This window comes from Zingiber officinale, chromosome 1B, assembly GCF_018446385.1.
Source record: "Zingiber officinale cultivar Zhangliang chromosome 1B, Zo_v1.1, whole genome shotgun sequence".
NCBI classification, from domain to species: Eukaryota; Viridiplantae; Streptophyta; class Magnoliopsida; order Zingiberales; family Zingiberaceae; genus Zingiber; species Zingiber officinale.
In genome coordinates, this window is record NC_055986.1 from 10,492,026 (window position 1) to 10,564,114 (window position 72,089).

Consider the following 72,089-nt stretch of genomic DNA (forward strand, 5'->3'; position numbering starts at 1 on the left):
TTAGCATAAGAGCTCAGAATGAGTCCATGACTCCACTATACTGCTGGTCCGAACATTAGCATCCTCAACAGGCTTGGGAGGATCCTTGGTCAAGTACCGAGCTAGAGTGAGTGTGGTCGAGTAGAAGAGCATCTTTTACTGTCAGCTCTTGAAGTTCAACCCAATGAATTTCTTTGGCTTTTCCCTATAATTGATTGGAAAATTTTCAATCGGGGTGGAAGGGGCCTTCATATGATGAATCTGTTGCACCTCAACGCTTTCTGTGGTCATCTCAACAGAGCGAGTTTGTTTCAAGATTGTTGGGCAATCTTGTAGCTGTAGATTTTTGGGAAAAATTACTGAATTTGAATTACATAATCAAATCAGTCTTGCCTGAGTGGATAATCTTAAGCTGTCAGTATGGTTAGTTCTACCAAACTTCCGGTGGTCTAAGTCGTAGAGTCGGAATGTCAACCGACTGTTAAATGCTGCCAAGTCAGGATGAATTCTGCTAAGTGGATGCCAAGTGGAAGCAAAGTGCTTCTAAGTGTTGAGTCGGGACGGGAGTTGATGCGGTGCTAGCCGCGTCGGGAATCGGAGTCGTTGAGTCGAGAAAGGAATTTGTCGAGGGAGATGTCGAGGCCTGCGCTCAACGCTATTTTCTTGAAACATATTCGCCCCAACTCCAGCTGTGTTTCGAGGGTCTCTCGGGTCGTCTGTTTCCAAGATACAGTGGCAGATCGTAATCACCACCAAGCACTGGTGGATCACGACGAACCGAGAATGCACCCGAGTGCTAGCACGAGTAGTTCAGTCGAGCGAATAATCGACTGAGAGAAAAGAATTGAGGAACGAAAGTGAAGAAATTCTTCTACTATTGCTTTCGCTTCTTACTCATAGCCTCCTTTTCTTGAGCGCTCACTCTTGAATGTAATGAATGACCGAATTATGACCATTCATCACTGAATTTAATGACAATCATATGTCACTACCCATCAGCTATTATTGGCGAGAGAGAGAGAGAGAACCTTGAACAAAATCCACTCACCTACAAAATGTTGCCTTAACAAACATCAGTTTCCTTCTTTGTTTCCCCTCATTTAAATTCTCCGTATCTTTGTTTAATTTTCATTCTAGTTGTATTTTCAAATGACTACTACTCTTAATCTCTTTATCAGAATCACGAAGTGCAAAAATTTCCATAAGTTCATAATTCTAAGATGCGAACAACAAAATGCCGGTATCCTTCCTCCCTCCCCAAAATCAATAATCGCTAACGTGCCAAGAAACGAAACCGTCCGACAAAATATCGGTGAATAGAAAATACATTACAAAAAAAACCGTAAAAGACCACCTTTTGCTCGTTTAAGGGGACGCCATAACCGACGTGGTACATCTGACCCACCAGAACCTGCATCGCTACGTCGCCGGCCTTGGCCTCTTTGAGCGCGTCCTGGAACCACCGCCGAGTGCAATCCACCACCACATCCTTGAGAGGAACGCGGGAATCCATCCGCTTATCATCGCCCATCTCCTTCTCCAGGATTCCTGGGGCGGCGTCGGCGGTGGCGGAACTAAAGTCCTTGTTGGAAGCCAGTGATTTGGGGGAGACCTGACCTTGGCGCTGCAGATCCTCCCGGAGCCAAAGCGGGCGCGGCTCAGCTCTTCAAACACGCAGGTGACGGTATGCGTATACCGATGAAAGAGAGCATGCAGCAGCAGCAGAAAGGAAGAGAAGGGCGAAGACGAGACGAGGTGGAAGACGGTCGAAAAGGTCACGTTTTTTTATGGAGAGAGTGGTGGCGTAGTTGGGTTTTTAGCGCTGGACACAAGCAAAGAGGTGGTGGGATGATCCTTGATGACCAATTAAAGGGCTGTTTTTACTTCATACCTAAACTTGGCCCGTAGGCTAGCTGCTTTCCACTGGATTCCATTCCAAAACTCCTTTACACTTAATTTGCATTCAATGAGCACACTCAGCATCTCACCATTCTACATCGATGCTTTGAGATTTTTGGTGTTATCCCGCTCGTGCACTTGTCAATTTGAGATTCCAGGGAAAAAGAGGGAAGATACAGAATTGATTTTTACCAGATTTCCTCGTCAGAGTCATGACAAAGCATACCAGTTCCTGCTTGATTTTTAAGAGATAAAGCATACAAATATGCTAAAAAGAAAATGAAATAAAATATTGTCTCTCCCTTCTCTAATTGGAGGAAAATCAAAACTGAGAAATTTTCCACTCAATGTATTTTCAGATCCATTTAGCAAGATCGACTGAAAAATCTCTAGACCTCGAGAACCTTCTGTATCATGACAAAGGCCAGTTAAAAGAGCATTATAAGTCACACAATTCCTCTTAGGCATTTGATCAAAAACCTGAACAGCAGATTCAACTAGACCAAATTCCAGAAACGCGTTAAGCATCCCAGTCCAACATATATTATCTTTTATAGGCATTTTTGGAAGACATTAGCCTCATCAATCTTTTGTAAGCGGAGTATTGGGTGCATAATATTTTTGGTGTAATGAAAGATTCAATTTTTAAGAACTAACGACCTATGATCATCTCACGATAAGTTTAACATCTGCGTACATATATTTACTTCCCTTCACGATAACGGATCTATTTTTTTTAGACGGATGTCCTCGTGGTCGACAGATTTGAGGGTGGCAGGATGGAGAGGATGGCCGAAGATCCCGATGGTCGGCCGAGAGGCGGAGGAGGTGGCGATGAGGCTCAAACAGGAAAAACAACGCAAGTTGGATGCAGACATGATGTCAACGGCCAAGTTGACAAGGGTATTAGAGGTGAACAAAAGTTTGGTTAAATTGAAAATTTTATCCAACTATTGAATTTAAAATTTTGATTATTTTGATTTTTTTTTTTAAAAAAAAAACTAAATTGGTTATATAGCTTAATTCAATTTGGATTTGATTTTAAAATCACATTAAAATGAATAAATTGAAATTAAAAAATCGATAAAAAAAAATCATCATAAATGACAGTGATGTTGGATTTTAAAATTCAACATCATATTTTAATAAATTTTAGACCATAATTCAAAAATATTAGTTAATTCAAGTAATTCGATTTCTCACTGAATTAATTGATATTTTATCAATAGATTTGTTCAAAATTTAATGAATTCAAGCTAGTTTTAAAAAAAATTTGATCAATTTGATAAGTTTGAGAAAATTCAATTTGTTTGCTTTTAATTAATTCGGTTCAGTATAATTTTAGTCAAATACTCAGGTCTAGGGAAAGATTGAACTCAGGTTGCCAAAAACTAGGTATGACTCCAATATTTCTGTTGTAATGTAGGTCCAAAATGTCTAAGGTTTTAAGGTTTCTAATACTTTCTGGAAGTTCTCCACTAATATAGTTATCACATACGTAAAGAATATTTTTGGAAAAAAAAATAGAATTTCAGTTAGCTTTATTGAGGATCTTTGAGTGATCAATTTAGCCTCATGAAATTTTTTTTTATTGATCATCAGGATAAATCGAAAAATGTACATAACGGTCAATCCAGAAATTCAGCATCCTTTGACTACGTCCCTCATATGGAAGAAAATTTTTATAAATACATCGTATTTAGAATTTAAATCATGGATATCTGAATGATAAACGCTGAGAACAATAATGAATATTAGAGAGATTGTATACTTGGTAGTGCATTTTTTCACTAAATGAATAATTAAGCAACAAGAAACTAGGACTCTAACATAGTCAAAGATCCAATCTACGGGTTGTTACAATTTAAGTCCAACCAATTTAAATACTTCCGAATCAAATAATGAGGGGTGTACTCGGCTAGAGCGCTGAGTCACTTTGTACAATATAACAATAAACAAAGAGGTCGAGTATTACGCTATGACATGTAATATTATTTGTAGTCGACGCCTCTCCAATTGCAACATTCACGGCCCATCCACGGAGTTGGTAGCTTATCGGCTTTTGGGAGGTTAGCTCTGACATAAGGTCATCTGCAACGTGATGTTCATGCCGTGTTATAATGTGACTGTGTGTTTAACGCCGCGTTGTAGATGGAAACATGACGTTAAAACGCTTGAACGCGTTCAAGCGTTCATGGGGTGGGCCAGGGCGGGCCCATGGGCAGGGGTGGAGCTAGGATATTAGTTTAGTGTAGGCAATTGCAGCTACCGTTGACGGACATATTGCGGAGGGTGCCTCATGCATCCAGTTCCGACGGCAACTCAATAGTGGTGAAGCAACTAAAGCTCTCCACATTACAAGTCATGTTGTCGTGTATCTTGCTAAAAACTTTTTGCATCATCTCGCTAATTTTTTTTTTTTGCATCATCTGCCTAATTTTTTTTCTTATACTTGTATGGAAAACACAACAAGAAAAGAAGTGTATCAACATGTATCTTGCTTTCGGCATACTACATATGCTTGTTATGCCGTTTAGTTAGGAAAAAAACAAATACTAGATGAGAGAATTATAAAATTAAGGGTGGTTTCGGTGCCTAGGTCCAGCAACAAAAAAAAATGTAAAAAATTAATATTTTTGTTCAATAATGTATTTGAAGTGCAATGAAATTTTATAAAGAATTTGGGATTGCAAAAAATGTTATTAACATGCATCAAATATTGTTGTAACAAGACAAAATGAACAAGCGCTTATTCTTTTTTTGTGTCATCTGCATCATCTATTTTTTTTCCTAGGTTGTGTTAATAATATTTTTTAAGTGGGTCCTGGCTCAGTGTGGGCAGCTGCCCACACTGGGCCTGTGCTAGCTCCACCCATGCCCATGGGCCCACCCCATGTGTAAACTTTTTTTTTTAATAACGGCTAGTGCACGATTTTTTAAAATATGAATTTTTAAATAATGACTTTTTTTAAATAACAACTTTATATTTTTAAATTAAAAATTAAATAACAGTTAATTGTTTAACAGTTACTTTTTAACAGCTAGTTAATGGCTAGTTTAAAATTTCGACTATAAATATTCATCCATATGTGCATATATTTTCATTCTCACTCACTACTCTTTCAATTTTACTTTCTAAATTCTCTCACCATCTATTTTTTCAAGTTCCTACCATCTTATTTTCTATCCGAAATGGATGAAAATAATAGGGCATTTTTTACAAATTTATTGAATTCTACAAACAACTCGCAAGAATATTCATCTTCCCAAAATCCACAAATTCCACCAAATTATTAATACCCACATCCATTTCCCAATATGTCGTTTCCTCCACAAAATCTTCAAAATTTCCAAGGTTTTGGAAATTCTATGAATCATCTGAATTATGCCCCTCGAGGTCCATATCAACCGCTTCCAGCCGAATATTGGCAAAACATGAGCCATCCATATTTCACGCCGTCGGTTGTTCATGGATATGATACCCCGCACACAACTGGTATGTCTTTCACTCCTTCGATGTCGAATGAACCTGCAACTTCGACTTTTATCCCAGAGACTCAACTTTCCGACCGTGAATCCCCAATTGAGGTGGTCAATTTAGAAAAGACGATTTCCAATGCTGAGGGTACAAGAAAGCGTTCAAGTTGGACAAAGGTTGAAGACGAGGTCTTAGCGAAAAGTTTTGTCACTATCAGTGATGATCCAATAATCGGCAATGATCAAAAGGCGGATGCTTTTGGGGGACGGGTTGCAAGCTACTACAATGAGAATCTTCCCCTAGGTTCAAACACCAGAAGTGCAAATGTTATACGGTCACATTGGCACAATACAATCCAAAAGAAGGTATATCGATTAAACGTAAATTATAATAGTATTTATAGTTCATATCGAAGTGGTCACAGTGATGAAGATATATTGAGGTTTGCGTACGAAAAATATTTATCCGAAAACAATGGTGTTGCATTCAATCTCGAACATGTGTGGAGAATTGTCAAAGACCGTCCAATGTTTACTCCACAGTCCGCTGATCACTTTGTGGCCACAAAGAAGACGAGGACCTCAGAGTCGGGAGCAAGCAACACCTCCTCCAACCAAGATGTGAGTATCGACCTGGATTATGAAGATACTCGTCTAATAGGGCAAAAGGCAGCAAAAAGAAAGGGAAAAAAAGTAAAATCGACCATGGAAGACCTGACAGTAAACTACAACAATATTATCACAAAGTTCACTGAGTACACAAGCGTGAAGAAGTCCGAAGTCGATTTGAAACAAAAACAACTCGAAGCAGAGGAGATTAAGGCAAAAGCTGCATTGTCCAAATCTGAAGCAAAAAATCGTCGCTTGAAGTTGAAGGAGTATGAAATATTGAACAAAGACACCTCGCAGATAACAAAGGAGCAGCTTATCATACATGAATGCCTATGCAAGGATATTAGGTCAAGATGAAATATCTAAATTGTTTACTTAACGTTCATTTTCTAGTATTATTATATTTTCAAGTGATTGTAATTTTTAATTATTATATTTCTCATTTCGATTAATGTGATTTTTAATTATTATAATTTTGTAAAATAGTCGTTATTAACAAGTCGTTGGAAACTAGCTGTTACAACTAGCCGTTGGAAACTAGCTGTTACAACTACCCGTTGGAAACTAGCCGTTACAAACTTACCGTTGCAAATTAGCCGTTGCAACACGACGTTGCATACTAGTCATTGCAAACTAGCCGTTGCATGAGAAAACAATATATATAGACCATCATACCATTTCTCAAACACATATACTAAAACGTGTTTCCTCCAAAAATGTCTCATTCTACAGGCAGCTCTAGCTCAAGTTCCAGCTCGTCAAGCGAAGACGAAGTTCATGTTGAAATCGATGAGCAAGCTTATGATCCGGGTGAAGAACTGATTCTATTGGTTCTTCAACAACACCAACAACTTATGGAAGCATATCAGAGGAGGGGCACACGCAGAAGGAGGTTCGTCCAAAGAAATCGTGAAGCCGGGCATGAGAGACTCATCAATGATTATTTCTCTATAACCCCGGTGTATCACGATGAAATATTTCGAAGACGATTTCGAATGCGAAGAGAGTTATTCCTCCGTATAGTGAATGCATTAGAGAACCATTCAACATTTTTTCAATAAAGGGACGATGCTTACGAAGAAAAGGGTTGTCACCACTACAAAAATGCACCACTGCGATTCGTCAATTGCTTATGGAGTCCCCGCCGATCATCTTGACGAGTACCTACGTATGGGTCAATCAACTGCCATCAGGTGCCTTTTTAAGTTCTGCGAATACGTTGTTGAAATATTTGGTGATAGGTACTTGAGAAGGCCAAATGCTGATGATGTTCAACGTCTTCTTCAAATGCATGATGAGAGACATGACTTTCCTGGCATGTTAGGTAGCCTTGATTGTATGCACTAGAAATGGAAAAATTGTCCAGTTACTTGGAAAGGTCAATTTACAAGGGGGCATGGGTCACCAACAATCATACTTGAAGCGGTCGCGTCTCATGACTTGTGGATATAACATGCATTTTTTGGGGTCACCGGTTCACGTAACGATATTAATGTGTTATATGAATCTCCCATATTCAACGACGTCTTGCAAGGAAGTATGCCGGAGATTAATTTCACGATGAACGACACTGCATATACGAAGGGCTATTATCTAACAGATGGAATATATCCTGAGTGGGCTACTTTTGTTAAGGCTTTTCCTTGCCCGGAGGATCCCAAGAGGAAGTTGTTTAAGGAAAGACAGGAGTCTGTAAGAAAAGATGTTGAACGGGCATTTGGGGTGCTCCAATCTCGATGGGCGATTGTCAGAGGTCCAACTCAGTATTGGTATAGGAAAAAGTTAAAACAAATCATGTTAGCATGCATTATTTTGCATAATATGATTGTTGAGGATGAGGGAGGTCACGTGACAAATTGATACAACGAAGAAGGTGACGAACCCGCACAACCTATCCATGGCTCAAACCGAGGATTTCAGGATTATCTTCGAATAAATTCTGAGCTATGTGACACTCAAGTTCATCACCAACTTCGCGTCGACTTAGTTGAGCATATCTGGGGGGCAATACAACAACAATCCGTGAATTAATATTTAAAATAAATTTTATTTTCCCAACTTTGTAATTTTAATCGCTTAGTTGTAATTTCGTTTTCCCAACTTTATAATTTTAGGTGTTCAGTTGTAATTTCATTTTCCCAACTTTATAATTTTAGGTGTTCAGTTGTAATTTCGTTTTCCCAATTTTATAATTTCATTTTCCTAACATTGTAATTTCGTTTTTCACAAACATCTATTTTATTTAATAAATATATTTTAAAAATTAATATTATTTTTGAAAAATAATAAAATTATATTTTTAAACGTAAGATTATTATTAAAAATAATAATAATAATTTAAATATTTTAAAACATATATAAAACATATTTATTTAATATGATATAATTTTAAAATGAGTGAGTGGACGATGAGACCCATGAATAATGAGTATTAACATTAAAAGGGTTGTGGGTGAAAGAAGGATGTTGATATAAGAGTATGTGGCAATGTGCCCCATGCTTTTTGATGAAGTGGTGGATGTTATAACGCTAGAGCATTATGGATGCTCTAAAGGAAGGCCTCCCTCTCCTTCTCATTGCAACAGATTTGGAGAAAAATAAAAGAGTCGTTAGAAGTAGAGTAGTAGTAGTAGCAGCTCTCACACCTTGTAATTTATAAGCTCTTAAGATTGAGTGCCGTAGCAACTCTCACACCTAATAGTTTATAAGCTCCTAAGATTAGAAGCTCTCACGCCTGGCAATCTATAAGCAATGGTTTATGGTAATTTTCAACGTGACTTTAAAATCATTCAAACACTTCATTCAAATGTGTTTGAATGATTTATGGTAATACACTGATTTCTTTATGGTTAATTGGTTATTTTCAAACGTGGGGCGACCTTGGCTCATAATGCCAATGTCCTAATTATCATGCGTTCAATCCATCTAAGGAATATCTCCAACTCATGACACTAAGAAATATTGCATTTAAGAAATATATAGAGAGAGGGTTGATATGTTTCTTGACTCTTGTTGTGCAACTATGCATGATTTTTATTGTAGTAATGCTTCGTCAATTTTTTTCTTTACTATTGTAGTGCCCCATAAGAATTCAAAAAACCCTAGACTATTTTTCTACATTTCATAGTTACTATAATGTAATAGGACTAGCACATTGTATTTCATAGCCGCTATAATGTTCTAGTCTAACTATATTGTAGCAGCTATGATTTCGTAGATGCTACAACGTGGTTAAACTACAAATCAGAATAGTTACAAAATCGTAGCAGCTACAACGCTAGACCATAACATTGTAGCAGTTATAATTTCATAGTTACTATAAATAACATGGTTAAACCAGAACGTTGTAGCAGCTACGAATTGTAGCTATTACAACGTGCTAGGACCACAAACATGAACATTGTACTAGCTACGATTTCATGACTGCTATAACACTGTATCTATTAATTCTGACGAGACACTACTACAATTAAAAAATAGTGATGGAGCACTGTTGCGATGTTTGTGTGTATATATATATATAGCATTGGTGGACAACATTCGACATGACGACGACATAAGTGATCTGATATAGCAAAATCTAAATTTTTTAATCTCTCTTGTCTACATGTAAAACTCTATTCTGTATCATTTGATTGCATGCAAGATGATGTTGGTTTATAGAAACTAACACCACTTACTGTTGGTTTGTAGAAATTAGCATAAAGGCTCCAAACAATCACCAATGTGTGGTGCTGGTTTGTAGAAATCAACATCACACTGGTGCTGATTTCTACAAACCAGTACCGCCTTGGTGATGATTTCGTATTGTTATTGATTTCTACAAACCGACACTAAAGGCATCTCTAATGCAAGCATTGTGAGAAGTTTATAATAGGGGGGTCGTTAATGTAGCATATATACATTTTTTTTGTGAGAGGTTTATAAAATAAAAAATCTTAATAAAAAGCTTGAACTATTATAGAAGTGAGGTTTGAGGTTTATAATTCAAGAACGATATTAAAAACTCAAAATCTATTTTTTTTCTGTTAAAGATGGAACTTGTAATTAATGATAAAAAAATGCTGGATTTTGATATGTGATTTGTAATACAAAGAATTATATGATTTGTAATGTGTGATCCATAAAAAAGTTGTAGGGGGTTTTTTCATTGTAGAGAGAATAGTAGATTTTTCATTTTTGATGTAGTATTGATGTGACATATTGGGGGCTAAAAAAATCTCATTTAAAGATTTAACCATCGAAGATGTCTTAAGGTGATGCTAGTTTCTACAATGCATGCAAGATGGTGCTGGTGCTAATTTTTACAAACAAACATCATCTTGCACATAATCAAAGGAGAGAGAAGCAAGTTGTTGCATACAGATGAGAAATATCTATATATATATAAAAGAGATTTTACAACACCAAGTGACTAAATTTGTAATAATTTTCAAAGCAGTGCAGCTAATAAACGTGGTAAAAAGTGATCTAGACGTAATATTAACGACTAAAACCAACCGTATATATATGTTGTTTTTAAATGATGTGGATATGGTTTGGGAAGAGAAAGGATAAAGGAAAAGAGGAGAGGGTAATTTGGTAAAATCTATAGGATTTTAAGAGAGCCTTTATTTGAGGGGCCTTCTTCGTGGAATTTTTTTCCATGACGATAGTGGAGATCTCCTCCGTCAACCGCTCCCTTGTCGCGACGGCACACCACCCTACTCGGTGCAACCTTAGGTTAAGGTTGACCTTGAGCACAGTTGACCTGACTCGAGTTATATTTTGATGTTATATTTTGATGTTGGCGAGAACATGATGGGAGATTGTTGGTGCAACCTTGGGTCAAGGGTTGAACTGGTGACAGCTCGACTTGACTCGAGTTGTATTTTGATGATTTGAAGACTTGGGAGTGCTTGGAGAGATCGATGTGAGGTGGTTGACCTTGAGTCAGGGTGACTGTTGAGCTGAGGTCGAAAAAGTCCAAGCGGGGAGTTTTGGGGAAAAGTCCAAGGGAGTTGCATGGTGAAAAGTCCGAACACTGCACGGAAAAGTCCAAGTATGGAGGAGGCACTGGGTCAAGTATGGAAGCTTGGAACATGGGGAGTCGGAGGAGGGCTCGGTGGGTTCGACCGGTCGTGGGATGGCCGGATCGGGAAGCTCGGAGCCTCTCCTGACTCGGTCGGTAGGATTGCTTGTTCTGTCGACTCGAGGATGAGGAAGGGCTCGTTTGAGGCCTCTCTCGATAGTCGAGAGGGCTCGGTGGCTCGTTCTCTAGACCGGATGTGGAAAGTCTTGGTGAGTGAAGCCGGACGGATAAACCCTAGTGAGTGAAGCTAGGTGAAAGTCACAGTGAGTGAAGCCGAGTTGGAAAGTCATGGTGAGTGAAGCCGGGGTCCTGGTGAGTGAAGCGGTGAAAACCCTAGTGAGTGAAGCTAGGTGAAAGTCACGGTGAGTGAAGCGAAGGGAAAATCCAGATGGATCAAGGGTGATCGGACATTCGGTGTTGAGAAGGTCAAGTAGGTCGAGGGAGTGACCGGATACTTGAGAAAAGTCCAAGTGGGTCAAAGGGATTGACCGGACACTTGGTGGGGAGTCTTAGCAGGTCAAGGGGTGACCGGATGCTAAGCATGATGTACCAACAGTCAAGGTTGACGGATGTTGGTTTGGAAGGTTTGAGACTTGGTTTGGGCAAAAACCAAGGAGATCGATCGATGGATCGATCGAAACTTGCCAGATCGATCGGTCGGTGACCGATCGGTAACAACAGCGATCAGAAGGCAAGAAGTTCGGGAGAAAAGCATGTTGATCGGTCCTGGACCGATCGAGGCTGATCGGTCCCGGGACCGATCGGTCTTCTGGACCGATCGAGATGTTACGATCGGTCCAAGCGTGTCTGTCTATTCTTCGCGGTGAGTGCTTATAAAAGGAGTTCAGGCTACGTGGCTCTCTCTTCCACTTCTGGTTCATACATACTTCTTGAGCTCCTTGTTCTTGAAGCTTCGTGAGCTTTGGTTTTCTAGTGAGCTTGGATCGAGAGTTCCTTCATCGAGTTCGATCGACAACGAGAAGGCAAGGAAAGGGTTTTACATTTCGATTGTTCTTGTTTGCTTTCTCTTCTGTTGTACTCCTTATTGTTGTTGCAAAGATATTGTGGCGAGGTTTCTCCACCCACAAGGAGTATTTATTAGCCGGTTCTCCGGGGACTCATCCACCGACGGATTGATAGGGTTCGTCCACCTTACGGACACGCCGAGGAGTAGGAGTATCATCTCCGAACCTCGTTACATCTTCGTGTTGAGGTTTGCTTCTCCTTTTCCGTTTCTATTTAGTTATTTCCGCTGCGCTAACCCTAATCGTAGGAAGAAACGAGCAATTTGGGGCGGCTATTCACACCCCCCCTCTCTAGCCGCGATCATCGATCCTAACACTCTTCTACTCTCCCCCTCCTACAGCCGGCAGGCGCTTCCGATCACCATCTCCTCTCCTCCTTCGACATCGACGTCGCCTTCCCTTCTTCCTCTTCACGCCACAGCCGTCGCGCCACTGCCCTCCTCGGCGACGCCTCCTTCTCCCCTCTCAGCCCCAACGACAAAGTCGCAGCCTCCTTTCTTCTCTACGACGACGCTGCCGAAGAGCATCGCCGTCGCCACAGGAGGCCTTCAGTGTCACTTGTAGCGGCCTTTGCCTGAGCCCGCCAGCACGCCGATAGCCCACTGTCCTCCTCTTCCTCTCTTTTCGCTACCGTCGTAGCTATCGGAGCCGTTGTCGGCACTACAGTCCATCGCCACAGTCGCTTTTCCCTCTTTTTCGCACGCCTCCTCCATTCTTTCTCAGTTGCCGCCACCCTTATCGTCAATTAGGCACGCCATCGACCATCCCTTCATTTTCCAGCGCCGTCACCCGCTCCATAGCCCACGACGAGTAGTTCTTAGTCGTCGGCGCCGCTGTCGGCACCTCAGATGTCATTATGTTCTGACCGGACTTGTGTGATATTTATATGTTCCGGCCTTTGTGCCACCATTGTATCTCTGCCCGAGTGCCGATCTCATATCTCGCCCTACGTGACGTTAGTATCTCCCAACCTGCAGCTGGCTCAAAGTCATCTATTCTCTCTTCCGGATCACAACAACTCGAGCAGCATCCCATCCGAGGGCACCCCCTGGGCCAAGGTACGTTACTGTACTCACTCTCCATTCATTTGATTATTCTAGTATTAATCTGTTACTTATATATTCGTTGGATATGCCTCGAGCCTCGGGGTACTAGGGATTGGGATAACCCGGTCGATGACTGCAGGTAGCGTTAACTAGAAGACTTCTGACGACTTGGTCAATATAGAAGTCATCTCAGCATACCCCCCCTTCGGGACATCGCTATTCGGTCAACATTTCATCCACCTCATCCGGCAATCCATCTGACTCAGATTCCGGACTTGATCAATTTAGCACTGTCTGTGGAAATCTTCTCCTCCTGTTCTGGAACGTGAAGATGGAGGTCGTCGGGAGGTTCTCTGCCATTAGCACAGTTTCGGAGGATCCTGACGAACATATTATCTTCTACCCTCACTCCACGGGTATTCGGGAGTCGAGGAATTGAGTTGGAGCTTCAGCTGGCCGATAGGTTAGTTTTTCCATTATATTTTTCCTTGACTCCACGGGTTTTCGAGAGTCAAGGGACCGAGACCAGCCCTCAACTGGTTGGGGCAACTCCTCGATCAGGTACTCTACGGGCTCTGCCCCCTTTTTACGATTATAGGTTCTGCTATACCTCCCTAATAAGTGTAAGATCATAGTTCCTTGATCAAAGACTATGGGCCTTCGATCTTTGATTGGACACTAGGGGCACAGCTCTCCGATCATACATTAGGGGCCCAGCTCCACGATCAGACACTAGGGACACAACTTCCCGATCAGTCACGTATAGCTTCCCGATTAAGATCTAGGGGTCTCGTTCCTTGATTACAGGTTAGAGGTCTTACTCTCCAATCAGAGACGGGGGGCCTTGCTCCCCGATCAGGTGTATTATAAGTTCTGCACCCTTCACCACGGGGCTCTGTATCCTCTTACTACTATAGGCGCTGCACTCTATTACTACTATATGTTTTGCATTCTCCACCTGTTTTGCATCCTTTTACGTTTACAGGTCCTGCTCTTTTTACCCACGGTGCTCTACTTCTTTCTACTGATACGGACTCTGCTCCCTTATATTGTCATGGGTTTTGCGCCCTTTGACGGTTATGGCTCAGATTATTATTTTCTCCCCTCGTTCCACGGGTATTCGGGAGTTGAGAGACCGAGATAGATCCTCGGTCGGTCGACACCACTTTTACGATCAAGTATGATAAAGGCTCTGCTCCCTCATATTGCCATAGGTTCCGCTTCTATGGATTTCAGGGCTTAACCTCCTCCGTTTGGGGTCAAGCGGTCTTCATTGGTCTCAGACCAGCCTATCGGATCCCTTATCTCCCCCCTTTGGGGTCGAGCAGTCTTCACTGGTATTGGACCAACTTATTAGAACTCTTATCTCTCTCGTTCGGGGTTGAGCTTTCGCCACCAGTCTCGGACTGGAGTATCGCCACTGGTCTCGGACCAGAGTATTGCCACTAGTGTCAGACTGGAGTATCGCCAACGACCTTCCAGTCGAGATTCCAGACTCTCACCCCAGTGCGAGTTATAAGTGAACATGCTCTCACGCCTCCAGACTCTCGCCCCAGCGCGAGTTATAAGTGAGCATGCTCTCATTCTTCCAGACTCTTGCCCCAGTGCGAGTTATAAGTGAATATGCTCTCATGTCTCTAGACTCTCGCCCCAGTGTGAGTTATAAGTGACATGCTCTTACGCTTCCAGACTCTCGCCCCAGTGCGCGTTATAAGTGCACGCCTCCATTCTCTCACCCCAGCGCTAGTTATAAGTGAGCATGCTCTCACGCCTCCAGACTCTCGCCCTAGTGCTAGTTATAAGTGAGCACGCTCTCACGTCTTTAGACTCTCGCCCTAGTGCGAGTTATAATTGAGCATGCTCTCACGACCAATGGCCTCCCGGTCAGGCTCTCACGCTCAACTACTAGTCGGTCGGGTTACTCCCTAGTCAGGGATTCACTGCTCACTTGCCGCTCTGCCTGGCACTTACTATACTCGCCTCACTCGCCGTTTTGTCCGACACTCACCATTCGCGTCTCAATCACCGCTTTGCCCGACACTCACCATTCGCGTCTCAATCACCGCTATGCCCGACACTCACCATTCGCGTCTCAATCACCGCTATGCCCGACACTCACCGCTCTTGCCTCACTTACCTCTTTGCCCGGACCTCGTCCCTCGCATTTCACTTATCGTTTTGCCCCGCATTTGCTGCTCGATCGATACCCGCTTTCCTCCTTGCTTGGCATTCGCATAACCGCGATTGTTCTGCTCCCATTCGCGCTCCATCCACAGGCTCTACTCGTGTTCGCGCTCAATCCATGGGCTCTGCTCCCATTCTCATTTTTCGTGTCTATCCAGCGCACAGGCTTCACGCCCACTTGGCATTCTTTCTATCACCCGGTTGACCTTCTCTTAATTGACCGATCTGTATCGCTTGGCTATTTGCTCGGTTGCTCGCTTTGTATCGATCAACATTTTTCTCAGTCGCGCTCACGGCTTTGCTTGTTCATCATTCTCTCTATTGCTCAATTGTGATTTACTGTCGCTCGATCAACATTTTTCTCGGCCGCGGTCATGACTCTACTCGCCCATTATTCTCTCGATTACCAAGTCACGATTTACTATCGCTCAGTCAACATTTTTCTAGGTCGCGATCCTGACTCTACTCGTCCATTATTCTCTCGATTACCTGGTTGCGATTTGCTATCGCTCGGTCAACATTTTTCTCAGTGGCGCTCACGACTTTGCTCGTCCATCATTCTCTCTATTACTCGATCACGATTTACTGTCGCTCGGTCGACATTTTTCTCGGTCGCGCTAATGGCTTTGCTTATCCATCATTCTCTCTATTGCTCAATCGTGATTTACTGTCGCTCAGTCGATATTTTTCTCGGACGCAGTCAAGACTCTGCTCGTTCATTATTCTCTTGATTACTTGGTCGCGATTTACTGTCGTCCGGTCATCATTTTTCTCGGTCGCGGTCACGGACTCTGCTCGTCCATTATTCTCTCGATTACCCGGTCGCAATTTACTGTCGCTTGGTCAGCATTTTTCTCGGTCGCGCTCACGGTTTTTCTCATCCATCATTCTCTCTATTGCTCTGTCGTGATTTACTGTCGCTCAGTCGACATTTTTTGGTCGCGGTCACGACTCTACTCATCCATTATTCTCTCGATTACCTGGTTGTGATTTACTGTCGCTCGGTCAGTATTTTTCTCGGTCACACTCACGGCTCCGCACGACCATCATTCTCCCTATTGCCTCTGCCAGTATTTTTGGGTCACTTGGTTGCATTCTCTGATCATCTGGACGATATTGTTTCGGTCATCCGGTCGCGATTGCTATTGCTCGGCCAACATTTTCTCGGTTGCGCGATCGATATCGCTCGCTCGTTCTCATTTCGCCTGATCGACATTATCTTTGTTTCCTAGTGGGTATTTTCTCGGCTGCACGCTCGACATCGCTATCCTGTTCTTATTCCGCCCGATCGACATTCTCTCTATTGCTCGGTCGACATTTTTTGATCGCCCGATCACGATTACTGTCGCTCGGTCTGCATTTTCTCGGTCGCGTGAGCGGTTTCGTTCCTCGTTCTCATTCTACCCGCGCGTCATTGTCATGACTGCTAGCATCTTTGTAGCCACCCCGAGCAGTATCACTCGGCTATTCACTTGACTCAGCATCACTTGATCATTCGCTCGATATTGCTCGATCTCTTGCTCGGTATGCAACTGATCATCTTCTTGGCGTACTCGGTACTATTTTTTGTCGCTTGGTTGGCACTTGTCTTTCACATCGTTCTACCAAGTGATCGTCGTTCATCGTTATTTGTTCGATGCTATACGACAGACCAAGCGATCTGATAAGAACAATTCCGCATTACGTTAGGCTTGGTCTAGTCAGTCGGACTTGCGCCTCTTTTGACTATACTTGAAGGGAAGGCTTGTGATGTGGATATGATTTAGAGGCAGAGAAGGAATTAGGGAAAAGGGGAGGGGTAATTTGGTAAAATCGCTATGTAGGGTTTTAAGAGAGAGCGGGCACGGTTGAGAAGGGGGCCTTCTTCTTCGTGGATTTTTTCTCCGCTGCCACAGTGAAGAGGAGATCTCCTCCGTCGGCACCGTCTCCCTCGTCACCGGCGAGTCACAACCCTTCTCTTCTACTCTCCCCCTCATACGGCCGGCAGACACTTCCGGTCACCATCTCCTCTCCTTCACCGACGCCGCCTTCCCCTTCTCCCCCTTCACGCCACAACCGTCGCGCCACTGCCCTCCTCGCCGACACCTCCTTCTCCCCTCTCAGCCCCAACGCTGGAGTCGTCACCTCCTTTCTTCTCCACGACGACACTGCCAGAGAGCATCCCCGCCGCCCCAGGAGGCCTTCGGTGTCACTTGCAGCAGCCTTTGCCTAAGCTTGCCAGCATGCCGACAGCCCATTGCCCTCCTCTTCCTCTCTTTCCACTACCGCCGTAGCTGTCGGAGCCGCTGCTGGCACTATAGTCCATCGCCACAGTCGTTTTTCCCTCTTTTTCGCATGCCTCCTCCATTCTTTCTTAGTTGCCTGTTGAAACCCCAAGGTTGTTTTGATGTGATCTAATAAGTTAAGTTATGTCCTGTGATGTTTTAACCTTGTGTCTAAGTGTGCAGGAGCTTTGGAGCATATGAAGTCAAGCAAAAGACACAACTAGCGAGAAGGACGACACAAGAGAGAGCCAACGAGCTCAGTGTGTATGAGGGACAAGGTGCTGCGGAAGAGTACACCGGCGGACGAGAAGAGAGCGTGCGGTGTTTCTGAGGGACGAGAAGCCGGAGCGGAAGATTACTCGAGGAACAAGAGGCATAGCCAGCGAGAAGGTCGGCATGAGAGAGAGCCAACGGGCACGGTGCGTCCGAGGGACGAAGGGCTGCGGATGAGTACACTAGCGGACGAGAAGGAAGCACGCGACGATTCTGAGGGATGAGAAGCCGGAGCGGAAGCCTGCTCGAGAAGGTCAAAAGTTGAGTTCGGGTGAGCCCTATTTCGGATGGCCGAGATCGCCCAAGCAGCGGAGCCAAAGAGGAAGACTCGGACCGAGGTGAGTTGAACTGGAGCAGACGGCCCAGACCGAAAAAGTCAATGAGGTTGACTTTAAGGGTCTGGGCGCCTGGAACCCTTCCGGGCGCCCGAAACCGAGTTTCTATCCACTCCACGTGGATGTTGACCGTTGCGTCGAGGATAAGATTCTATCCCGCTCCAGGGCCTGGAACCCTTCCAGGCGCTCCGACCAAAGCTATAAATATAGCCTTGGTTTAGAACCTAGATATTAATAAGCAATTGTAATACAACACTTATGCGCTCTTCATTGTTAGTTTAGCTTCTCATTTTGTACTTTCACTGCTGTAAGAGGCTTCTCCGTCTAAAGGAGATACTTAGTGCGCTTACTTTCTTGGATTAACAACCTCCCCGGTTGTAACTGTAGGATCGAAAAGAATTTAGATATATCCACAATGGTATGATATTGTCCACTTTGGGCCTAAACCCTCATGATTTTGCTCTTGGGCTCTACCCAAAAGGCTTCATGCCAATAGAGATATATTTTCTCTTATAAACTCATGATCTTTCTCATGTGTTTTCAATGTGGGACTATGTTTGCAACCTTGCAACCCCAACAGTAACCAAGTAAAAGTTGTGAGCCTCTTCTTTTAGCTTATTTCTTTATTTCAATTTATGCAAGTGTTTTTTTAAAAGTCTGAGAAGGGTATTTATTTTTATATTATGCAGGGCTATTCAACCCCCTTCTAGCTGGCCCAACGATCCCAACAGCCGCCACCCTTATCGCCAGTAGAGCTATCAAATAGGCTGACCCATGGTGGGGTGGGCCGGCCCGTGGTGGGTCAACCAATTGGCGAGGCGGGGCAGGCTGACCTATTAGCTTGGAGGGTTGGGAAATCTTCAACCCAACCCAATCGAAGGCATGTTGCGGGTTTGGCGGGCCAACCTGCGGGCCTATAAATTTTTTTTTAAAAGTTTCATATTTTCGGCAAGCTTCTGCAACTTGATATGCAACTTTTAAAATGAGAATGAAAAATTGCAGCTTGAGATAAATTCACATAAAATGTTGCTTGAAGAAGAGATTGATGATTTGCAAGAGACAATTAGAAAGAACAAAGCAGTGAAAGGGTGAGATAGATGGATTGTGGGCTATGCAAGAGTTGATAGTTGTTGACTAGCAGAAGCAAATTTCATTGCTTCAAGCTAAAAAATATTCAGCCAACTATGATCTCAATCATATGATAAATAAAGTCGATAGCCAACTATAAAAACTTTCATATCTTAAACCATATTGTGTCCTTCTCCACGTCCACAAACATGTGTTTCTCAACCCGCGGGCCAACCTAAGCCCGTCGAGGGCCAACCCGCGAGGGCATGGGCCTAGGCGGGTCAGCCCACGATGGGCTTGGGTTGATAAAATTCCAACCTAACCCGCTTAATTGGCTTGGCGGGGCGGGCCAACCCAACGGGCCCAACCCAAATTGATCGTTATAATCGCCGGTTTGGCATGCCATCGACCATCCCTTCTTTTTCCAGCGCCGTCACCCACTCCACAACCCACGGCGAGTAGTTCTTAGTCGTCGGCGCCGCTGCCGGGGCCTCAGATCCGTCGGTCCGGTTCTCTGACGCCCGATCCGTAGTGTCGTATGCCTCCGATGTCGATCGGGACCCTGAGCTCTTGCTGTCATTATGTTCTGACTGGACTTGTGTGATGTTTTTATATTCTGGCCTTCGTGCCGCCATTGTATCTCGATCCGAGTGTCGATCTCATATCCCGGCCTACGTACTGCTAGTACCTCCCAGCATGCGTGCCGCTATTATCTCTTGACGTGCAGCTCGTCTTTCAGCTCCGTGCCGCGTCCAGCTCCGCATCGTCGGATCCAGTACTTTATCCGGCTCAAAGTCATCTATTCTCTCTTCCGGTTCACAACAACTTGAGCAGCGTCTCATCCGAGGGCACCCCCTGGGCCAGGGTACGTTACCGTACTCACTCTCCATTCATTTGATTATTCTAGTATTAGTCTGTTACTTATATATTCGTTGGATTTGCCTCGAGCCTCGGGGGTATCAAGAACCGGGGTAATTCGGTCGTTAGCTGCAGGTAGCGTTGACCAGAGGATATCTGACGATTTGGTTAACATAGAAGTCATCTCAGCATACCCCCCTTCGGGACGTCGTTATTCGGTCAACATTTCATCCACCTCATTTGACTGTCCATCTGACTCAGATTCCGGACTAGATCATTAAATATTGAGAGTGAAATAACTAGGACTTAAAATGGCAATTTTCAAAAGACACTAGTTGATAAGATATAATTTATGGTCCTATAAATGGTATCAGTAGGGATGAGTAAAGTTCAATTAAACTGAATAAATCAACTGCATTAGAAAATCTAGTTTGATTATTTTGTAATTTCAATTTTTTTTTTTAATTTGTTTTTGATTATATAGGTTAATTTGGTTCGAGCTCGATTTTGAATACCTTATTTGGTTAAACGAGTAAATTGAAATTAAAAATTTAATTAAAAAAATCATCATAAATGACAATGATGGTGGATTTCGAAATATAGTACCACCATGGTTTTTTGGTGAATTTTTAAATTATAATTAGAAAATTTTGGTTAATTCAATTTTTGATTAAATTAATCAATATTTTTATTGGTTCAAATTGTTCGATTTTTTTTTAGAAAGTTTGATTTATCCGGTTAACTAGAAAAATTTCAGTTAGTTTGGTTCGATTAATTTGATTCTCTTTGATTCGATTTTAATTGAGTACTTAATTCTAGAGAGAGATTAAACTTAGGTTCGAAGGCACTAAGCAACAGGTACAGACAATCTAAATTTTTAAAATTTCCAATACTTTTTGATATCTCTCTGCTGATATAGTTATCACATAAGAAGATTGTACACCCGGTAGTGAATTTTTCCACTAAATGCATAAGAAGCGAGAAACAAAGACTCTTAACATTGTCAAAGATCTGATCAACGCAAGAATTGGAGCTCTATCGAAGTTGTTACAGCTTAAGTCCAACCAATTTAGATGCTTATCTGGGTCGAAGTTCTGAGTCGCTTTGTACAATAAATAAAGAGGTCGAGTTTTACAACGTGACTTGGTTCTTGCAGTCAAAGTCTCTCCGGTCAGAGATTAGATGTTTTGTTCCATTTTTTATGGATCAAGATGGTCCATAGTGTAATTGTGGAAGGATTATGTCACGATTCAACTATAATTGACTATGATCTTTTTTTATGTTCACTTTCTCATTCAGGTTATAGTTTGGATTAAATTGGGCAATCGGAGGCCACCCCCTACTTGGTGCCCGATAATCCTTCCATCCGTCCATCGTCGGCGGCCTCTGGGCGACCAACCCGATCTAAATTATAACCTAAATAAAAAGATGAATTTAAAAAAGGATCACAATTATTTACAGTTGAATCACGACCATGATCCACTTGCATCGGTCATCACTCCTCCATGGAATTTGCAAGGGTGTTTGTCTGAGCTTATAAGCTCTATCAAACAGTTTATAAGCTGTTTTGGAGCTTATAAGCTCTTCAAATTTGTTTGATAATTTTTTTTCCAAACAATTTATAAATTATCAAAATAAGTTGTTTTGAAGCTTATAAGTTATTTTTTAAAAAATATGGAAGAGCCTACTTTAAAAAAAAAAAATCTTATTTTAATAATTTTCTTCTCTAAAATATCCTTATATAATTTCATAAATCCTCATCTTATCCTCCATAAATTTTTATAAACTTAATATCTTTCTATCTCGGCCGACTTATCTTTCAGGCCGTGCCATCTTCTCCGCCCAACTTCTCTTTCCAATTTTCTATCCTCTGGTGCAGAAATTCACCCAAAACCCTCTCTTAATAAAAAGTTCAAAACTCTCTATTAATAGTATTATACCCTTTTTGATAATTTTATTAATAAAAATATCTTATAATATAAAACACATCAATATCTTTAAGTTGATTATAATAAATTCATCCAAATATATTGATACTTTATTTTAAAAATAAGATCTAACAACTTATAAATTTCTAAAATAATTTATAAGCGGTACAAGTTTATAAATTATTTTTAATAAATTTAGGCACACTAGCTCTGACGTAAGGAGGGCCCCCCTCTACTTCTCTATGTAAAGCTGCATCGATTTGAAGAAAAACTAAAGAGTTGTCAAGGAGAAGTACGGTGGAGGATTGGGCGCAACAGAGGAAGCTATGATTTTAAAATTGTTAGTTAGAGTCCTAGAGTCAATCATTTGATGATTGTATTATGGACTTATTGTATCATATTCTTATATAAATGAAGACATTTATTTTTTGTTATTATACTTACTTGTATTAGTGCCAAATAAACTAAGTATAATAGCGTCCTTGAGTAGAAGGTTCTTACCTATATCAATCGATTGGTTGAATCGATAGTGAGATGATATAGGGAACACTACTCTTAATCATTCCTAGTCGAATATTAACATTCAGGGACAATGTTAATGCGACGAGACTAGCATGTAGGTCAACTCGATGACTTGATCTCACAAGTCATGGATATAGAGATATCAAGTTGACACATGAGTATGCATTGGAGAATGTATACTGAATGACCCGTCATAAGAAAGTATCATGGATCGTTATATGAGTGTCATATACTTTATCATGTGACTATTAGTATGACTAGTAGTCCTTAGACCTGAAGTCACCATGGTTCCCTACATAAGGAGTTATGTACTTTGGTTTCGTCAAACGTCACCCGTAATTGGGTGGACTATAAAGGCGATTACTGGTATGTAACAAATTATGCGGAGGGATGTGAGTGATGTAGATGGGATCTATCCCTCCCATATGATGGGAGTGACATCGATATTCTTGATAGAGTGAGACCACGAAGTACATGGTCATGCCCAAATGAGTCAATATGAGATATTGAGCTTATTTGATTTAGTGAGACTACTTGGAGTTCAAGATTTAGATTGATTAGAGGATGACACAGTCTATGCCTCACATTGATCAATCTAGATGTCTAGGATAGAATGACACTTTTCATATATTGTGAGAAGTCATAATTAGTAGTCACAAGGTGATGTTGGATCTCAACATTCTTGTAACTTGGGTAGTAATGATGTGTTGCTAGATACTGCTCATTACTTATGCTCCTAAATGGGTTTAGGGACATTGCCAACGTTACAAGAACCTATAGGGTCACACACTAAGGACAATTAGATGGAGATTAAGTTCATATGATGAACCAAGAGGATTAGATTCATATGATGAATCAAATTGGATTAAGAGTAATCCTAATTGGGCTAATTGAGTTGGACTCAAGTTGATTCATGTGTTCAATGCGTCTAATTTAGATTATGACTCATTGAATCAATTTAATTAAATGAATTAGATTCATTATATTAAATTAACTTGAATTAAATGGTTGGATTAGATCAACCATGAGACAGATTAAGTCAAGTTTGACTTGACTTGAGAGGAAGAGGAAGAGGAAGAGTCAAGTTTGACTTGACTTTATGCCACATCATTTGTGACTTGGCATTAAGTGGCCAATAATGGTGTTACACATCATCATGTTTAGCACATGTGTGTGCCACCTCATGGAGGTTACAAATCTCTTTAATGGCCACATTAAATGAGAATGGGGGTTTCAATTCCCATTGTGGCCGACCACTTTTGTGAGAAATGAAAATTCATTTTTCATTCAAGGATCATTCATTCCATCTTCTTGCTCTCCCTCTCCTCCTCTTGCCGTGACTGATCAAGGGTGCTAGCACACCTTTGTTTAGTTTTTCTCCACCCATTTGTTCGTGTGGATATTTCTAGAGGATCGTACGCTTGACGATCTCGAGATCCGACACTTCCTTGGACCAGCGGGATTCATAAAGGGCACACATCAAGGGTAAAAGGTTTTCTCCTTGTAAATCTAGTTTAGAACTAAGTCTAAGAAACTCGTACTTGTAAATTTTTGTTTTATATTACTTTGCACGGCTCCGGTGACGGAGATTTCGGGGTTTCTGCGATGCGAAAAAATAGTTTTCGCGGCCCGAAAATCCCAACAAAAATTGGGTACGTGAGCCTCTCACTCACAATTTATAAGCTTTTAAGATTTGCTGTTCACGCCTCACAATATATAAGCTTTTAAGATTTGCTACTGTTTGTAGATCCGGATAGGTCAGCTAGTGAGGATTTTACTTGAAAAATAATTAAAGGTCTTTCTCGAGTTTTGAAATTAAATTAGTAGCAATAGTATAAAAATAAATAATACAAAATCTGAAAGAAAGAGATTCAAAATTTTATTTAGTTACAATCGAGATGGTTGTTAATCCAAGACAATGGCAACACTAGAAAAATCTTATTCGTGTAGGCGAAGAAACCTCTTACAATCTTTGAACACTCAGACTATTGCTAGAAAATAAATGCTTGAGTTGTTGATATATTCCTAGCTCCAGGGACATTTTTATAACTTATAGAAATTTCATCCATACCTTGAGGGTGCCTCCCAAGGGTTTGGAAGACACCTCCAGTGAGACGGAAGCGGATAAAATTTTATCTACTGCAAATGACTATTTTGGCCAGGTCGAGGGCGTCCTTCACCCGAAAGTGGCAGAGGCGCTGGCTCGCTTCGAAGGCGCCTTCAACACCTTGTTGAGGGCGCCTCCAGCAGTGTTCTCCAGCTCTTTTCGCTCTCCTGTTGCTTCGATCGTTTGGATGATTGCGATCAATTGAAATAGGGCTCATCCGAATTCAATTTTCGGTCTTCTCCTCGAGCAGGCTTCCGTTCCAACTTCTCGTCCCTCGAACGTCACATACGTTATTCTTGTCCACTGGTGTACTCTTCCATAGTCCTCTCGTCTCTCGGACGCACCGAACCCGTTGACTCCCTTCTCGTGCCGTTATTCTCGTTAGCTGCGTCTTCCGCTCGACTTCCTGTGCTCCTAAGCTTATGCACACTTAGACACAGGGATTAAAACCAGAGCATGACCTAACCTAACTTGATTGATCACACAAAAACAACCTTGAAATTTTAACACTGTTCACACCTTACAATCTATAAGCGTTTAAGATTTAGTGCATTAGTAGCTCTCATGCCTAACAATTTATAAGTTTTTTAAAACAAATATAGATTCGTTATATTAACGGTATTCTAATATTGTCTCTATAGATATAGATGAAAGTAAATATAGATACATAAACATTATACGTATTAAGGGATAAATACTAAGTTGTCAATTTTTGATAATCGATTCCTACATATTATACTAGAAATGTGATAAAACTACTGTCTATGCTAAGCCTAGGAGATAATTTTAAACTTTTAAGGTTTGACATAGTAGTAGCTTAAATGCCTAACAATCTATAAGCATTGGTTTATTGTATTTTTCAACGCGACTTTAAAATCATTCAAACGCGTCATTCAAATGCATTTTATAGTAATACACTGATTTATTTATGGTAATTTTAAAAGGAATGTTAATTTATGGTAATTAAAATTATTTAAATGCATTAATTTTAAGGAACACTGATTTATTTATGTTAATTTTCATATGTGGTCGCTACCTTCGACTCATAATGCGAACGCTTTAATTATAGTTCAATCCATCTCAGAAATATTTTCTCATCAAATAAACACATTAAATATCATCAATGATATATATATATTATCATACACACTTCTGGACGATCTTCGCAAGTTAGAACACCTAAACCCTCAAAAATAAATAAGGCATCCGGACAAGATATTTGAGCGTCTATAAAGATTTTCATGTAAATGGTTAAATAAAAATATAATTAAATCGAATAAATCGATCAAACTAATCAAATTTAAAAAATCGGTTTGGTTATTTCATAATTTTATTTTATTTCTTAAAAATTACTTATATCGGTTAATTTGATTTTTATTTTATTTCTTAAAAATTACAATTTGATTTTAAAATTTCTTATTCATTTAAATTGAATAATCCAAAACAAAAAAATCGATAAAAATTATCATAAATGACTATGATATTGAATTTTGAAATCCAGTACCGCTGTGATTTTGATAAATATTTATATTTTTTTAAAAAAATTAAGTTAATTCGATTTTTAACTAAATTAAATAATATTTTATTGATTAATTTTGTTTGATTTTTATTAAAAAAATTATGTCAGCTTAATTAGTTCAACAAAATTTGGTCTGCTCCATTTTAGTTTATTTGGTTCAATTCTATTTAATTAGATTTTAACTAAATACTCAGCTCTAGCGATATCTAAGTATATATATTTTTGATAAACTAAATATTTAAATTTTATAATTTGAAGTAATCATCCCGATCCTACCAAAATATTTCACTAAAGATCAAAGAATTCCAAATTTCCATTCAATGAAGAACATTTGTTAAAATCGGAATGAAGTGCTCCTTAAATTTTAAATTTGGGTGCACAGGGAGTTCTGCTTATCAATACACCGGCGGCCACCGTATCTTGAATGCAATGAGGACTGATCAGGGATCTCATCTCAATACATGAGGATGGATCAGATAATCTCTTCGGATGAGTATAATGATTAACACATGATATGTTATCATCATGAGATCTAAGGTTCGAATTTCGATAAAATCAAAGTAAATACCTTCCTTATATGTTAGTCGCTATTTCAAAAGTTAGTAGTCGTCCATGATTTATCTCCTTTGTGTTGACCTGGGATGAATTGAGGGGGGGCACTGAAGACGAACGTATTCGTCTTTTTGTCACCATGAAAATCGATGAGATACCTAAATTTTGAAAAAAATCTTGTCCGCCACTGCTTTATTACAGAGTTAATATCCTTTATTTATATAATTTTCAAAGTTTGATTTTTTGAGAAAAGAGAGGTTATTTTATATATTAAATTCGTATCAAAACCAAATCGAATCAAAATTTAATATCATAATTATCAAAGAGACCTCCTTTATATTGATCCTGAAAATATGGCCGCGTGTATTTTTTGATTTGTCTTGATGATCGATAAAAAATTTCCTTATGACCGGATCGATCACCCCCACGCCAACGTATTCGCCACCAAGGAGACTCCAATACCTTTGACATAAATAGATTTGATTTTTTTTTTCCCTTACCAAAGAGTATTGGGCTAGGTGTCCAAGAGAGGCCTGAAAATATGACCGCGTGCGTTTTTCGATTTGTCCTGATGATCGATAAAAAATTTCCGTATGACCGGATCGATCACCCCCACGCCAAAGTATTCGCCACCAAGGAGACTCCAATACCTTTGACATAAATAGATTTGATTTTTTTTTTTTTACCAAAGAGTATTGGGCTAGGTGTCCAAGAGAGGCCCATCAAAAACCTTTACTATATAATCTCTTCTCGGAATGAAAACGGAAGGCCGGTTCTTCCCTTTCGGAATCCTCATCGGAAAACCTAGATTCGATCCGTCGCAAAGGTACGATTTTGATTGCATTCGACGTGCTGTTTGCTTGAGTGAAAGATGCACGTGCTCCTTGATTAACTATTGTCTCATCCCTGAGGACCCGATCTGCATATGATTGCTGAGATCCCATTTTTACGAGGATTTGATAGATCTCCCGGGATGCATGTTCGACTTGCATGATATATCGGCGTTATCTTGTGCCTTATAGTAGTTGTTGGTATTATTTTATTGCTTTGATCTGTTCTTCAAGTAGCAAAAACTCTAAATTGAGAAGAACTGGTAATTGGATGGACGACAGTTTATGCGAATTTCATGGTTAAATCAGTGGCTGAAGAATATTTTCTAGGAGCTTATTCATTTACCTACCTGGGAATTCTGGAAAGCTGGTTTTATTGGCTCTTTAATGACACTTATCGCACCCTACTGCTCTGATTATGATATTGTATTAGTTATTGCTCAAACTTTTAAGATGTGTGGTGCTCACTAGCATGTATGATATAGTTTGTGGACTACTGACCACAATTCGTATGAAACACATTCTAGGAATTTCTCATCTTCATGTACTTTTTCATCAGTAATACATTCATCTTGGCCTAAAATTGGTAACTTATCTTTCTTTTCTCATAAGTGCTACCTTGTTACGTGTACTTTTGTGGTTCAAGTAATGCACAATCAAAGTAATTGATTAGTGAATGAGCTCCTATATACAGCTTCTTGTTCCATTTGTTTCTCTCTTTTTAGTATTCTATTGAGTCCTGCCTTTTTCTCCCAACGTTGTCAAACTGAGGATCATATCGTGACTCACTTTTATGAAGTTTCATACTGTAAATCAAATCACCAGGCCTGAGTAGTCAAAATAATTAAATAGATTTTAAGATTTCTATCTTAAATAGATGTTTTCTTTTTAAATTATCAAAATATTATAATTCCTATTCAATGGATCATACTCGTGGTTCATAAACAAAAAGAAAAAGAAAAGAAAAAAATATATATAGGCTATTCTATGTCACTTTGATAAAAAAGATTCAGAATTATTATTTGTTTCATTTCTTATCTGTGGCTGCCAACTCTTTGATTCCATTCGATTGTGTATAACCTAAAGATTCATCTTTCATTTTGAGGGTTGAGTTTAATTATGAATGAATTTAGTTTAATTATAACTAGGTTATGTTTAATTTGAAAGGTTTGAATTTAGTTTTCGGTAGGCTTTTTCCTTTTTCATCCACAAGATACGGGTTGCAGCCCATCAAATTGGCACAATTCTTTAAATTTTTTGATATATATTGATTATATGACAGTTAAAATGGTGGCTAATGCTGGAGGTCCGCCCAGAGGAAGTGCAGCAGCTGCTGCGAGCTTGCGTAGGCGGAGAACGGCAGGTGGTGGTGGTGCAGCTGCCGGCGGAGGTGCCAGTACGATGCTCCAGTTCTACACTGATGATGCTGCTGGTGCTAGGATGTCTCCCAACACTGTTCTCTTCATGAGCATTGGATTTATTGCTGTCGTCGCCCTTCTTCATGTTTTCGGTAAACTCTACATTCGTCATTAGTGTTTCGTCAATTCATCAAACATGCGTCTGATCGAATGTTTACCCTCTTTTTCCTTTGATGTATCGGATCTGACATAGTGTTTATGTTTTGGTGGTAGAAAAACCATGGTTTTGTTATTGAATTCCCAACTACAGCATATGCTTAAAGTGCTCACTTTACTAGATTGTTTTGATATTCCAGTTGAGAAGCCAAAGGTCTTATTTTATCTCACTACATCAGTGAGCAGCATCAGCATCAGTTCCACTGATTCATATTATTAATCATACCCGTTGACCCTCCTGCAATTTATCCTGATCTCGCCCTGCGATCCGGTCAACGGGCTGATGTTTCCCATCGTCCCCATGGCTGCCGCAAAGTCGGTGAAGAATGCCGCTGCGTTGGTGCTGTATTGCTGCACCAACGCATCCTGTGACCCACCATTGAAGAGCTCCTGGTCCGTGTGCAGCAGGCTCCGCTGCGCCATCAAATCCCGGAAATAGGCGTTGTCAAAAGCCATCGGAGTCTGGGCGTCCAACGGGGCTGCAGCCCCGTCGCCGTCGCCCTGTGTTGGCGGGCAGTTCTGTCGACGCAGGGATGCGAAGCCAGGGTCGATGTTGGTGTCGTTGTAGATGTGGGCACGGTAGTTAGCACAGTAGGCTAGGCCGACGGTGTGCGCACCTGAGAGCGCGGTCATGTCGCGGGCGCTCAAACCCTTGCCGGCAAAGGTGGCGATGAGCTGAGAAAGGCTGGATGTCGTGCTAGGGAGGTTGGTGTTGGCTGCGCTCTGGCTGGCGGTGGTGGCGTCCCGGCGACCCAGTGTTACGGTCCATGTCGGGCCACCAAGCTGCAATACATAACGATCATCAGTCACAAACCAGAACAGCGTATTTATATTGGCTTTGAGAGGCAAACCAGAACAACGCTGTCCCGGGCAGCTAGCGCGAGTATGTCGGCGCAGGAGACAGTGGTCGGGCAGGCAGCTTCGACGGCGGATTTGATGGCGTCGACGACTTCGAAGCCGTGAAGGGAGTTGGCATTTGGGCGGGCGTTCTTCTCTCCGGTGATGGTCGGCGTGTCATCCAGGAGAACCGACGCATCACATCCCTGATCATAATCAACAGTAAACACCATGCACGTAGATATAAATATAAATACACGCTCGGATCGCTAGTTGAAGGAGATCAGATCCTCTGTCCCAAGATTCTCGTGTCCTTATATCCCCTCATCGATTGAACGGATTATATCACATCTCAAGAATACAGTACACATCACGAGGATGTCATGACCGTCTGACCGATGAAGAGATAGGGGGACATAAGAATATTAACACCGAGGATATGAAGTGCGTACGTTGACGAAGCAATCATGGAAGAAAAGCCTGAGCATGGAAGCGCCCACTCTTCGCTCTCTGTTCACAGCTTGGCTCATTCCCGACCTCACAATGCTCGGCAGATTCGGGCACGTACTGCCGTAGAACGTTGCAGAAAGCTGGCCGTCGATGGCAGCGCAGCAAAACAGAGCAACAAAACAGAGCATGCCCGTGAAACCATCGCACAACCTCGCCATGCTTGTTTTAGCTGCAGTGCTGCACGGCACCCCTGAATGAATCATCGATCGAATAGGTTCAGGTATTTATAGGGAAGATTATCAAGCTTGGCAGGCAGGATCATAATGCATTTGCTCAGCTGCGAACTAAATCTCGCATGCAAATTTATGAACAAATAGACATCTCCGTTCCAACCGCCAGCGTAGCAGGATGCGGATTTGCAAGCAAAGCTTCGGTTTATCTTGAGAGCTAACGCAGATGTTTCCAAGTTTGGGGTCTTGGTTTGAATTTAGAGGAGAAGGCGCAGCAAAGAAGCGTCGAGGATTCAGACTTGCTTAGTTCATGCGTTTGAATTATTATCAGAAGATGAGCAGCTTTTCTGGTTGATTGATTAATGAAGTATATGTCACCAGGAACCGTATAATGTCATTATCTCATTGATTCTTGAATATATATTTTGGAGAAACAAAAAAAAATAAGAGTCAACTTTTGCTAATATTTTTGTCATGAAAAATACATGACCTAATTGTTTTAATTTACTTTAATAGATCTTAGCTTACCCTAGCTAGTAAAACTTGAGTGATGATATCATATGTAGGTTGATAATTAAGTTTCTCATGATTAGTGTTCCTATCTGAGATCGTCAGAGAACGAGGCACCGGTGAGTTATTTTTGAAATTGACGAAGTCACTAATTATCAAAGGAAGGAATGAGTCATCAAAGATGTTCGCCAATCCTAAGAGAGAGAGAAAGAAAGGGAAGGGTTACAATGGAAACCAAACCAGAGGTGCTCTAGCTCAACCTGCATTCCGATGTTCAAGTAAGATTTCCAGCGACAGGGAAATGGAGAAAAGGAATATTAATATGTAGAAGTATGAATATGTGTAATTATATACATGCCCATATCTTCATCCACGAGAGCGGATACCTTTTATATTATTATCGTTAAATACTTCTCTTTAGGTATTAATTGATCATTGGATATATCATGTCCTGGTAATTGAGATGTCACATCATCATATCTAAAGTCATATCATTGATATTCTCTACTGTAGAAGATGATACTGCACAAGTTATCATATGACAGGTGCAACATATTGTCCCATGTGCCTTGACAACTCATGTGATACATTATGAGTCATTGGTCGGTGGGGCCGAAACATCAGGTTGATGGAGCCAATTGGAATTTAGATAGAGCATCTAGTCGATTGTTGGAAAATTGGTTTTAGTGATCAATAAATTAAATAGGGATAAGATGACTATTTCATGAGTAGACTGTTGTAAATAAATTTCTCGAGTAAATGAGAAATTAATGTTTAATGAAGGGTTAATCTAATATGATCGGATGAAAATTTGACTCGCACACAAGTTGAATTCAAGGACAAGGTTACATGAATACTAACTTGAGTATACGAAACCATTAAGTGGTGTAAAATTATAATTATTTTCATTGATTGATTAAAAAAATAATTATGATTGTAATATTAATTAATATTTATAATAGATTAAGTAAATAATTAATCATATTAATCAATTGAATTAATTAATGATAATTGATAATGTTTAAGTTAAAGACACACCCTATGTCTTTTCACTTATGGGAAGAAACATTCATTTTTATAAAAGAAACCTCTTTCCTTCCATTCAAAATACTCAAAACTCATGTTGTGAATTTTCTTTTTGAGTTCTGTTCTCTCTCTCCTTTCTTAAGAGTTTCAAGCTTTTGAAAGTTTGACAAGGCTCAAAATTTTTAGTACTTCTATTTCGAGATACAAGTCGTTGTATCTTGGGAGACGTTTACCGATAAACCATAAGCATATGAGCGGGTCAATATCGTCTTAAGGAAAGAACGCCTAGCCTTCACATTGACCTTAATACTCTTATTGAATAATCAACCGAACCAACGAATTTTAAAAGCTGTTAACACTAATTTATTTTAATATTTTATATATATTGTGTTAACTTGGTGTTGTAGAAAAATTTTAGTTGATTAAGTTGATCAGACAATAAACAGGACCAAAGAAAGTTCAAACATGTCTGAAGAACCGGATGTTTGGCAGGTAAAGTCAGGTAAATAACTAGATGAGAGAGATCAGTGAGAAAAAGCCCCAATGGGGTTGTAAGTGCTACTCTAATTTAGATCCATTTTGGAAGTCTAAGTTAAGACCAAGATTAGATCTTGGTCTTGGTAAGACAAGATCAAATTCATAAATCGATCTTATTTTATTATGTGCTAACTCTATTTTATAAGGTATTTTTTTATTAGGCTAACTCATTTTTGAAGGAGCTAGATTACAAAAATTCACCTTAGATGAACAGTGTTCGAAGTCTCTCAAATGCTTTAAGGCGCCTCAGATGAGTTGATGGAGGCGCCTTGAGCAGGCTGGAGATGCCTTCTCCCGGAGAGAGTTCGAAGATAAAGTTTTGCTTTTGAGAGGCACCTCGGAGCGGACAAGAGGTGTTTTGGAGCACATTAGAGGTGCCTCAGAGCTGATGGAGGCACCTCAGAGCAGATAAAGGTCGAAGTTCATGGATCGGATAAGTGCTATTGGAGGCAACTTCGACACTGTATAAAGGGTTCGGCTAAGAACTTTAACACAACTTTTCTATGTGCTTCCTTGACCGTCCAACTGCTTCGACTTCGTGTTACTGTTGTGCTGCAAAGCTGCTATGCCCGACCACTATTAAAACGATCCAAGTTTTTTTTTAATATATATCCAACAAAAATAAGGAATACTATCTGCAATTAATAAACCATACTCCTACACCCAAATCCATTACAAGTATCATGGAAGAAGAAACGTTCCTAAATTAGACAACCATATTATAACGACTAAATTCGATACTACTTAAGTCATTCTTGATCATATTAACTGTTTATTTATTCTTAATTGTGGAATGGTAAGATCCTCGGGAGTGTACTCTCCAGTCCAATCTGATCAAGAGTTCGAACCTCCAACATCGTTAGTTGCTTCACCTGTCACATAATCAAACCCGTTGAGTATAACTCAACACCTTTAAACCGCAATAGAAAAAAAATTCATATATCATTGCATGCATCGTTAAATCTACCCTTATTGGAAATTTCTTGTCGAGATACTAGTAAATTAAACAAAGGAAAAATATAGGCATCTATTATGAAGCGTCAACTTTAAATACAACAACTCCAGTAGTTTTTTTTTTTTTTTTAAAAAGGAAAACTTCCTATTATATGACATTATCCCTTAGCATTCATCATGTATCGTTCTTGGGTGGATGTATAGCATATATCTTTTATCCTTTATTTAATTAATCAATCTGTATAACCATGGTACCAGGCGGCGGAGCGTCAGCAACTCTTGTCACTAGGCCATGGCCAAATGTGGAAATCTGATATTTGGGTCCCTCTGGGTATTGTCCTGTAAACAGGGTCCCTCTGGGGCCTTGGCCCTCACAGAACTTCCATAAATTCTCATCATCATTATCATTTGTCTTTATATAAGCATTCATCCACATAAGACCCAAACAAAGTAATAAACATGGGCCTAGTTCGATAAGCATGGATATTTTTAAGCGACTACACTAAATCAGTATAATAATCATTTACCACATAAGGTCAATTAAACAACCCTACCAATAATCTACTTGCGGCTCAATCAGGCATGCATATCGCTAACTATGTAAAACACAATAACTTGAATATCGTTAACTATGCGAAACTCAATAAACATGGATATCATCAGTTACATGAAGCTCAATAAGCATAGATATAATTAACTATACAAAGCACAATAAGCATGAATATGATTAAGTACATAAAACTAATTAAACGGTCTTACCATTAATCTATATCAAACTCAAGTAAGCACACATACTCCAGCCTATAAGGATGAACTCAAAACCCCCACCTTAGGGACCCCAATCCTCTATTCACGAAACGAACCCTACCTTGCGACTCCACTCCCTCCTTGCCCGAAGTAAGACTTGCCTCCAGCCCTCTATACACCTCCTGGATCTCATCCTAGAGAACCCAAAAAAAATGCAGCAACACCCCTGCAAGTTTCCAGCAGCATTACCCTATAGAAATCGTAAAAAAATCTGAGGGAAGGAAACACAGTAGCATCCTTGCGAGTTTCCAGTAGCCCTATTCTAAGAGAATGGCAAGACTTGAGGGAAAGAATCGTAGCCACATCCCCTGCTGGTTTCCAACGACCATACATGATAAGACAACAATATCTAAAGGAAAAACCTTTACCCTACATAACCCCCAAAACGCGACAACTCTTCCTGCAGTTTTCCAGCAACAAAACTTGACAAGAACAACATGAATGATAGGAAAAAATTTGAGGAGTTGCAAGAGGCCACGTTGTCAATCAACGCGACATGCTTCTACGTATCTTCGTGAAAGATTCCAGCAAGTACCAGTACTACAAATTGAATAGGGAAAGAGAAGGGTTTAGGAGGCGCCTGGGTGCTTGGAGGCTTGGTGTTGACTTGTTCTTCCCTCATATCCCTAGGGTTTAATCCATGCATTAGGTTGAGCCCATAAGTCCCTTAATTGATAAATAACGATTTAACTCTCCTTACTTTCCTAATTATTTTCAAAGAAAAGTTTATTATCACCCCCCTTTCTGAATTTCCCCTTTCTTTTCTCTCTCTCTCTTTTTTAAGAAAACGAATCTTACAAATCCTCCCCCCTTAGATGGATTTTGTCCTCGAAATTTAAAGCTTACCAATTAACTTAGGGTAACGCTCCCTCATGTCAGCTTCTGTCTCCCAAGTGGCTTCCTCGTTAATGTGATTCCGCCACTTAACCTTGACCATCTTGACCGTCCTATTCTGCAACTTCCTCTCCTACTGGTCTAGTATATGTATGGGTCTCTCCTCATAGGAAAAATCTGGGGTAAGCTATAGTGTTTCAAAATTCAACACATGTGAGGGATTCGACATATACTTTCGCAACATCGAGACGTGAAACACATATGCACCCCTGCAAGATTAGGTGGCAAGGCCACTCGGTAAGCCAGGGCTCCCACCCTGTCTACGATCTCGAAGGGCCTAATGAATCTCAGACTGAGCTTACCTTTCTTGTCAAATCTCATAACACCCCTCATCAGGGCTATTTTCATGAAAACGTGATCCCCAACTGCAAACTCTAGGTCGCTTCTTCTTTTTCAGCATAACTCTTTTGTTGACTTTGAGCGGTTTTCATTCTATCCCGGATTCTAGCTACTAGGTCTGTCGTATGCCTCACGATTTCTGGGCCCACCTCTGCCTTTCTCCCACTTCATCCTAATGGATAGGGGATCTGCATTTCCTTCCATAAAGTGCCTCATAATGAGTCATGCCTATGGATGACTGATAACTGTTGTTATAGGTGAACTCCACGAGTAGTAGCTTTGGTTCCCAGCTTCCTTGGAAATCAATCACACATGCTCGCAGTAAGTCTTCCAAAATTTGTATCACCCTTTCTGACTGACCATCTGCCTGGGGATGAAATGATGTACTAAATAATAGTTTAGTTCCCAAAGCCGAATGCAAACCTTTCCAGAAAGCCGAGGTGAACCCTGGATCTCTGTCTGATACTATAGAAACGGGAATCCCATGCAATCTGACTATTTTCCGAATGTACAACTCTGCATTCTGAGTCACGGAAAAGGTCGTCTTCATTGGTAGGAAGTGCGCCGACTTAGTGAGATGATCAACTATTACCCAAATGGCATTAAAGCCTTTCACCATCTTTGGCATGCCCACTACAAAATTCATGGTGACGTTCTCCCATTCCCACTTCGGAATTGGAAGTGGTTTAAGCATCCCTGCCGGCCTCTGATGTTCTGCTTTGACCTGTTGGCAAGTTAGGCACTCAAAGACAAAACGCGCGATGTCACGTTTCACACCTGGCCACTAATAAAGTAACTGTAGATCCTTGTACATTTTCGTACTCCCTGGATGTACAGAATATGGAGTATTATGAGCTTCTGTCAAAATCTCAACCCTAAGCGAGTCAACACTAGAACCCAAAGTCGACCCCGATATTTGACGGTATCATCTTCGACCGAATATAAATCCAATCCCTTAGACTCATCCTTCTGTTTCCACCTTTGTAGCTGCTCATCAGTAGCTTGTTCTATCCGAATTTTGTCTCTCAAGGTAGGTTGTACTGTCAGAGTGGTTAAGTTAGGAGCTTGGCCCTTAGCATACATCTCGAGATTAAATCCCTGACTTTCTATCTAAAGAGGTCTCTGTACTGATAGTTGTGCAATGACTATCATTTTCCTACTAAAAGCATCAGCAACCACATTAGCTTTTTCGGGGTGGTAGCTAATATCACAGTCGTAGTCCTTCACAAGCTCTAGCCATCTTCTCTGTCTCATATTTAACTCCTTCTGGGTAAAGAAATACTTTAGGATTTTGTGATCAGTAAAGATTTTACACTTCTCCCCATACTAGTGTCTCCATATCTTCAGAGCAAACACCACCGCTACTAATTCCAGATCATGAGTTGAGTAATTCTTTTCATGCACTTTTAGTTGTTGGGATGCATATGCAATGGCTCGATTGCGCTGCATAAAAACCTCCCCCAAACCTAGATTTGAAGCATCTGTATATAACACATACTCTCCTTGTCCTGATGACATGGCTAAAACTGGCGCCGTGGTAAGTGCTTGCTTCAACCATTCAAAATTGTCTTGACAATCAGCTCCCTATGTAAACTTGGCATTCTTCTTTGTCAGGGCGGTCAAGAGAACTGCAATGGAAGAAAAACCCTTGATGAATTTCCGATAGTAGCCCGCCAAATCAAGGAAATATGTTATTGGTGTGGTTAGCATTAACAGTCTAACTCAAGTTTTGATGAATGACAAAGTAGATTAAGTTATTTTCATATTGATCTAACACTTCTACGAAGTGTGCAGGAGGAGCCCAGACGAGTCAATGGGCTATCAAATTGCACGATCCAACATATGTATCTCGGTTGCATTTTTAGACATTGACCATCCTTTGACTACCTCAACTTTAGCGGGATCTACTTCTACCCCATCCTTCGAAATAATGTGGGCCCAGTAATGCTACATTCTCTAACCAGAACTCACACTTGCTAAACTTTGTAAACAATTTTCGATCTTGTAATACCTGTAAAGTTGTCCTCAAGTGTTGATTATGCTCCTCCTTGCTCCTCGAATAAATCAAAATGTCATCTATGAATACGATAATGAATTGATCAAGATACGGCTGAAATACGCAATTCATGAGATCCATGAAGATTGCTGGGGTATTTGTCACTCCGAATGACATCATCCTAAACTCATAATGTCTATATCAAGTCCTGAAAGTCGTCTTATACACGTCCATTTCTTTCACTTTCAACTGATGGTATCCTGATTGGAGATCTATCTTCGAGAATATCGACACCCCTTGTAACTGATCAAATAAATCTTCGATCCTGGGCAAGGGATACTTGTTCTTCACTATCACTTTATTCAATTCTCGATAATCGATATAGAGCCTCATACTTCCATCTTTTTTCTTCACGAATAATACTGGTGTGCCCCATGGCGAAAAGCTTGGACGAATGAATCCTTTGTCCAGTAGTTCTTGAATCTGCTTCTTTAGTTCTTTCATTTCTACTGGAGCGAGATGATACAATGCCTTAGAGATTGGCACCGTACCCGGTATTAGCTCGATGGAAAATTGCACCTCCTTTCCGGAGGAATGCCAGAAACATCCTCAGGAAATACGCTAGGAAATTCTCGCACGACTTCGACATCCTCCACCTTTTGACTGACTGCATCTGGTATTGAAATAATATTGGCTAGAAATCCTTGGCAACCCCTCCTCATAAACTTCCTCGCACTGATGCAAGAAATGAGGTGTGGCCTCTGCATGTTCCTAGCTGCCTCAAAAATGAACGACTCGTTGTGGGGTAGTCGAACGGGTACCGACCTTTGTAGGAAGTCGATCAAAGCTCCATTTTGTGATAACCAATCCATTCGCAGAATAATATCGAACTCAGGCATTGGCAACACTATAAGGTCCGCCTGAACCACATGCTCCAGTAGTCTAAGCTCCGTGTCCTTCGCCATCCTGGTAGATAACATCTGCTCGCCAGAAGGTCCGATGACTTTGAATCCAATCCCCATGTCCTCTGGTAAGATCCCCAGTCGCTTTATGAAGGTCTCCGATATAAATGAGTATGTAGCTCCCCAATCTAGCAAGGCATTGGTAGTTACATCCGCGATAGATATCCTACCTATGACAACCATACTATTATATCCATTTAAGCTTACAATTTCCAAAAACAATTTGCCCATTAAGCCCCATTTGAGCTTCGAATACTTCCCATTCCAATCCTTATTATGTTTGGTACTCAATATCTCTTGACTCTAATCCTGTTATTCGAGGTCTTATCACAGATTATGTAATCAAGTCATGTAACCCTAATCACCCATGCTTAACATTTACACACTAGGCAACAAGTACATGAAATTAGTTGGGTTACCTGTGACAAGCGTAGTATCTGGCTCTGCTTCCTTGGCATGCTTCACAAAGGCCCATCCAGCCACAAGTTCTTGTAGTTTTGGACATTCCTTAGCTTTGTGCCCATCCCCTCCGCATTTGAAGCACTTGTAGGTGCCCCACAAACACTGACCGTAGTGTTGGCGATTACACTCCTTGCACAATGATTTTTCCTCTGTCTTTGAGGTAACTGCTCCTTATGGTTGTTGCTTCGTTCTCCCTTGAGGCTTCAGTTGTCCCTGTCCTTTCTGAGGTTTTGTATATGACTTCTTATTCTATTGTTGTTGTTGTTGTTATGGAGGGGGTCTCTTCCTCTGCACCTCCCATTCGATATCCTTTAGAGATTGCTTAGCTCTATAAGCTCCGGTGACAACATCTTTATATTCAGTTGAATCGGCCAGTAGAACGTCTCGACGGATGGTAGGCCTGAGATCATCCAAAAAGTGCCTCAATTTTTCAGTAGTATCATTTGCGATTAGGGGCACAAAATAACATCCTCTCTCGAACTTCTTGACAAACTAAGCAATCGACAAGTCTCCCTGTCGGAGACTCATAAACTCCCTCTTTAATCTCGATCTCACGTCAGCGGTGAAGTACTTTTCATAGAAGATCCTCTTGAACTCCTCCCTGGTCAAGGTATTCTGATTAACCACCTTTTCAACCCCTTGCCACCATAGGGAAGCATCATCCTTTAGCAGATAGATGGCACATCGAACCCTGTCAATGTCGATCATATTCATGTATCGGACAATCACTTCCAAGGATCGAATCCAACTCTCAGCAACAAATGGATCAGTGGTGCCAGCAAAATCCTTAGGATCCATTCTCCTGAACCGCACATTCACTTTCTCCTGTCGTCCTCATGGACATTACCAGTATGCTGCTTCAAAAGTCGAGCCATTCCTTCAAAAGTCGAGCCTCTATGGACATTACCGGTAGTGGAGATGGAGGGTCAGGCGCCACATGTCTGTCCTCCTCACATTCCCCTCCATCATGACCAACTTCCCTATGCCGTTGATAGACCCGTCTTGGAGGCATACCTGTCTATATCATCGAATTTCATTCGCATCCATCTTACACTTATTTGAAATATTTAACCGCTAATCTTTATATCATAAAAGCATTTAGATTCAGCATATAAAATTTCAAGCAGTAATAACTCACGGACTTAGGGCTCGACTCTTGAACTTCTCGGAACTGACAGTATACACCCTTTTCAAGAACTTGGCTCTGATACCAACTAAAACGATCCAATTTTTTTTAAAATATATATCCAATGAAAATAAGGAATACTGTATGCAATTAATAAACCATACTCCTACACCTAAATCCATTACAAGTACCATGGAAGAAGAAAAGTTCCTAAATTAGACAAATACTACTTAAGTCCTTCTTGATCATATTTACTGTTTATTTATTCTTAATTGCGGAATGGTAAGGCCCTCAGGAGTATACTGTCCAACCCAGTCCGATCAAGGGTCTGAGCCTCCAACATCGTCAGTTGCTTCACCTGTCACATAATTAAACCCTATGAAGCGCCATTAAATACAACAACTCCAGTAGTTTTTTTTTTTAAAAAAGAAAACTTCCTATTATATGACATTATCCCTTAGCATTCATCATGTATTGTTCTTGGATGGATGTATAGCATATATCCTTTATCCTTTATTTGATTGATCAATTTGTATAATTATGGTACCAGGCGGCGGGGCGTTAGCAACTCTTGTCACTGGGCGTGGCCAAATGTGAAAAATTTGATATTGGGGTCCCTCTGAGGCCTTGTCCCGTAAACAGGGTTCCTCTGGGGCCTTGGCCCTCACAGAACTTCCATAAATTCTCATCATCATTATCATTTGTCTTTATATAAGCATTCATCCACATAAGACCCAAACAAAACAATAAACATGGGTCTGGTTCGATAAGCATGAATACTTTTAAGCGACTACACTAAATCAGTATAATAATCATTTACCACATAAGGTCAATTAAACAACCCTACCAATAATATACTTGCGGCTCAATCAGGCATGCATATAGCTAACTATGTAAAACACAATAACTTGAATATCGTTAACTATGTGAAGTTCAATAAATATGGATATCATCAGTTATATGAAGCTCAATAAGCATGGATATCATTAACTACACAAAGCACAATAAGCATGAATATGATTAAGTACATAAAACTAATTAAACGGTCTTACCATTAATCTATATGAAACTCAAGTAAGCACACCCCAGCCCATAAGGATGAACTCAAAACCCCTACCTTAGGGACCCCAATCCTCTATTCACGAAACGAACCCTACCGTGCGACTCCACTCCCTCCCTGCCTGAAGTAAGACTTGCCTCTAGCCCTCTATACACCTCTTGGACCTCATCCTAGAGAACCTAAAAAAAAATGCAGCAACACCCCTGCAAGTTCCCAACAACATTATGTTGGTGCAATATCCCTTAGGTCAAGGTTGACTGGTTTGACCAAGCTTGAGTCTTGGTCATAGTTTCGATGTTTGACAATACATGTAGACACATGGACAATGCAGGTGCCGTTGTTCATATGGGGGGATTCTGATCAGTGACTGATCAGTGTGAATGAAGAAGAGTCAAGTAGGTCAAAAGTGACCGGATACCTGACTGGAAAGTCCTAGTGAGTGAAGCTAGGCAGAAGGAAATCCTGGTGAGTGAAGCTAGGTGAAAGCCCTAGTGAGTGAAGCTAGGCAGAAGGAAATCCTGGTGAGTGAAGCCAGGTGAAAGTCCTAGTGAGTGAAACTAGGCAGATGGAAAACCCTAGTGAGTGAAGCTAGGTGAAAGCCCTGGTGAGTGAAGCCAGGCAAGGGAAAATCCAGATGGACCAAGTAGGTCAAAGGATTGACTGAATACTTGACACGAAGAGAAAAGTCCAAGTGGGTCAAAGGGATTGACCGGACACTTGGTGGGGAGTTCTGGCAGGTCAAGGGAGTGACCAGATGCTAGGTATGATGTACCAACAGGTCAAGGTTGACCGGATGTTGGTTTGAGAGGCTTGAGACTTGGTTTTGGGCAAAAACCAAGAGCTGGATCGATCAGTGGATCGATCCAGGAGCTGGATCGATCAGTGGATCGATGGAATCGAATCAATTTCGATCATGATCGAAGAATCACGCTAAAGTAATGAAATGGAGGATCGTATATAACCATTTCTGCATCTCAGTATTAGGCTCGCATCTGTGGTCGATAAACCTCGATCGATTTCCTTTGAATGTCGCATCGATCACCATATCATGATTAATCAGACAAGTCGAAGTTGGTATCTCTTCGATCTTTCATTTTCCAAAGTCTTTCTTCACATGCTTTGTCCTCCAAAGCTTTAGATCATCAAAAAGATGAGTCAAAGACTTCATATCACTTGAAGGTTCTTTCTTATCAAGAAGAGGAATGGAGACAGAAGAAGAAAATAGGGTTATGTCACTTGTGAAACATACTCAATTACAAGTCCCCTTGTTTTATATCTTCTTCTGGTCCAGCCCTTGGTAGTTACCATAAAGGAGAGTTTTATTAGTGGAGGGTATGTGTGTAGGTGTGGATCCTTGGACTAGTCACCTCTTGTGAGGTGGATACCAAGTAAACCAACCGTGTTAGCGTTGTATGTTTTGTTTCTGTATTTTCCGCTGCACATCTTCGAAGAAACAAGCAACGTCAACCACGAAGCACGCTACGAGCTATTCACCCCCCTCTAGCTACTTTTTGGTCCCAACACATTACCCTATAGAAACCGCAAAAAAAATTTGAGGGAAGGAAACGCAGTAGCATCCCTGCAAGTTTCCAGCAACCCTATTCTAAGAGAATGGCAAGATCTGAGGGAAAGAACCGCAGCCACATCCCTTGCTGGTTTCCAACAACCATACAAGATCTAAAGGAAAAACCTTTACCCTACAGAACCCCCAAAACGCGGCAACCCCTCCTCTAGTTTTCTAGCAACAAAACTTGACAAGAACAACATGAACGAAAGGAAAAATTTGAGGATCTTCAAGAGGCCACGTTGTCAATCAACGCGACATGCTTCTATGCATCTTCGTGAAAGATTACAACAACTACCAGTACTACAAATTGAATCGGGAAAGAGAAGGGTTTAGGAGGTGCCTAGGTGCTTGGAGGCTTGGTGTTGGCTTGTTCTTCCCACCTCTCCCTTCCTTGCTGCCGCTGAGACCCCTCCCTTCCCTTTCTCGCGTCTTTTTTGTTTTTTCCTTTTTCCACCGCCCTCCCTCTTATAAGCAACTCAACCCTAGGGTTTAATCGATGCATTAGGTTGAGCCCATAAGTCCCTTAATTGATAAATAACGATTTAACTCCCCTTACTTTCATAATTATTTTCAAAGAAAAGTTTATTATCACCCCTTTTTTGAATTTCCCCCTTTTCTTTTCTCTCTCTCTCTCTTTTTTTTTAAGAAAACGAACCTTACAACTATAGACGAACAAACAACAACACCCAAGCTCAATCATTTCTTTGTCTACATGTAGGGTTGTTACACTTTCTCTATTTGTATTGATTTTATGATTGATTAGTGAATTGCCCATCGAAGAGGTTCAAAGGATCTGAGTCTTGGAGTAGAAGTCATTAAAGGCTCCGAATCAAGTAAATCGATCATGTTTTATTTTTCGTTTTCTTAGTCCTTTTTTTGCTGCGCACTTATTTTAAAGAAAAAGAAATATTTTTAAAATCACGACCCCCTTTCTCACGTGCAAACAATACTACAAGTGGTATCAGAGCCTTGTTCACTCTGAATTTGTACAACTACCATTCAAGCAGGGGGTTCCCACTTATTGCTTTTTGCTTCATTTTTTTTTTTTTCAGTTTTGAGCTTTTCAACTTAAGTTTGAATTAGTGCAATCACCTCTTTGACAAAAGTTTAAGTTTTTTATTAATTGCTAGAAATTAGTGCAACACCACTCGAGTCATCTTCTCAGTTAATATTTTTCTTTATACCACACTACTAATCCCAAGATAAAGTCTTAGAAATTCTTTTTTTGTTTATATCCTTTTGCAAGAATGTCGATGTCTCATCAAGAAGGGTGAAACATCTACAATACTCGACCATACGATCAAGATGATTTTAATTATTGGAGGCGAGCAAAGGAATATTTCTTGAGAAGTGAAAATTTCGACAACAAGTTGATATTGAAAAAACCCTCTCGAGACCTCGAAATGAATAAAAAGGTAATTGAGTTAATTTATAGTATTTTACCTAACAATGTATTATGTAGATTAGAAAAGTCCGAGAATGCATAAGTGCTTTGGACCTAGGTGATCGAGCTTCATGAGATCCCATCAAAGCTAGAAGATCAAGTCGAATTCGAGATCGAATATGAGTCCGGATCCCTAGCGTCATCCTTAGAGTCAGACTCAAGAGAACCAGACCAAACCAACTTCATGGTGTTAATGGCTAAGGAGGAGGTAGATGGATTTGAATTTGAGTTAGAACAAGAGTTTGAGTCTGAATAGGAGACAATAATGGTCAAGAGGAAACAATAATGGTCAAGAGGAAGAATTCTAAAGAGAATTCAAAAGGTAAACTTGTAAATTCAAAATTTAAAGATCATATAATATGTTTTAAATGTAGTGAAAGAGAGCATTACAAAAGTAAGTGTCTCACTTATAAGAATCGATCCACACAACCAGAGACAAAGGAGAAATCGATACTAGGAGTGCAAAAAGGGAAGAAACACATCAAATGTTTCAAGTGTAAACAAATGAGTTACTACAAAAGTTAATGCTCAGAATCTAGGGGAAGCAATCAAGATTAGTAAGTTTACTTTATATGAAAATCTAATTTTTACAAAACATATTAGTAACGATATCTTGCCTGATCATTATTGCTCTCGTCTAGACTTTCCTGAAAAATTAGATATACATGCTCACTCAAACAAATTAATTAATAAAAATTGGAATAATAATTTATAAAATAATTATTTAATTCTTAAAAATTCATATTCAAGTTTTAGAAAATTAGAAAAATAAAATAATATTTTAAAAAATAAAATTGATAAATTAGAAAAGATTATTAATAATTTTATCAACTTACAAAATCTAGACTTGGGTTACAAGTCTAAGTCAAATTTAAATAAAAACTTAAACTCCACAAACCAAGTTATAATAATGTCCTTTAATTATGAAACTAACTAATAAAAAAAATAAATCTAAACCAAAACTTAAAAACATAAATTCTATGACTTAGGGGAAGAGCCAAATTAGTTGGAACCTTAAGAACATAACCTACCCACATGAGTAATTAGCGCTAGATAAGAAAAAGATAGTTTAATTCTTGTCCAATATAATACCAAGTGGGGTGAGATGATATTATGTTATTAAAGCTTGATTTAGGAAGTTAAGGTAAGACATACCTTACTTGGTCTACTTAGCTAAGTGAAATTAACCGAAGTTATCTCATCATATCCTACACTAGTTAGACTAAGATTTTTTAATAGGAAGGTTAAATGTCTAATTTTTTTAAAAAGCATTGTCTAGAAGTAGTCATTGCTTCTATACCCAAGAAGACCCCTATGTCCCGTCACAACTTGAAAGCCAATTTTTGAAATGTACATTTAACTAACTAATAGTTAAATTTGAATCTAACATAAAGTCAAATAATCTATAAAATCAAGAAAAATTAACTAACATCTCATAAAACTATAGAATTACCTTGGTTGAAAACTTAGATTAGATGCGATAAATAAAAGATTAAAACTTAATTAAATGCTAATTTCAAATTAAATTAAAATTTTAATTAATTTTAATTAAAACTCTAATTAAATCTTTAATTAAAACCTAAATTAAAACTCCAATTCAATCTTAAATTAAAAACTTTAATTAAAATCTAAATCAAAAGATTAAAGTTGGATTTGGAAATGCTAAAATTAAAACGCTAAAACTAAAACAAAAAGGGAAAAAAATTAAATCTAATTAAAATCTTAATCTATTTAAAAAGTAAATTAAAACTTTAACTTAATTAAACTTAAACTAAAACTTAATTAAAACTTTACTTAAAACCTAATTAAAACTTTAATTAAAAGTTAAATTAATTAAACCTAAATTTAAAACTAAACGTAATTAAACTTAAATTGAAAAGTAAAACTTTAAATTAAACTTAAATTAAAACATAAATAAAATTAAATCTGAAATTCAATAATTATTAATCAAATTAACCCAATAATAATTTCAAAATTTATTTAATAAATCTTAATTGATTCCAATTAACTTAATTAAATCTGAATTAATTAATTTAATTCAAGTACTAATTCAAAATTAATAATGAATTAACTTAAATTTTAACTTAATTAATAAATAATCATTATTAATTAATCCAAAATATAATCTTAATTTAGTTAATCTGAATTTAATTACTAATTAAGCAAATCCAAAATTTAATAATATGAATTTAATTACTCTGAAATTAACAATTAATTAATCAAATCAATACTAAACTAAATTAATCAATTGAATTAAGTTAATAATGATTAATCAATTTTAATAATAATTAATCTAATAATTATTTTACTCCAAATTTTAATTTAACTATTTATCCAAAAATAATTGTAACAAATTTAAATTTTAGCTTAATTTGAAAACTATCTTAAACTTAATTCATGTTAATCCCAGATTAATTTAAAATTTTAATTCAAAATTCAGGAATAATTAATTAATCCATAATTATTTAATGATTTATTTAAGTAATTTTATTTTAATAAATTAATTAAAAATTAATGGTTAATTTTAGATTATTTAAGTTAGAATTTTTAAACTGAAATTAATTAAAAATTAAATTATTTCTACCTTAGAAAAATGTTAAACTTCTCTCTAAACATGTTAAATCTAGAATGGTTGAAATATTAGGAAAAGTAAATTTTCAATATTAATTCATCATTGATTGCAAATTGCTTGTAGAACCCTAGACACATAGATATGTAATACTTATAGTTAATAAAGAATTTCTAAGAAATTGTGAGATTAATAGGGAGATTCATTTGAAAGGCACATTTTGAAATGATATTCGAATAAAATACTTTGAAAAATATCTTAAAAATTTTATTTTCAAAATTTTGACAAAATAGTTTCGGCATAACTTTCAAAATTCTTTTGATAATTTTTAAAATTCGTTTAAAAAATTCTTTTGAAAATTTTCTACAAATACATGCATTAGTAAAGATGCATATAAGCATTTTTTTAAAATTATTTCTACAAATTTTCTACAAGTACGTAGAAATACATGTTTTTGACAAAAAAATGTTTAAAAAAAAAATCTTAAACATGTTTTTAAAAAATACTTTTGAAAACTTCCAAAAATATTTTAAATTTTTTAATGTTCTAAAAAATACCTTAGTTATTCTTTTGGTTGAGAGATTGTTGGTGCAATCATCTTTGGTCAAAGTTAACCAGTTAGACTATGCTCGAATGAATTCAAACTTGAGTTTCGATGTTTGGACAATATATTTGAAAAATATCTGAAAGAGATCAAGTATGTTAAGGTTGACTAGATACTTAATGATATGTTGAGAGGAAAGTCAAGTAGGTTGTGAAGAATCAGATACTTAACTAGCAAAGTGCTAACTTGAGGGTTAGGCAAGGGTAAAGTCTTAATTGCGGTGAGGCAAAGAAAAGTCCAAGTGGGTTAAGGAGGACCACACATTGACAAAAGAAAATCCTAATTACGGTTAGGCATAGGAAAGTCCAAGTGGGTCAAGGAGGACCGCACGTTAACAAAGGAAAGTCCTAACTATGATTATGCAAAGAGAAGTCCAAGTGGGTCAACGAGTACCGCACCTTAGTAAGACAAAAATCCTAACTACGATTAGGCAAGTGAAAAATTCAAGTGGGTCAAGGAGAATTACACTTGATGATCGGAAGTGTAACGAGAAGTTGACAAAGTTCAATTGGGTCAAAGGTTGGTCAAACACTTGATGGGGAAGTCCCAACATGTCATGGTTGATAGGAGATTGGGCAAGAGAATCATAGACTTGGGTTAAGCAAGTTAGGGTTGGAGCAATTGATTGGGTAATTAATTGACCCAAGTTCAATCGATCAATGGATCGATTGAGAATGCTGTTGCGAAGAGGCGCTGTGAATCAATTGGGTAATCAATTCAGCCGGAAGCCAATCGATTGGGTAATTGATTGAGGTGAATTTTGTGAGAACGGAGAGGTGCTGAATCGATTGGCTAATTGATTCAGCCCTCTTCAATCGATTGGATAATCGATTGAAGACTTGAAGTAGAGTTTTTTTCGTGAAGCACAGTAGCTTCCTCGCGAGGAGTTTAATCAATTGGGAGAAATTCGCGAGCACACAATGGGCTTTATATATAATTGATCAGGTGGCCGATTGAAGCTAGTTAATCGACTGGGAGAAGCAAAAAGAGTCGTTATGAGATCAAACGACTGGATTTGTTTGGATCTGATATGACAATCAATTGGGGGCAAGGCCAATTAATTGGGAACCCTAATTTAAGAGATATAGAGGCATTTAGAGATTCAAATAACTATATCTTCTTCTCTACTCTTCACTGCAGTTCTTGAAGCTCCTTGGAGACAAATGTTGCTCCACTTTCCAAGTATCAAGAGGCAATCTATGACAACAAGAGATCAAGAGCAAAGATCATTTATTGTTGTATTCATTTCTTTATTCTTGTTACATTTCTTGTTGTATTTCTTGTATTTGCTTGTATATGTACCTGTACAAGGCTTCTCCACCTCCTAAAAGGAGGTTTTTATAGTGTATTATGAGTGAGGAGGGTAGACCCTTGGATTAGTTACCTCAAGGAGGTGGATACCAAATAAAATCAAGGATATTAGCATTGATTCGAGTTTCCGCTGCAAATCATCATCAATGAAGCTATTGAAGCTAATCACCCTCCTTTAGCTCCCGAAATGCCCTAAGATTTTTGATTTAGATCAACCCCTAAGACATATAGGAAGTTTTTCCTTGTAGTTAACAAGGATTCCTAAAAGTGTGTTAAGTTAAGGGGAGTCCTGATTGAAAGATCAAACATTATTTTCAAAATTCTTTCAAAATTAATTTTACAAATCTTTGAAATTATGTTTGAAAACCTAAACTCTTTGGAAAATCTTACAAAAATGTTTGAAAAATCATCTTGCCAAATCTTTAAAATAATTTTTTAAAAATCCTTTAATAAATGTTGGTCCAAAATTTTTCAAAGCACATTCTTCCTAAATATTTTAAAAAATCTTTAAAAATTCCTTGAAAATTCTTTAAAAGTTTGAAAACATCTTTTGGATATTCTTTAAAAGTGTTTTAAAAAATTAATATGTGTCTTAATTATTTATTTCCAAAGTTTTTGTTGGGACAAAATTGACTTTTGGTGGTTTATGTTTTTTTTATCTGTGTCAGATGGGGAGAGTGACTTTAAGTTATAGAAATGTGACCTTAAGTTATAAATATTTCGAATCTTCCAACTTTGGTATAAAATCCTTAAGACCCATACCTAAATTAAGAAAATTATCAAACATCAAAAAGGAAGAAATTATTGGTGCAATCAACCTTCATGGTTTCGATGTTTGACAATATACCTATGTCTTGTTAGTGAGGCCAAGGGTGGATCCAAGCAGGACTTGATGTTTGGAAGAAAAAAGTCTAGTTAGGACTAGATGACTGGCAAGGTTAAGTTCTAAGTAGAAGTTAAATATGTGAGAAGTATTAGTACAGTTAGCACTAATACTCAAACTCAGATTTTGATGTATAACAAATAGTTAAAGTTATTGTTGTGTGTTCTAATATAGTTACCAAGTGTGCAAGACTAAAAAGACTTGATGGGACTATACACTAGGTTGAAATCTAGCTAGGTTAGGGATGACTAGACGATTGACAGAAAGTCCAGTTGAGTCAGAGAGCACTAGACAACTGACAGGAAGTCTAGTTAGGTCAGGGAGGACTATACGACTGGCTGAAATCTAGATGAGACATATGACAGGAAGATCTGATGGGTTAAGAAATCATAGTTGAGTAAGTTTGCTAATGGTAAGTGGAGGTAAGCAATTGGAAAAAAGATCGAGTGAGGGTGCGTTCCTCGTTGAGGGAACAGTAGGTATCAATCCGACCTAGGATTTCAGTGAAATCCAAAGTTAAGACCGGGCAGTCCCGAAACTTTCAAAATATTTAATAATTATTTATATATTATGTTCGTTGTGCAAACTCTATAGTACAGGAAAGCAAAGCTGCAAATTGGTTGGAAAAAGGACTTCCAGGTACTCTGGACAGATTTAGGCGCCTGGAGGTCCAAGCGCCTAGATTGTGCCAAATCTAGCCACACATGCAGTTGAGTTGGCGCACTCCGATTGGCCATCACATGTTAGAGTCTAAGCACCTAGGATTGGTCTAGATGCCTGAGAGTGGATAGAGGCGACTTGGATAGAGCTTCACTAAGGTGCAGTCACGTCAGCATTCTAGGTGCCCAGGAGTGGTCCAGGCGCTCAGAGATGGATAACTCAGTGTCGAAGCAGGATCGGATCGGATAGGCCTCAGTGGAGGCACCCAGGGATATGGTCAGGGCACCTGAAAATGCCTATAAAAGGATAGCGTCAAACAATCAATTACTACAACTTTTGTACTCAAGTATTGCTCTGAAAAGCTCTCTATGACACTGAAATGCCACTTCAATGACTACACCCAAATTTCAACACAAAGTCGTTGGTATATTTGTATTTACTTACTTGTACTTTAATTTTCTATATCATTGTAATTATTTGAGTTTATAGTAAATTATCCAATGAAAGCACTCAGTGAGTGCGGGTCTTGAAGTAGAAGTCATCGAAGACTCCAAACCAAATTAAAAAAAACTTGTGTTAACCGTATTCTTTTTGTGTAATTTTTTTCGCTGCTTTCTCTCGTATTTTTATGAAAAAGTGAAAAAGTAACTCACACTATTGACTCCCTCTAGCGCTTTACGATCCTACATGAAGTCTACTAAGTGACTAATCCTAATTAGAGGTCAGACATGGGAAATCCCTAGTGAGTGAAGCTAGGCCTTAGTGAGTGAAGATATGTGGTGGAAATCCTAGTAAGTGAAGCCAGGTAGTGGAGGCCATAGTGAGTGAAACTTGGCCCTAGTGAGTGAAGCTAGGTCATGGAAGTCCTGGTGAGTGAAGCCAGGTAGTAGAAGTCCTGATAAGTGAAGTTAGGCCCTAGTGAGTAAAGCTAGGTGGAGAAAGTCCTACTGAGTGAAGCTAGCCATTGGAAAATCCTAGGGGTAATGAGAAGTCTTAGAGGAGTAAACTCCAAGCATGTGTAATTGAATAGTTTTCGATCGACCAAGAGCTGTCGACTGGACCAGCGAATCTTGAAAGTTACTAACATTGATTTGCTTTCATATTTTATATATATTGTGCTAACTTGGTGTTGTAGGAAAGTCTTAGTCGATCAACTTGATAAGATACTAAGCAGGACCAGAGAAAGTCCAAATAGGTATGGAGGACCAGATAAGGCAGTAGGTGCCGATCCAACTTAGATCCATTTTGTAAGTTTAAGTTGAGATCAAGATGAGATCCTGGTCTTGGTAAGATGTGATCTAATTTATAAATTGATCTTATTTTATTATGTGCTAACTCTATTTTATAAATTTTTTTTGTTATTAGACTAACTCATTTTTGCAGGAGTTAGTTTATAAAAAATCACCTTGGATGACAATGCTTGAGACGTCTCAAGTGCTTGGAGGCGCCTCAGATGAGTTGATGGAGGTGCCCTGAGCAGGCTAAAGGCGCCCTCGCGCGGAGAGAGTTCAAAGATGAAGTTTCGCTTTTGAGAGGTGCCTCAGAGCGGAATGGAGGCACATCAGAGCACATTAGAGGTGCCTCAGAGTTGATAGAGGTGCCTCAGAGTGGATAAAGGTCAAAGTTGTTAGAATGTATACTAAAAGCTTAGCTTTTTGTATGAACATTTATTGAATGAACATTTATTTTGTAATAAGAATTACATTGGTCAAATGTCTGCATTTAGTTAAATGCAGTTGTCTATTTAATTTATATTATAGATAACATGACGTGTGGTGTCATACAGAAGATCATGTTATCAATTCCTTATAAATTATAAATAGTAGCTCACAACCAAGATGGATTGGGATAAACTATTGGAATGGTTGTAGTGTAATTTGGTACTAGTTTATCTTAACTATAAAATTACACTAGTACACTATGTGTGTATTGAGCAGGACCATTTGAGGTTGTTCCTTTTATACTGATTGCATAAAAGAACATAACCTCTATTATTATGGATGTGTGTACTCTTAATCCTGATATAATAACAAGCACATATACTTAGTATTTATTTTTTTAATTTATCAATGGGTGAGATTTATTCGTTAAATCAATAGGCCCGATAAGTTGAGAAATAATATTATTTATATGGTGTGTTGTTGATTATAGAATGAAACTGTGTCCTAGTTATCTAGGTTGATGATGCCCCCTTGAGGAGCTCATAAGGATTGTCATGTAAACCCTACAAGTGGACTTAGTCCGACATGACAATGAAGTTGAGTGGTACTACTCTTGGAGCTAGATATTAATTAAGTGAGTTGTCAGTAACTCATTTAATTAATGGACATTCGATATCTTAAACACAGGGAGACTAATGCACTCATGATAAGAAGGAGCCCATAATGTAATATGGGATTGGTGCGGTAGTTCAATAATGAATCTTTAGTGGTATGAGTTATTATTGATGAACTTGATTTGGGTGTTCAGGTCGAACACAGGAAGCTCAAGTCCATCAGGAGGCCAAAACCAATTCCTCCTCTAGGTCTTTGTTGTAGCCTCTTAAATTAAAAGCCTTTTTATCCACCCGTAGCCCAGCTTCTTACCCAAGCTAGGGGCCGGCCACATCCTTGCTTGGTGCCCAAGCAAGGGGCCGGCCAAGCCCATCTTGGTGTCTAAGATGTGGCCGGCCAAGCCTTGCTTGGTGCCCAAGCAAGGGACCGGCCATAGCATGATAGAAAAGAAGATTTTATTTAAAACTAAATTTTATTAAAATCTTTCCTTTTTTGAAGCCATCCACATGGTTTTAAAAGAGAGTTTTAAATTTTAAAATCTTACCTTTTATAGCTATCTACAAAGGTTTAAAAGAGATATTTTAATTTTGTTAAAATATTTCCTTATTTGTAGTGTTTAAAAGAGATATTTTAATTTTGATAAAATTTTCCTTTTTTTGTAACCATGTTTTAAAAGAAAAGTTTTAATTTTAATCTTTCCTTTTTTGTAGTCATCTACAATGTTTAAAAGAGAGATTAATTTTAAAATTTTCTTTTGTGACCATCACAATAGGAAATTTAAAAGAGAGAGATTTTAATTGTTATTAAAATTTCCTTCTTTGCCATGACCAAGGATTATAAAAGAGAGGTAGATGGTGCCTTACGGGGTAACACACAACCTAAGTCTCCTCTTCTATTCCTTGGTGGCCGCTGCCGGTTCTTCTTCTCCCTTTCTCCTTGAGGCTGGCGACACCTCTATTCGCCCTTGGTGGCCGGTTGTTTGGTGGAGAAGAAGAAGAAGAAGGAGGCCTCTTCACATTGTTTTCTTCCTTAGGGTCAGCGACACATCAAGAGGCATCTTCTTGTGGCCGGTTGCTTGGAGAGGAAGAAGAAGAGTAGGAAGTTTCCTTTTTTGGTTTCCCTTGGTGGCCGAATTTCTTGGAGGAGAAGAAATTGTTTGGGTGGATTTCATCTTGGTAGATCGTCGCCCACATGACGTCCAAGAGAAGGAGAGGAATACAACAGAAGATCAAGAAGTCTTAAGCTACAAAGAAAGGTATAACTAATTAATTGTTTCCGCTTCAAATTAATTAGTTTGTGTTCTTTGTATGGATTCTGAAATACCAACACAAGAGGCTAGCGATTTCGTGTTTCGATTTTGTGTTTTGATTTAGTGTTTATATTTGTACTTCTATTGAGATCTTTGTAGCTAAACCTAGGGTTACTGTAAAAAGTTTGAATATCCAATTTCTTTGAAAGGCTTTGTCTAGGAAGTGGTGAATGATCTCATACCCAAGAAGGCCAAGTGTCTCGCCATGTTTAATCGGGAAGTCAATCCTTGAAATAGATATTTAATCAACTTTTGTAACATGGGATGAACTTGGATTAATAATGTTAAGTATCGTTTGCAATCCAAGTTTTAACTACTGAAGAACACATGAGTTAAACTTGAAGTAAAAATGTTAAGTTCCGTTTTCAATTCAAGTTTAACTCACGAGGAACACATAGGTTGTTAGGAAAGTTCTGTGCTTGTACAAATTTTTGTACAAGGGAAGCAGAACGAAATTTCGAGTAGCATCCAACAAAAGTTCACGTATCAAATAAGCGCCATTGGAAGCGCCTCCGACACTATATAAAAGAGGGGTTCGGCTAAGATCTTTAACACAACTTTTCTATGCACGTCCTTTACAGTCTAGCTACTTTGACTTCGTGTTACTGTTGTGCTACAACGCTGCTATGCCCGACCACTATGGACAGACTAACAACAACACCTGAGCTCGATCATTTCTCTGTCTTCGTCTTAGAAAACTTTTAATTAAGTTTTTTATTGCTTAAGAAAGTGTAGAGTTGTTACACTTTCTCTATCTGTATTGATTTTACAATTGATTCATTAATTATCCATCGGAAAGGTCCAAAGGACCAGGTTTTTAGAGTATTTTTCATTTTCTTACTTAGTTATTTTTCCCGCGCAAACGATCCTATAGGGATAAGCTAACCCGAAGGGAGGGTGTCGATATCTAAAGATAACTTGACGACTGATGAGCTTAAATTGGTAATGACGATACAAAGAAGTGTACGTTTATTACTCGAAAGGGTGTCTCGATAATCGAAAGGATGCATCAAGAGTATAAATGGGACAAGGTCCACGTCGCCATACCAAGCTCCATCGGTTCGAGTCATTGACTCAACTATTGGATCAATACCGTAGATCCATCTACTTATAAAAATTCCAACAGGATCGACTAGAGTTTGAGTAGAGCATTAGATGAGTGTAATTAAGCTGAATGGACTGGTGGTGCTAAGCCAAATGGATGGGTGGCATTGAGCCGAATGTTGAATGCATATCAGTCAGTGGAACTGAGCCGAATTGACTGGTTGCGTTGAGACAAATGGGCAGTTGGCGTCGAGTCGAATACCGAATAAATACTAGTCAGGGGAGTTGAGCCGACTGCCGAATGGATACTTGTCGATGGAACTTAGCCGAATGGAGCTGAGCCAAATGTCGAATGCTGAATCGACTCTGGGGTGATGAGTTGAACGATGAATCCTCTCGGCTCTGACAACCAAAGTGGAAGTGATATGATTGATGCCCTTTGACTTTGACTTTAATTTCTACCTAGGTAGGACTATTGATCATATCTCAATACATGTGGAAACTTCTGATTACTCCCCATATGAATTAGGATTCTGATTAACCTGTAGGATCGAAAAGAATTTAGATATCTCCACAATGACATGATATTGTCCACTTTGGGCCTAAGCCCTCATGGTTTTTCTCTTGGGCTCTACCCAAAAGGCCTCATGCCAATGGAGATATCTTTCTCTTATAAACCCATGATCTTTTCCATGTGTTTTCAATATGGGACTATGTTTGCAACCTTGCAATCCCAACAATCCCCCCCTCAAACAAAGGACCATGGGCTTCCCACGTCCGATCCTCGACCCACCAGGTCTTCCTGCCCCTCGGTCTACCCGACCTACTAGGACTTCCCTCGGCTCTGGCCCTCCACCTACTAGGACTTCATCAGCGGGTCCTCTTGATCCGAACATAGGAGCCCCCACTTTCTTTGTTCGAGGTCAATATTGTACACATGGTTCATCTCTGACCATAGCTCTGTGCCGGGTTAAACCTTCCGAGTCCGAGCGATACCACTTGTTAGGACTGCTCATACTCTCGGCAGAGAGGGGGGTATGAATAGAGCCAAATCGCTCGCTTTCTTCCTCAACATGAAAAAAAAACTAGAAGCGAAGGAAGAATATCAAACCTTAACAAAGATGTACGAGGTTCGGAGATGATGCTCCTACTCCCGTGTGCGTGTAAGGTGACGAACCCAATCAATCCGGTCGTGGATGAGTCCCTGAAAACCGGCTAATAAAACTCCTTCCGGTGGAGAAACCTCACACTTGTTTGTTCAGCAACAGAAAGTACAAATACAAAGAATAAGCAAGAAATACAATAAGAATACACAAGCACTCTACCAATCTTGCTTTCGTCGATCGAGTCCGGATGAAACATCAACTTCTAAAACCCTAACAATGCACAGGCATGATTCAGCTCAATGACTTCAGAATGGCATATCGCAGCCTCTTCTAGCCTTGAAATCTTCAGAGAAGAGAAGAAAGAAGAGTTCCAAGATGCCCCTCGATCCTTTATACGAAGGAAGAAGCAGTGAAAGAACTAGCGCCAGTGTGCCAACCGATCGATCGTCGACCCGGGATCATAAGTGTTTCACCTCGATCGCTGGATCGGTCCATGACCGATCAGCGACGGTCCGGGACCGCTTCGATCGGTCACGGCGATCGACTTTCAGCCCTCTGACCCGGCCTCTCCCTCACGATCCGGCGCCCGCCTCGACTCGCATCGATCCGCCATCGATCCAAGATCACATCGCGATCGATCATGCGATCACGACGATTGTACCATCGAATATTGACATGATCGGATCGATCACCGGATCGATCCAGCTCATGTTTTCGCCCAACCAAGTCAAACCAACATCCGTCAATCTTGACTGTTGGTACATTGCGCCTAGCATCCGGTCACTCCTTGACCTGCTAGGACTCCCTAAGTGTCCGGTCAATCCTTTGACCCACTTAGACTTTTCTCTCCGTACCAAGTATCCGGTCACCCATGACCTACTTGGACTTCCCATCACCGGATGTCCGATCACCCTTGATCCATCTCGATTTTCCTCGCTTCACTTCACGACTTTCACCCATCTTCACTCACTAGAGTTTCTCGCCTAACATCCAGTTAGGACTTTCTTCCGGCTTCACTCACCGGGACTTTCCACACCGCCTAACATCCGAGGACTTTCCCTACCGGGCTTCACTCACCAGGACTTTCCACACCGCCTAACATCCAGTTAGGACTTTCTCCGCTGCCTTCACTCACCAGACTTTCCAACCGCCTAACATCCAGTTAGGACTTTCCCGTTCAAGCTCCTGTCAACCTTGACCTACTTGACTTGTAGTCTCATCAACCTGATCTTTCCTTTGACCAGTCTCCATATTGGACTTTTCCTCCAGCAACCTCCTTATATTGTCAGTCAACCTTGACCTACGGTTGCACCAATAATCTCCCAAACATCTATTCTTGTCCCATATCAAGAATACAACTCTTCCACGAGTGTCAAACATCAAAATACAACTCAACTAGGTCAACCTTGACCTAAGGTTGCACCAACAATCTTCCTAAGTCAAACATCAAAATACAACTCGAGTCAAGTCAACTTGAGTCAGGTCAACCAGGTCAACCTTGACCTAAGGTTGCACCAACATAACCCATATATAATTAAGTTTATTTTTTTATAGAAAAAAATTATAATGTTAGGGCAAGCTATTATTTTAGATTTTAGGTGCTAAGTGATAAATGTAACAAACATACTACACTAGAAATGCTCTATACTCGACCCAAAGCGGGCTCAAAGGATAGTTTGTGCAAATTGGGTTAGCTTAGCCCATCTCATGGGTCGAGTTTAACACGAGCATAACTCATAATTAATATCTAGCCTAAGTGATCTTAAAGTGATATGATCCCATCTGGAACTGATGATGATGGACCGCTGGTAATGTAGCGCACATATGGACTAGCTCTAAGAACCCCTGAGAAAAGAGGGAAATCATCAGTAAACAGGCTAGGGGATCCTTGGCGTAGCTACTCCAATGGTCAAGTCAAAAATCGGTGGTGGCGCAAAGCAAATAATAAGTAGAAGAAGAAAAACATGTATAATATACATGTGCGCGTACTTGTGCCAACGAAGAAGGACCCCCCTTGTTAGTGCAATTTGCACTAATGATCTAACTCAAGTTTTGATAAATGACAAGTGGATTAAAATTAGAGTATTTGTGATCTAATTACTTTACCCAGCGTACATGAGTTGACGGGTCTAAGGACCTAACACCAGGCTGAAATCCAGCTAGGTCCGCGAGACCTGATAGTTGATGCAAAGTCCAGATAGGTCCACGGGATCGATATCTGGTGGAAAGTCTGGTCGGGTCTACAAGACCTGACAACTGACCGAAATCCAGTTGGGTTCGCGGGACCTAATAATTGGCAGGAAGACCTAGTGGGTCAAAGGCAAGTCAAGTTACTGTAATTGGTAAAATAAAAGATAAGCAACTGAAGGAGATATCCAGTGAGGACACGTTCCTGATTAAAGGAATTGTAGGCGTCAGTCCAGCTTAGGTCCATTTGGAAAACCTAAGCTGAGACCTTGACTAGATCTTAGTCTTGAGAAGACAGGATCTAATTACTGTTGGTGCAACCTTAGGTCAAGGTTGACCTGGTTGACCTGACTCGAGTTGTATTTTGATGTTTGACGAGAATAGAAAAGTTCTATTCTGATATTTGACGAGAGTTTGACAGAATACAAACTTGGGAGATTGTGGGTGTAATCTTTGGTCAAGGTTGACCTGGTTGACCCGAGGTGAGTCCACGATTCGGGAAATCGGAGTGAAGCGAAAGTCCCAGAGGTGAGGGAAGCTGTGCAAGGAAAGTCACAGGAGGAGGAAGCTGCAGAGTGAAAGTCAGTGAAGAAAGTCTGCAGTGAAAGGCTGCAAGGAAGTCCTGGTGCTTGGAAGGGAGTGCGGAAAGTCCAGTAAAGGAACTCAGATAGGTCAAGTCGACAAGGTTGACTGGACATCTGGTGAAAAGTCCAAGCAGGAGCTTGGCACGAGTAAAGTCCAAGTATGAAGACTTGGAACAAAGTCCAAGGAGGAGCTTGGCACGGAAAAGTCCAAGTATGGAAGCTTGGCATGGGAGAGGGCTGCTGCCTCCTGACTAGGGCCGAGGGCTTCATTGCTCTCCTGACCACTAGGCCGAGGGCGTAGCTCGCTCTCCCCAGGCAGAGGGCTCGTAGCTCGCTCCCGACTAGGTAGGGTTTAGGGCCGAAACCGGATCGTCGCTGACCGATCCTGGATACGTTGGTTGTCGATCGATCTGTGCCCGTCGATCAAGGTAACAAACATGTGTTTTCGTGAATTACCCGACCGTGGTCCGGAGAGCGTTAGAAGATCGGGAGAAGAAGAGGGGGGATCGCGTGGCCGATCCACTGAAGGCGATCAGATCCACGCGATCGGGAGACGAGGCCAACTCTCATAGAGAGTTGGTTGATCGTCGGGACCGATAGCCCGATCGGTCCAAGACCATCAGAAACACTCCGGACCGATCTGAGTGTGCTCGATCCGTTCTGGCCGACCGCCTACGACACCTAGTTTATGTGTCTTCTTCTTCGCAGGTTATATATCGAGGTCGAGGGCCTCGCACTCTCCTTCCTCATCGCTATTTTGAGCTTTCTGAGCTCTTGGGCTGATGAGAGTCTTAGCCGGTTTCTCACCGGAGCCGTGAAGTCGCTGACGGACAAGAAGGCAAGCAAGTGTATTTACAACTTCTATTGTTCTTGTTTGCATTGTTGTTGTACCCTGCTGTGTGTTAATTTTTTGTGTGGTGAGGTTTCTTCACGAGTGGATTATTTATATAAGTTCATTCCCAACCCGCGGTTTATGCCTTGACCACGCAGAGGAGGAGTATGAGTATCATCTCCAAACCTCACATCTGTTAGGATCCTTCATGCGGCTAGAGAGGGGTGAATAGTCCCAATTAATTCGTTCGATTCTTTCTAATGTCGAGTTAGCCTGAAAAAAAACAATAGCGACAAAGAAAGAAATCAAACCTCAAACTCGATGGATGTAACGAGGTTCTGAGATTAGGGCTCCTACCTCGCGTGTAGGTGGACGAGTCCGGTCAATCCGTCGGTGGATGAGTCCCCGGAGAACCGGCTAATATAAACTCCTTATGGGTGGAGAAACCTCACCACAAAGTTGTTGGTTGCTACTCGGAAAGCCTATAGGTTCCATTGTACAAAAATTTTGTACAAAGGTCTGAACCTTTTCCTAGCTACCATGTGTTCTTTTAAATTAAATTTTGGATCTCCTGCGGAACTTAACACGTTTGATCCAAAACTTAATCTATTTGTTCTTTTAGGTTTTGACTTGGATCTCCTGCGGAACTTAACACGTTCGACCCAAGTCTCCTTAAGTTATTAATTCCATTAAATATCAATTTCCATAAAAGGTTCCCAGTACTGACGTGGCGAGGCACATGGCCTTCTTGGATATGGGAGCAACCACCACCGACTAGACAAAACCTTTAATAGAAAGCTAATATTTAATTTCCTAAAATAACTTTAGGTTAACCAAAGAGAACAATCAAATCACAAGGAAAAAAAGAAACAAAAGAACACAACTTCGAAAACCATATTTGAAATACTAGAACGTAAGCCTCTTGTATTTGGTATTATTTCCATAAATAACTAGCATGATGCGGAAATAGAAATTACTAGTTATACCTTGTAGAAAAAAAAACCTCTTGATCTTCTACCGTATTCCTCTTCTAACCTCGGGCGTTGATCTTCCAAGATGAGAAACCACCAACCACCTTCTTCTCCTCCAAGCAAGGTTCGGCCACAAAGGGAAACTTCACCAAGGAGGAAAAACAAAATACTAACCAAGCTCCAAGAGATGCTAGCTTTCTCCTTCTTCTTCTTCTTCTCCGAGTAGTATCAGACCACCACAAGAACTCCAAGGGGAGAGAGAGGTTCTGCCACCACAAGAGGAAGAGAGGAGATGATGGCCGGCCACACCAAGGAGCAAAGAGGAGAGGAATAATAGATGTTGTGTCTTGTGAAGGCACCTCACCCTTCTTTTATATTCCTTGCCTAGGTAAATTAGGAAATTTAATTACAACAAATTTTCCTTAATTTCCTTGACATGATTTAATTGAGAAAATAAAATAATATTTCCCCAATTAAACAATGATGGTCGGCCACATCAAGAGGAAACAAATTGGACAAGTTTTAATCAACAATTAAAACTTTCCTTATTTTTTGCCAGAAATTTTAAAAAATAAAAGTGCTCTTTAAAAATCTCTTCAGGGTTAATAAAAGGAAATAGCTATAATTTTAATTTTATTAACATGTGAATAATTTTAAAGAGAAAATAAAACTCTCCAATCTAAGGAAAGAGATCTAATCTCTTTCTTTAATCTTTTGTAAAACTTTTACAAGAGAGATATTTTAATTTTAATTATCTTTAAAATATATCTTCACCCTAATAATACTATCTAAAATTAACTTTCTTTTTATTTAATTATGGTCGGCCCTACTAGCTTGGGTTCAAGCTAGGGCCGCCACCTTAAACTCAAGCTTAGGCCCTAGCTTGGTCACAAATCAATTTTGTATCAAATGTAGAGTTCACATATGTGGCTAGTAACCTTTGGAAAAAATACGACTTGGGACTCGTTGCTACAACGTTTATCTTTATGTTAAATGAGTTTCAATTTTAATTAATTTGGAGTGCCTCGTGACATTCAAAAAGGCCGACACCACGCACCAATCCCAAATTACATTTTGGGCTCCTTCTTATTATGAGTGTGTTAGTCTCCCTGTGTTTAAGATATCGAATGTCCATTAATTCAAATGAGTTACTGACAACTCACTTAATTAATATCCAGTTCCAAGAGTAGTACCACTCAACCTTATCGTCATGTCGGACTAAGTCCACCTGCAGGGTTTAACATGACAATCCTTATGAGCTCCTCTTGGGGTCATTCTCAACCTAGATTACTAAGACACAATTTCCTTCTATAATCAACAACACACACTATAAGTAATACCATTTCCCAATTTATCGGGTTTATTGATTCATCGAACTAAATCTCACCCATTGATAAATTAAAGAAATAAATATCAAACATATGTGCTTGTTATTATATTAGGATTAAGAACACACTTCCATAATAAGCGAGGTCTTTGTTCCTTTATAAAGTCAGATAAAAGGAACGACCTCAAATGGTCTACTCAATACACTCGAGTGTACTAGTGTAATTATATAGTCAAGATAAACTAATACCTAATTACACTCGACTTTCTAATGGTTTGTTCCTTTCCATTCTCGGTGAAGCTCGCTTTATAATTTATAAAGTGCGATAACATCATCTTACTATGTGACACCACATACTATGTTATCTACAATATAAATTAAATGAACAACTACAAACAAATGTAGATAATTAGACCAAATGTGATTCTTTATTCATAATGAATGTTTACAAAGCTTAGGCTCTCGAGATACACTCCAAAAAGTCTCTTGCACAAAGAAGATAAGTGTCAAGAAATACAACGAAGAAAGAAGAGCAATATGAATGTAAAACAAGCTAGCTTGCCTTCGTGGTTTCCTGCTGACGAGCAACTTCACGAAGAAGAGCGCAAGCGGCGTGACCCGTTGAGAATGAAACTCACGCAAGCCTTGGAGGAGCTCAACAAAGCTCAAGCTCAAAGACTTAGCAGGAAGAAGGAAGAAGAGTTTTTTTCCGCCAGCAGCCCATCCCTTTATACTGCAGAAGGCGAAGAAAACACAAGAAATCTGGCCGTTGCGGCGCTGCAAGCGAATCGGACGTGGGCGACGGGACCGATCTATTCACGGGTCCCCGCATCGATCGGCTTTCTTCTGGCGCCCACTTCGCGGGTTGGTCGATCGCTGCGGACCGATCAAGGTGGATCGGTCCAGGCCGATCCCAACCTCAGCGACATCGTCTCGATCGGTCCCTGCGCCGATCCCGGACAGATCCATCCGATCGGCCACCATCTCTTTGCCTCTCTGTGGCCCTGGCCGTCGATCGGGGACTCGAACCGACTGTTGGTATTCGATCGGCCGGCACCTGATCGAACCGCACGAGCAAAAAATATCATGGATCGGTTTGGTGACCGATCCGAGCTTTTTGGCCCAAACCAAGTCCCAAGGCTTCAACCAATATCCGGTCAACCTTGACCTATTGGTACTTCATCCTAACATCTGGTCACTCCCTTGACCGCTAGAACTCCCAAGTGTCCGGTCAATCCCTTTGACCTACTTGGACTTTCCAACACCAAGTCCGATCATCACCGATCCATCTGGATTTTCCTCGCCTGCTTCACTCACCGGGACTTTCACGCTTCACGAAGTTTCCACATTGCCTAACATCCAGTTAGGACTTTCCACCCGCTCGCTTCACTCACGGGACTTTCCACGCAGGCTTCACTCACGGGACTTTCCACACCGCCTAACATCCCGCTTAGGACTTTCTCATTCACCTAGCTTCACTCACTAGGATTTTCACACGGCTTCACTCACGGGATTTTCCAACTGCCTTCAACTTCTCCCGCCGGACTTTCCACTTCACGGCTTCACTCACCAGGGACTTTTCTCGCCTCGGGCTTCACTCACCTGTGGACTTCCTTGCACCTAACGGATCCCGCTTAACATGGACTTTCCATGCCTGGCTTCACTCACGGGAACTTCTCCGTGCCAAGTCTCCATACTTGGACTTTTCCGTGCCAAGTCTCCATACTTGGACTTTTAGCGTCAAGCTCCTCGCTTGGACTTTTCCATGTCAAGTCTCCATACTTGGACTTTTCCGTGCCAAGCTCCCTGCTTGGACTTTTCGATGCCAAGTCTCCATACTTGGACTTTTGCGTGCCAAGCTCCCGCTTGGACTTTTCCCAAGTCTCCATACTTGGACTTTTCGATTGCAAGCTCCTCGCTTGGACTTTTTCCCAATCAGTCAACCATCAACCTTGACCTACGGTTGCACAATAATCTCCCAAACATCTATTCTTGTCCCATATCAAGAATAGAACTCTCTCACGAGTGTCAAACATCAACATGCAACACAACTAGGTCAACCTTGACCTTGCACCGACAATCTTCCCAAGTCAAACATCAAAATACAACTCGAGTCAAGTCAACTCGAGTCAGTCAACCCAGTCAACCTTGACCTAAGGTTGCACCAACAATCTCCCTTTTGATGTTTGACAAAACCATAATCAAGTTAGGTTAACCCGATAACCTAACTTAGGTTTTCAACCATCTTCCAATGTCCAATGTTCTTTCCTTGAACATTCTCTAGACATTCTCCCCTTAGGTTAACCCGATAACCTAACTTGGGTTCTCTAATAATTCTCCCCCTTTGACACACATCAAAAGTATTCCAATGTTCTTCCTCGAACATTCCTTGACAATCTTCCCTAGCTTAGGTTAAACCGATAACCTAACTTGGGTTCTCCAATAATTCTCCAATGAACACTCTCCCCTTTTTGACACACATCAAAAGAATAAGGAGGGTATCAAGGTCAAGAGTTTCTTCCTAATGAAAGTCCCATACCTTTCATTGAAACTCTTATTTTCCCCTCGATACTAAGCTCAACGATCCACTTAGTGATAATCCCATATCACTAATCCTCAAGGAGTAAAAACTCCCTAAAAGTCAACTCCCTTGACTAATAGTTTAAAACTTCCCCTAAAGGCCAACTCCCCTTGACCATTGCACCAACAATGTCTTGGAGAGTTTCAAACCTTTAGAAATCTAAAACCAACTTTCACCGGTAAATTTACATGCGATGAATTTACATTGGCACGCTTAGCTTAGACCTCGGATCGGTCACCACCGATCCACCTTTGGATCGGTCCGAGGACCGATCCCTCTGGATCGGTCGGCCACGACCGATCCAGACACTGATCACAGGGATTTCTGATTTTTCCTCTCCCGAAATTCAGAAACCCCTAATAAATTCCAGAAAATTCGAAAAATTGTGAAATTTTGAGGATACATTCCTCATATCATACACTACCATGGAAAAATAATTTTCTATGAAAATAGTTTCCATTTTCAAATCTTGATACAAAGTTCAACCACTTTGAAATAGTTCAAAGTTAAGTCAACTTTGTATCACAATGTTCAATGATGAATGCTATCACTAGGAAAGCTTCATCAAGGTTTTCCAAATCAATTTTAAAATGCTTTTAAAACCATTTGAATTTAGGACCATAATCTTAGGGCTAAATGTACATGACTTGTACACAAGCTTTCCCTATGATCCCTCTTTTCTTGAATTAGGCTCATCTAGGTACAAAAACTATGCACCTTGATCCTAACTCATGATCCTAATATCTCACACACATCTAAGGTGTATCAAACCACATTCAAGTCAATTTGATGTGAGATATGGGTTAAGGTCAACTTAGGCTAAGTTCTCATGCATTTTCTAAACATCAATTTGATCTCAATATCAAAATGTGTTTTTCCTTAAATCAATTACATTGATTATAATGCAAGAGATGATGACATGACATATAATGATATCATAAATGAAAACATGTGCCAATGTCATGATGTCATGGCATAAAGTTTGAAACTTAAATAAACATGACATAACAACTAGCCTAAGCATTATCATGACATTTCAAATGATAATAAAATAAATATGATGTCATGGCATGGCATATGGTAACCAATCATGGCAAGTTAGCACAAATAAAATACCTAAATTCCCTATCTAAGTATCCTTAGCCTTAGCTAACTTAAAATCTAACCCTAGATTGCCCATATATCCCTAAGAGAAAACCAAAATCCCAATTATGGTATTTCTCTAGGTTTTCCCAAATTGTGCCACTTAAGATTAAAAATGATATTTCCAACCATTAGGCACATTTAGCTCTTCAAAGGAGTAAATGATAATTCCATTTCATTTTCAAAAGTTCTCAAAACCTTGAAAATGCTCCTTGAGTGTCAATTTCCTCAAAGTTGGGTTAACTACCCTTCTTATTGGAGTTGACACTCTCTAACCCATTTATGGGGTAGAGAAGATGCTCCTAGGAACCCAATACCTATTTGAGCTCATTGGGTTCACTAAATATTCACTAGGGATAACTTCCCTAGCAACCCTCCTAATGACCCTCTTAGGCTTTAAAGCCTTGGTCATTTGGGTCTCATCAAGGTCAACTATAGGGGTGACTTCCCTTGTGACCTTGGTAATGGTCTTCCTAGCCCTAGGTTTTGTTCCATAATCAAATGGAACATTGTGGTAAGTGGGCTTGACCACTTGGGACTTAGGTTTGTGACCCAAACCTTTCTTGTCCTTGGACATTGGTTTTTGACTCTTAGAGCCTAGAGATGACTTCTCCAAATTCTTAAGAGTCTTTTCCAAAGTATCAAGTCTTGACTTCAAGACTTGATTCTCCTTCTCTAATACCTCAATTTTTGATTTATCACTCTTCCTTGAGGTATTCCTAGGCATATGTCTAGTTGATTTAGGATTCCTACCTAGGTTATCCTTAGCCTTAGATGGGTTGATCCTAGTGTTATCATTTCTAGCATTGTCCTTACCTAGACTAACATGCTTGGCACCTAAGCACATATATCGATTCCTAAGATTATCATGCTTATCATTCTTGACAATTGCAATAAAACTACTAGCATGAGTCTTATTATTATTGCAAGAATGTACCTTAAATGTTACCTTAGGGTTTGCCTTAGCTCCCCCTATCGACGTGCTCATCTTCTTGTCCTTGTGAGGTTGCCTCCCCCTCGGACATTGACTCCGATAATGTCCCCTTCGCTTGCATTGGAAGCATACCACGTGCTCCTTGCCTTTGCGTGTTGGGACTCCGGCTCCCTTGACTTTTGGTGCCGGTGGAGTCTTCCTAACTCTCCTTGGACACTTACTCTTGTAGTGCCCAAATTCCCTACACTCAAAGCATATTATATGTAACTTATTTGAAATTACGATGCTTGAGTTACCTAGGGTTGAGGATGGATGAAGGCTCTTTTCCTCATCCCTTCCGGAGGTAGATGCTTCTTCTTGCTCCGATCTTGAAGAAGAGCTCTCCTCCTCTTCTTCCTTGGATGTTGAGTAGCCCTCAACTCCCAATTCTCTATCTCCATGAAGTGAGCTACTTGATGACTCACTTGTCTCCTCTTCATGACTTGAAGTGGAGTTCTTCTCATGAAGTTTGGCCAAGTTGTTCCACAACTCCTTGGCACTATTGTATCCTTCTACCCTACACAAAACATCATTAGGTAAAGAAAATTCAATGATTTTCGTTACCTCATCATTGATGGTTGATTTGTGGATTTGCTCCTTCGTCCACTCCTTCTTCTTGATAGGTTTTCCTTCCTCGTCCATCGGAGGGGAAAAACCTTCTTGTACACAAAACCAATTTAACATATTAGTCCTAAGAAAGTACATCATCCTTACCTTCCAATATGTGAAGTTGTCGTGAGACTCGTAGAAGGGTTGAATCGTGACATCTTCTCCATAGAGATCCATTCTCTAGCTTTGCTCCCACGGGTGTTGATCCGATGAAGAGCGAACCTTCGCTCTGATACCACTTGTTAGGATCCTTTGTACGGCTAGAGAGGGGGGGTGTGAATAGCCGACCCCAATTCGTTCGATTCTTTCTACAATGTCGAGTTAGCGCAGCGGAAATAAAACAATAGAAGCGACAAAGAAAGAAATCAAACCTCAAACTCGATGGATGTAACGAGGTTCGGAGATTAGGGCTCCTACTCCTCGGCGTGTCCGTAAGGTGGACGAGTCCGGTCAATCCGTCGGTGGATGAGTCCCCGGAGAACCGGCTAATATAAACTCCTTATGGGTGGAGAAACCTCACCACAAAGTCTCTTGCAACAGCAAGATAAGTGTACAAGAAATACAGCAAGAAGCAAGAGCAATATGAATGTAAAAACAAACGCTAGCTTGCCTTCGACTGGTTTCCGTTGACGAAGCAGCAACTTCACGGAAGAGCGAGCAGCAGCAGCTGACCCAGTCGTAGAATGAAACTCACGCGAAGCTTCGGAGGAGCTCAACAAAGCTCAAGCACTGCAGCACTTAGAACAGGAAGAAGGAAGAAGAGTTTTTTCCGGCCCTCAGCGACCCTTTATACTGCGAAGAAGGAAGAAAACACAGAAGAAATCTGGCTGCGTTGCGCGAACGGCTAGTGCTGATCGGTGGGGACCGATCAGACCTATTCGATCGGTCCCGGACATCACCTTCACGAAGCGCCCACCTTACTGTCGGGTTCGATCGGGGCGTGGACCGATCAGGGTAACTGGATCGGTCCACGGACCGATCCCAACCTCAGCGACATCGTCTCCGATCGGTCCCGACCGATCAGGAACATCCTGATCGATGCGTGGACCGATCAGCCGACCTCTCTTTGCCTCGTTAGCTGGCGATCGGTCACCGAGACCGTCGGAAACAGAACCGAATCAGCAGATCTCGATCGGTCACCGACGACGATCGAGCAAACAATATCGGATCGGTTTGGTGACCGATCCGGAGCTTGGGTTTGGCCCAAAAACCAAGTCGAAACCAATATCCGGTCAACCTTGACCTATTGGTACTTCATCCCTAACATCTGGTCACTCCCTTGACCTGCTAGAACTCCGCCAAGTGTCGGTCAATCCTTTGACCTACTTGGACTTTCAACACCGTAAGTCCGATCATCCCCGATCCATCTGGATTTTCCTTGCTCGCTTCACTCACGGGACTTTCACCAGCTTCACTCACTGGATTTCCACATTGCCTAACATCCCAGCTAGGACTTTCCCACTTTCCCGCTTCACTCACAGACTTTCCACATCGCCTGGCTTCACTCAGGACTTCCACACTGCCTAACATCCCGGTTAGGACTTTCTCATTCACCTAGCTTCACTCACTAGGATTTTCACGGCTTCACTCACAGATTTCCAACGTCACGGCTTCACTCACGGGACTTTGCCTCACGCTTCCTCACTGGACTGCTTCACTCACGGGACTTCCTGCTCTACCCCACCTAACATCCCAGCTTAGGACTTTCCCGCTGCTTCACTCACCGGGACTTCTCCGTGCCAAGTCTCCATACTTGGACTTTTCCTTGCCAAGTCTCCATACTTGGACTTTTTCGCTGCCAAGCTCCTGCTTGGACTTTTCGGTCAAGTCTCCATACTTGGACTTTTCCGTGCCAAGCTCCCCTGCTTGGACTTTTCCGCCAAGTCTCCATACTTGGACTTTTGCCAAGCTCCCTGCTGACTTTTCCACCAAGTCTCCATACTTGGACTTTTCCGAGCAGCTCCACTCTGGACTTTTTCCCGAATCAGGTCAACCAGGTCAACCTTGACCTACGGTTGCACCAATAATCTCCCAAACATCTATTCTTGTCCCATATCAAGAATAGAACTCTCTCACGAGTGTCAAACATCAACATGCAACACAACTAGGTCAACCTTGACCTAAGATTGCACCGACAATCTTCCCAAGTCAAACATCAAAATACAACTCGAGTCAAGTCAACTCGAGTCGGGTCAACCAGGTCAACCTTGACCTAAGGTTGCACCAACAACATCGCTGTGCTTGAGGTTTGATTTCTCCATTTACGTTTCTGTTGTTATTTTTCCGCTGCGCTAACTTGATTTGTAGAAAGAAACGCGAATTTTGGGTCGGCTATTCACACCCCCCCCTCTCTAGCCGCATCCGAAGGTCCTATCAAGTGGTATCAGAGCAAGGTTGCTCTTCGTCAGATTAACACCCGGGGGAGCACAAGCTAGAGAATGGATCGACTCGGAGAAGACATCACGATTCCACCCTTCTACGAGTGCTGCGACTTCGCATATTGGAAGGTAAGAATGAAGTATTTTCTTATGACTAACCTAGTAAATTGGAATTGTGTACAAGTAGGTTTTATTCCTCCGGTGGATAGAAAGGGAGAACTTCTCAAGAAAAAAAAGTGGACGAAAGAACAAATCCACCAATCCACAATCAACGACGAGGTAACGAAAATCCTTGAATTTTCATTACCTAGTGATATCTTGTGTAAGATAGGTGGATACAGCAATGCCAAGGAGTTGTGGAACAACTTGGCTAAGTTCCATGAGGAGAGCTCCAATTCAAGTCATGAAGAGGAGTCAAGTGAGCCAAGTAGCTCACATCATGGAGGTAAGGAATTAGAAGTTGAGGGCTACTCAACATCTATGGAAGAAGAGGAGGAGAGTTCTTCTTCAAGATTGGTGCAAGAAGAAGCTTCTACCTCCGGAAGGGATGAAGAAGAGAGCTTACATCCATCCTCAACCCTAGGTAACTCAAGCGATTTAATTTCAATTAAATTACATATAATGTGCTTTGAGTGTAGGGAATATGGGCATTACAAGAGTAAATGTCCAAAGAGGATTAGGAAGACTCTACCGGCACCAAAGGTCAAGGTAGCCGGAGTCCCGAAACGCAAGAGCAAGGAGCACGTGGTGTGCTTCCAATGCAAGCGAAGGGGACATTATAGAAGTCAATGTCCGAGGGGGAGGCAACCTCACAAGGACAAGAGACCAAGCACATCTATAGGGGAGCTAAGGCAAACCCTAAGGTATCCTTTAAGGCACATTCTTGCAATCCTTATAAGACACATGCTAGTAATTTTATTGCAATTGTCAATAATGATAAGCATGATAATCTTAGAAACTGATACATGTGCTTAGGTGCAAAACATGTTAGCCTAGACAAGAACAATACTAGAAATGCCAACCCTAGGACTAACTCATCTAAGGTTAAGGAAAACCTAGGTAGAAATCCCAAAACAACTAGACATATGCCTAGGAATACCTCAAAGAAAAATGACAAATTAAAACTTGAGGTATTAGAAAAGGAAAATCAAGTCTTGAGGTCAAGACTTGACACCTTAGAAAAGACCCTTAAGAATTTGGAGAAGTCAACTCTAGGGTCTAAGGGTCAAAAGCAAAAGCCCAAGGACATGAGAGGTTTGAGTCACAAACCTAAGTCTCAAGTGGTCAAGCCCACTTACCATAATGTTCCATTCGATTATGGAACAAGACCTAGGGCTAGGAAGACCATCACCAAGGTCACAAGGGGAGTCACCCCTAGAGTTGATCTTGATGAGTCCCAAATGACCAAGGCTTTAAAGCCTAGGAGGGTCATTAGGAGGGTTGCTAGGGAAGTCATCCCTAGTGAATATTTAGTGAACCCAATGAGCTCAAATAGGTATTGGGTTCCTAGGAGCGTGATTCCATCACGCTAGATGGTTTAGGGTGTGCCAACCTTACTTGAATAGGTAGTTAACCTAATCATGGCAAAAGGTGGCACTTTAGGAATTTTCAAGGTGTAATCAAGCCTTGAAAATGAAATGGAAAGTTATTCCTAAGATGATTAGCATGTGCCAACCATATTCGAGGAATTCTCTAGGGTCAATCTAATTGGCACATAGTGATCTAAAAATCTTTAGTATATGATTTTAGGTCTATTACACTTAGGAATATGGGATTTATGGCAAAATGATCAAAATTATCAAAAATGGCAACTAAGGCTAGAATTAGGTATTTTCTATACCTTTATATATTATTTTCCATGTATTGTTTGCCATATGCCATGTCATGACATCATATTTAATTTATTATCATTTGAAATGTCATGATAATACTTAGGTTAGCTATATGTCATGCCTTATTTAAGTTTCATACTTTATGACATGACATCATGACATTGGCACATCTTTTTACTTATGATATTATTTTATGCCATGTCATCATCTCTTGCATTTATCAATTAATTTGATTTAAGGATAAAAACACAATTTGATATGGAGATCAAATTGTTGTTTAGAAAATGCATGAGAACTTAGATTAAGATAACCTAAACCATATCTCACATCAAAATTGACTTGGATGTGTTTGATACACCTTAGATGTGTGTGAGATATTAGGATCATGAGTTAGGATCAAGGTGCATAGTTCTTGTACCTAGATGAGCCTAATTCAAAATGGAGGATCATAGGGAAAGCTTGTGTACAAGTCATGTACACTTAGCCCTAAGATTGTGGTCCTAAATTGAATGGTTTAAAATCATTTCAAAATTGATTTGAAAAACCTTGATGAAGCTTTTCTAGTGATAGCATTCATCATTGAGCAAGT

The 72,089-nt window shown here is 40.2% G+C and overlaps 4 protein-coding genes across 6 annotated transcripts in view; 2 read left to right on the plus strand and 2 right to left on the minus strand.

Annotated features, from left to right (window-relative positions):
- Positions 1-1,807, minus strand: part of LOC122050367 — an 8,294-nt gene extending 6,487 nt beyond the window's left edge. For all 3 annotated transcript variants that reach the window (XM_042611288.1, XM_042611282.1, XM_042611276.1), the window contains exon 1: positions 1,334-1,807. In XM_042611288.1, coding sequence (XP_042467222.1) covers positions 1,334-1,510 — 177 coding nt within the window. In that variant the 5' untranslated portion in view covers positions 1,511-1,807. The remainder of the gene's footprint in view (positions 1-1,333) is intronic.
- Positions 1,808-5,196: 3,389 nt separating this feature from the next.
- Positions 5,197-6,324, plus strand: LOC122026805 (glutathione S-transferase T3-like). The gene has a single exon (XM_042585545.1). It carries the CDS (start codon positions 5,197-5,199, stop codon positions 6,322-6,324), a length of 1,128 nt encoding a protein of 375 aa, XP_042441479.1.
- Positions 6,325-27,429: 21,105 nt separating this feature from the next.
- Positions 27,430-29,204, plus strand: LOC122050388 (protein transport protein Sec61 subunit beta-like). Its single transcript, XM_042611297.1, has 2 exons — positions 27,430-27,545; positions 28,832-29,204. The coding sequence occupies exon 2, from the start codon at positions 28,837-28,839 to the stop codon at positions 29,080-29,082; it is 246 nt and encodes an 81-aa protein (XP_042467231.1). The 5' UTR covers positions 27,430-27,545; positions 28,832-28,836; the 3' UTR covers positions 29,083-29,204.
- Positions 29,205-29,339: 135 nt separating this feature from the next.
- Positions 29,340-30,598, minus strand: LOC122026889 (peroxidase P7-like). The gene is made up of 3 exons (XM_042585655.1): positions 30,413-30,598; positions 29,975-30,166; positions 29,340-29,906 (listed from the first exon to the last, which is right to left on the minus strand). The coding sequence occupies exons 1-3, from the start codon at positions 30,596-30,598 to the stop codon at positions 29,340-29,342; spliced, it is 945 nt and encodes a 314-aa protein (XP_042441589.1).
- Positions 30,599-72,089: the final 41,491 nt, after the last annotated feature.

Bases quoted from the DNA above. Each gene is read 5' to 3' on its own strand.
- LOC122026805 (XM_042585545.1), top strand. From the start codon at position 5,197: ATGTCGTTTCCTCCACAAAATCTTCAAAATTTCCAAGGTTTTGGAAAT.
- LOC122050388 (XM_042611297.1), top strand. From the start codon at position 28,837: ATGGTGGCTAATGCTGGAGGTCCGCCCAGAGGAAGTGCAGCAGCTGCT.
- LOC122026889 (XM_042585655.1), bottom strand. From the start codon at position 30,598: ATGCTCTGTTTTGTTGCTCTGTTTTGCTGCGCTGCCATCGACGGCCAG. The intron at 30,167-30,412 runs GTACGCACTTCA...GATTATGATCAG, and splicing joins TCCATGATTGCTTCGTCAAC to GGATGTGATGCGTCGGTTCT. The intron at 29,907-29,974 runs GTTTGCCTCTCA...TATGTATTGCAG, and splicing joins CCCGGGACAGCGTTGTTCTG to CTTGGTGGCCCGACATGGAC.